We start from the raw sequence: 72,089 nt of genomic DNA on the forward strand, positions 1-72,089 counted from the left end.
TCAATAGAATCATGCATAGTCTGCAAACCTCTTTCTCTTGATTCATTGCTAGATAACTGAAACTTTTAGGAGACACTTGCCCTGTTCAAGGTCCTGGGAAGGGACCTGCGAAGAGGCTAAGGAAGAATGGTTAAGCAAGGAACTTCTGACCTAACATTTCCTACCCAACTCAATCACAATAATCGTGAAATAGTCTATAAGTCAACAACCAGACCCAATTTGGTGAGCTGTTTGTCATTATGTAAAGGAGAACATATGACTCTCACAGATCCCATAGATACTAGATAAAAGTGCAAATCAAGTCCCCTACTTTCACAATAGTTTGGGAATGCTAATGATATCCACAAAATAATAAACATTGATTAATATAATGTTAAGAATCCAGGCTGGCTCCCTTAGGGTGATGGAACTGGAGGGTGTTTCCCAGTGTCTCAAGGTATCAAATCATTCATGTTTCTGAGGAATAGACTACATTTAAGATCTTGTCAAAAAGGTAGAAAAGCTAACTTGCAGTGTTTTCCAGGATGCTATTTGAGGACTGGGGAGATGGGTCAGCAATCAAGGGTGTTTGTGTGCAAAGCCTTCAGGCATGATTTCAATTTCCCAGTACCCATGTAAAACCAGATTCAAAAAGTGACCCAGGGCTGGAGAGATGGCTTAGCGGTTAAGCGCTTGCCTGTGAAGCCTAAGGACCCCGGTTCGAGGCTTGATTACCTAGGACCCACGTTAGCCAGATGCACAAGGGGGCACATGCGTCTGGAGTTTGTTTGCAGTGGCTGGAGGCCCTGGCGAGCCCATTCTCTCTCACTCTCTCTCTCTGCCTCTTTCTCTGTCACTTTCAAATAAATAAATAAACATAAAACAAAAATTTTTTTTTAAAAAGTGACCCAAACATCTGGTGTTCATTTTCAGTGGCAAAAGACTCTGGTTTGCCCTGCCCTTAACACACACACACATGTGTATATGTGTTCACAAGTGTAAATAAAAACTTTAAAAAGGAATGCTATGTGAACCAATGAAAAAAGACACCAAAGACAAGATAATAAGAAAGACCTGAGAGGCTCAAAGAGGAGCAGCACAGCACAGACAAGCCAGCATTCTGATAAACATACCTTAGAAATCAATTCCTGGAGGGAGGCACATATGTAAACACCAGTGTGCATGAAGGTCAGTGCTTTGGGAGGCTAAGCCAAGGAATCTCTGGAGCAAGCTAACTATATTGGGTGAACTGTCAAGCTCTGAGTTCAATGACAGATCCTGCCTCAGTAAGTAAAGTAGAAAGCAACAGAGGAAAACGCCAGATTTCAACCTCTGGTCTACACACACACACATTTGCATATATATGTATATATACATATATACATACATACATATGGTACATATGCACAATAAAATGTTATTCATCTGTAGAGAAGAATGAAATTATGACATTTTGAGGAAAATATATGGAAATGTAGATTATTATGTTAAGTTAAATAAGGCAGATGCAGAAAGAAAAATACCACATTTTATCTTACTTGTGGAATGTTGATTTAAATATATATTTATGTGCATATATATCTGTATGCATATATACATACATAGGTCATGAAATATGAGAATTTAAAAGGGAGAAAGAAGCATAAATTAAGGGAGAGAGGAAAACAAGAGAGAGTAATGGAAGACAAACAAAATATTAGATGTTTTCATACATAGAGTCTATATGTACATATAAACTTGTGTGTGAGAAAGAGAGAAAGAGTAGAAAGTAGAAGAACTAGAAGGAGAATATTTTTGAGGAAGAAGACCAATGAGAAAAAGAAAAGAAGGCCAAGGAAAGAATGGAGGGACAAATAAGAACAAAGTATAAAGATATATATTTAAGAAAATCTCATAATTAAACCTATTATTTTGCACAATAAAACAGATTAATTTTAGGCTAGAGATATATCTCTGTTAATAAAATGCCTGCTTAGCATGCACAAAGCCTTAGATTTGATGCCCAGCTCTGCATAAACCAGGTTTGGTGGCACATACCTATAGTTCCAGTAGTCAGGAGAAGGAAGCAGAAAGATCAGGAAAACAATGTTGTCCTTGGCTACATAGAAAGCATAGGATACATGAGACTCTATCTCAAAAACAGAAAAGAAAACAAAACAAAACAAAAAACAGGGATGAAGAAATTACTTAGCAGTTAATGCATTTTCCTGCAAAGCCAAAGGACCCAGGTTCAATTCCCCAGGACCCACGTTAGCCAGATGCACAAGGGGCGCATGCGTCTGGAGTTCATTTACAGTGGCTGGAGGCCCTGGCACTCCCATTAATTCTCATATTCTCTCTCTCTCTCTCTCTCTCTCTCTCTCTCTCTCTCTCTCTCTCTCCCCCTCGTTCTCTGTCAAATAAATAAATAAATAGAAATAAGATGTTTTTAATTTTTTTTAATAGGGATGAAGAGATGAGTCTGCAGTTAAAGGCACTTGCTTGCAAAGGCCTGACAGCCTGGGTTCAATTCCCCAGAACTTGTGTAAAGCCTAAAGTGGCACATGTATCTGGATTTTGCTTGCAGTGGCAAGAGGCCCTGGTATACCCTTTCTCTTCTCTTCTCTTCTCTTCTCTTCTCTTCTCTTCTCTTCTCTCCTCTCCTCTCCTCTCCTCTCCTCTCCTCTCCTCTCCTCTCCTCTCTCTCTCTCTCTCTCTCTCCATTCTTCTCTCTCTCCCTTCTTCTCTCTCCCTCCCTTGCAAATAAATAAACAAGAACAAGGAGATTAATTTTTAAAAAATTTATCACTTGAAAAACATCATCAAAGGGCTCACACTAGGAGGAGCATCCTACTGCCATGGGCTGATGTTGGGTGCTGCATAAAACAGACAGAGTTGAAGATGCAACCATCCACCACTGCTAGCAATGCATATATTAGGGCTTTTGTGGCGTCTATGGCAGGGTGTCCATCTGCTGTGAAAGGCAGCTTAGATGAGAAGGGACATGGCCCAACATCCTGCTCTCCACACATACAGGGACAATCTCAACACTCCCCGAGCAAGTGCATCAGTAGCCTTACCTATAATGTCAACTGTTGGCTCTTTCAGATGTGCTCTGTCCTCTTTGGCCAGGACCATAATCATGGTGCTTAGACCTGGGTTCTCTTTACTGCTTATGACTTGAGACAAATTCCCTTTTATGCACTTCAGCTTGCTGTCTAGAAAATCAGGGTGATACTTGCTGTTGCATGTGGATCTTCTGAGGACTAAATGTGAAGTTAGGTTTGAGAAGGATTTTCACACTGTACAATGGTTTCAGAACCTCATGCAGGCTTCTGAGGCCCTGGAGCCAGCATTTCTTCTCCCTGCCTTCTAGTGATTACTTGAACCCTTCCATAGCCATGGCTGATTGCCTCAGGACCTCTATGTCTATCTACATTGTTTTGCATATAATGGAAGGGCTTGTTGAAGTATAGTGTATCAGTTACTTTCTCATTGCTGGGGCAAAATACCAACAAGAAACAACTCATGGAAGGAAAGGGTTTAATTTTGGCTTACTTATGGTTTATTTCCAGGGGAAGTTTCATCAAGCCAACACAGGCATAAACAGAACTCTCCCCTTGTGCAGGTCCCACTGTGCATATGAAGTCAAGCACACAACCCAAGGTCTGCCTGGACCTGGGAGAGAGCTTGCACCAAGGACTCAGAAAAGCTCTTCCATCCATATCTTGTCAGCCTCGTCCTGGAGTTCTAGGACTTACAGCATCACTGTGTTGATTTTGCCTTCAAAGATTCCAGGGTATGCACAGACCCAAGAGGCCCAGGAGCAGCTACATAAACACAGGCCCTGAACATATTGAGGGACATATTGAGGGTCTGGATATATGTCCATCTCCCACACAGGGGGGCTGTCACTTCAGGAATCTTGAATGGAAAGGAAGGAGAGTGAGCAGTTGACGAGATACAAGTGTTAAGGATGAGTGGTGGTCTGGCCAGAGCTGGACGAGGGTATTAGAGAACTGGAAAATTCTGAAGCTTTAGTCAGGAAATGCAAAAGCTCAGGTATCCCCACTGCCCTCCTTTCTGGGGTCTCCAAATGCCCCAGAAGGTGAACCTAGAGCTTTCTAGAAGAAGTAAGCCCAGATGCTCTGACAACAGAAGACTTTCCATCTCACAACTAGAGGAAAGGACAATCTCTGTGCCTTATCTAGTGGTCTTGTAGTCCTGCTCTCAGCAATATCCATGGTGAATACAGTTTGGGCTTCTAGATACCTGCCAACATTCAGACCATCAGACATCTTCTCTACCAAAGCAGCTGTGTTCATCAGTGCTGTGACCCCCTTACATGCCACGATGGGTCAGACAGAAGTCAACTTCCACTGCCCTCCCAGGAAGATGCCATGTGAACAGTAGGGCATGCTCTTTATCCTTGGGAAGGGGCTTCAGTAGGAAGAGTTGTTTCCAACGACTCTATGGAGCTGGGGGCACTCACAGTCCTTATCCACTCTCCACAACACATGGAACTAACATCATTGATCAGGGTGACCCATCCCTCTGTGATTTCCCTCTGAGCTTTTTGGAGACATGAGAGACTCAGTTATACTCCTAGTTCACTCTCTATCAGTGAGTAACAAAGGCAAATTCTCCCATCCAAGTCCTAACAAGTCCCGACCCTGCTTAGCTTCTGAGATCAGATGAGCTCAGACATGTTCAGGGGTGTATGGCCATAGACCCGAAGACAAATTCTTTTTTCTCTCTGGGCTTCTAAGGTCATCTGTACAATGCTAGCACTCCCTACTGCAGTGGAAAAGAGTGTAGTAACCTGAGGACCAAGAGTAGTTTGAGTCATGGCAACTGCAGATGTAGTAAGGTGGTAAGATGTATCTGTAGATGCAGTCACGGGGTACGTGAAAGAAAACCCAGGCCCACCCTTGTCAGCCTTTCTTACTGTATCCAGCTTTTGCAGAAATATGGACTGCTTGCAAGCCTTAACCATTTTCAAATTGATTTGAAATATGAGTTAAAGAGATTGCTCAATGGTTAAGGCACTTGCCTGCAGAGCCTAATGACTCAGGTTCAATCCCCCAGTACCCATGTAAAGCCAAATACACAAGTGGTGCATGCATCTAGAATTCATTTACAGTGGCTAGATGACCTGGCATGCCCATTCTCTCTCTCTCTCTCTCTCTCTCTCTCTCTCCCTCTTTCTTTCTCTCTCTCTCTCTCTCTCTCTCTCTCTCTCTCTCTCTCTCTCTCCCTCTCCCTCTTTCTTTCTCTCTCTCTCTCTCCCTCTCCCTCTTTCTCCTTGAAAATAACTAAAAACTTCTTAAGTATTTTTTATTCATTTATAAGACAAAGAGAAAGAGAAAAAGAGAGAGAATAGAGAGAGAATGGGCACACTAGGGCCTCTAGCCACTACAAATGAATTCCAGATGCATGTGCCACCATGTGCATCTAACTTACATAGGTTCTGGGAATCAAACCTAGGTCCTTAGGATCCTTAACCACTAAGCCATCTATCCAGCCCAATAAAAACTTTTTTAAAAAATGAAATATAAGCCTGAAGGTCCTGTCCATAAAGATGCCAGGAAGAATGCAACCAGCCCCTATGTCATTCTGTCCCATATCTATCCTATTTCTATCTAACTGAGTCTTTGCCAAAAGCATCCTTGAACCAGGCATGGTGGCATACTCCGTTAATCCCAGCACTGGGAGGCTGGGGTAGGAGATTTCCTTGAGTTTGAGGCCTGCCTGGGGCTACAGAATTAGTTCCAGGTCAGCCTGGACTAGAGTGAGACCTTCCTTTAGAAAAATAAAAAGCATTCTCTTGTTTGTTGAATCTACACATAGCTCCATACTTGTGTCTGTGCTGTTTGTCTATGCAAGTGTCTGCCTGCCTCTGCCTGCATCCATCTGTCTGAATACATGAGGGTCCCTGTCTCCTTCCTTGTGTCTATGCCGCTCACCATTTCTCAGTTACTTGAACACATGAGTGCCTATTGCTCTGAATATCTTCTGTTTCTGCAAGCCACCTATCCCACTCCGTTTCCCCAACACACCCACTCCATAGCTACTGCCACGTGTCTGCCTCAATTTGTAGACCAAGTTGATGCTGCCTATGGGGCTGCATTCCGGTCAGCTTTTCTTTACCTGACTGTGTGTCCGTGTGCATATTTCATACCTGTCCTTTGATGTGTCGCCTTCATTCCTGAGAAACATCAGCCTTTCTCCACGTTGATCTACATGTGTGCATCTCACCTGGAATCTCCAATTCCCTAAAGGCACCTTTCTTTAAGCAAATGTACTCCTAAGTTCAATGTCACATTGAAATCTCTCTCCCTTGAGTCTTCCAAGGAGAGACTTTGGGGCTGTTTTGTGGAATTCTTTGGAATGCTACCAACCAACCCTAACCCTCTATCTTTTACCCACTCTGAGATTCAAAGCTGGCTTTTTCCTAAATGCCCTGGGAATTCTGTTTGCTGTGTCTGAGGCAAAAGAGGAATCAGCCTTCCTGCTCCGCATAACTGTGGGACCGTAAATCTATGGCTCCTGCATCTCAGGGGCTGGAGCCCTATGGAGTACACTGTTGTTGCTGCCCAACTACCACCAGCCAGCTCCCAGCTTCACCTGTGGCCCACGGCAACTGCTCCTAGGGGTGGTTGGAGGGATGACCTCACTGGAGTCAGCACCCATGGCTGAGCTGCTCCCTGTGTACAGAGTCCCTCAGGTAGGACACACACTTGGAAAAAGGAGACCTCCATTTCCTGCTACTGTTCTTATCTCCATTTTGATTATCTCACTTAATCCTCCTAACTCCATGAGCTAGCTGGCCACTATTATTATAGCTGGGCCATTTTATACCTGAAAAAATTAAGGCTAGAAAAAGCAATGAACAGTTTGAGACTGAAGACCAAGAAGCTGATTCCAGGGGTAGGAAATTATGGTAACCAAAAGGATAAAACCTCACAGATGTAAAAGTGCTGTCTATGTGTATTTGTTTTTACTTCTGAATTTTACTGCTACCACTGCTCAAGGGACCAAGCATTGTGCTACAGCCACATGATTCATGAGCACACAGGAGGCTACAGGCCTTCTTCAGAAAGCTTACACCTGGGGGAGAAGGTGAGCATGAAAGTTTATGGTCTTCAGAAGGTTTAGGTTGTGAGAACTTGGGGCTCAGGGGTCAACCTTAAGGTTGGATACCCTTAAGGTTCCAAATTGGAATGTTGGGTTACAGCAGTAGCATCCAGGCTCTTAAGTGATGAGAGATAGGTTCATTCAGTTTTTAATTTATATTTAAAAATCTTCAAAGGTATAAAAATGAGTCATTCTTGTTTAATCTTAATTTCCTTAGCTAAGAAACCATAAATACATGGTAAGTCAAACACTCATGCGACTTTGACGCTTTGCTTCAAGAACCTGGGTAGTCGATTCAAAAAGCCAAAAACCATAGATGCAGATCCTTGCTTGTAATATTTATATGTATGTATATAAAGGGGGCAAATGTGGGTAAAATCTAAAAACCTAGAAGGATGACCTAGAGCAGCTAATAAGAGATGACAAGGAAGTAGGTGGGGGAGGGCGAAAGGCTATGTATGGCATGTAAACAGAGGAGGAGAATACAAAGGAGGATGGGGGAATAATGGGGAAGAAAAAAATCAACTAAAATGAATAGTACTTGAAAATGCCATAGAGATACTACTAAAACTTTTGTATGCTAATCAAAAATTAAAATATAAAAAATTATTGAAAAAAAGAAAAGAAAAGAAAGGGGGCTGAAGAGATCGCTAAGTGGTTAGAGGCACTTGCTTGCAAAGCCTGATGGTCTGGGTTCAATTCCCCAGTACCCATGTAAAGCCAGATGCACAGAGTGGCACGTACATCTGGAGTTCATCTGCACTGGCAGGAAGCCCTAGTGTATCCATACTCACTCACTCACGCTCGCTCTCAGTCTCTCACTCTCTCAAATAAAGAAAAATATTTGTAAAAAAGAAAATAAAGTAGAATTGTACTTACTAGAGACTGAAGAGAGCAGAAGGAGGGAAGGATAAAGTAAGGCTCTAAGTGGTGCTAAATTACAGCTCTGTGGAAGAAATACATTCTACAGTTTTATTGTGTGGTAGGGTGACTAAATTTTATACTATATACAGGTAGGAATATTTTCACCATAAAGACATGTTAAATGTTTGAGTGGATAGATATGTCTACCCTAATTTGAATGCCACACAATTTAGAATACATTCAGATATTACATGGTATTTTATAATTATATACAATATTTGGTCAATTAAAACTGAATAAGGTATTATATGAAAGGAGAGAAGGCAAGCACTCCACTTCACAAGAAGGACAGAAGAGGTCCTGGGGCTACAACACACATAGAGTCAAGGCATTTCCACCTATTTTGTGGCATATAACCACTTTGCCAAGTGCAATGGCACATGCCTTTAATCCCAGTGCTTGGGATGCTGAGGTAGTAGGATCACTGTGAGTTCTATGCCAGCTTGAGACTAATTCCAGGTCAGACTGGGCTACAGCAAGACCCGACCTCAATAATAATAATAATAATAATAACTGAAAATGTTTTTTAAAAAAAAAACCTGGGTAATGCTTTCCAATGACCATCCTCCCAGAACTGCTACCATCTCCCCACCTGGGATGAATGAGATCAGGACAGTATCAGAACTCTTAAGGCAAGTGTGCTAGAGACAGCTTTCCGGTTGACTGAGTCATCTCCTGATGTCACAGATGCCATGCTTTAGGCCATAAGCATTTCAGGTCATAACCAGTTAGCAGATATTTCTCAACAATAGCTACAGAACTAACATATGTAAGACCCAGTTGCCAATCTCAAAAAGCTTATAGGTGAATGGGCCATAGGCATGTCAATGTCATCATAATTGTAGGAATCAAATCTTCTAGGAAATAACTATGATCACAAGAACTGGTTCAAGTTGCTCAAGGTCATTATCAAGACCAGACACCACTGATTAACCCTGAATGAACGATAACTTCCAATTCTGCCAACACTCTGATGCTGGTCTTTGTATATTTTTCTTTCAGAAGAGCCTCTATTTGAAGCCATATTATTCTTAGAAAGATAATCCATCATTCTACCCCTGGGGGACAAGGAAATAACTGAACAGTTGTCACTATGATGAAGTCAGGCCTGCCCAGGCAACCAGTATTTGTCTCACTGAAAGCAGTGTCCCTTCTAGGAGACAGAAATCGCAGGCAACTTGAGTCATACTTTAGCTGGATTTTGTCGCCACGAATCTGAAGAGATACTTCCTCCTTGACCTTCAATTCTAATTTTGCTTATTTTGCTCCCTGGTCTCCCAGGACCAAGCCCAATGATCCCCTTGAGGGGATTTTCACTGCACTTAAGAGAGGTTTCCCTGAGGTCAGCTTTGGAGAACACACCCTCTGAGGTCACCCACAGGACTCACTGAGGACACATGCATCGTCTCTTGAGCACCAGGATCTTGCCTGTTGGATATTGCTTTTGTCAAGTGAAGGAGCTCCCAATTTATTACGTTGTAAGAAATTCGCAAACATTTGTAATAGCGCTTGATAAAACCCCAAAGTCCATGAAAAACAAATGCCCTGCCACCTGGAAAAATGGCTCAGCAGTTAAAGAGCTTGCCTGCAAAATCTAAGGAAATGAGTTCGATTCCCCAGTACCCATGTAAAGCCAGATGCACAAAGTGTCACATGCATCTGTAATTTGTTTGCAGTGGCTACAGGCTCTGCCTTGCTCTCCCTCCCTCTCTCTCTCACACACTCTCTCTCCCCCCCCTTGATAATAATTAAAAATATTTTTTAAACTAAAGGGCCAGGACCCTCCTCATTTTACACAACTCCCAGAATGCCCACCAGCAGTGACAGAGGGACACAGATGCACTTAGAGGCACAAGGACTAGAAATTCTAAAGCATACTGGCTGGCTGTCAGGCAACTTAGATCCTGAGAACAGTATTTATGTTCTAAATCAGGGTGATAGTGAAGGAACCCCAAGAGGGGGACCCCACGCTCTGCCCGGATATGGCGACACCCCAAATCACTCACGAGAAGCGGTCTTGATGCAAACTGCAAGAGGATTTTATTCCAAGCGCACTGGGGCCCACAGTCGTACACCGCACAGGGGTAGAGGACTGCAGAGCCCCGAATGCAGGAACGGGACAGTTTTTATAGGGTTTCTAACAAAGCCTGTGCATTAGACCAATCATTTTTTTAACATCAGGAGCCTGCGGGGTGTGAGCCAGTCAGTTTGTGCCACTCCATAGTTTCTAAGCCAATTAGTTTAATTTGTTCAAGCCCCTCGTGGACCAATCATTCTCTTATGACCTTGGTGGTCAGCATTTGCGCAGGTCCTTGGGTGGGAGTAGCAGAATGTGGTACCAGTCTCCTATGACCTTGGAGGTCAGCATTTGCGCAATTCCTTAGGTGGGGGTAGCAGAGTGTGGTACCAGTCTCCTATGACCTTGGTGGTCTGAGGCAGGCTGTTACAGCTTATGGTGCGAGCTACTAAGGCTTACAGTGTGGGCTATTAAGGCTTATAGTGTAAGGCTTATAGTGCAGGCTATTTACAGAAACCAAATAAGTGGTTCACTTCATTACTCATTTCCCATCCTTGAGGGCTATCTCATGCCCTTTTTACCTAGTTTTATATTAGGAGTGGGCTCTGATATAATGAGAAGAGGGATTCTTTACTTGCTTCCAACAGAGAGTAAAGCCTGGAGTTTGAGGTATGCAGGGAGCCCGCTTAAGCTCCCTTTGGAGCGTGATAGTATTTCTGGGCTTCTGGATTCTTGGGCCTTTCAATAGAACATTTCATACTTGCCCTATGGTGGACATGCTATGATGTTATTGGGCCCTCTTAAGATTTTAATTATTGTGCTATTTAATTGCTTTCTGTTAATAAATAAATAGTAATAGAAAAATAGAATAATAATAATAGAGTAATTTCTATTTTCTCAAAGGCTGCAGCTATGCTTCCGTGGATTCTTGCTATGACTGTAATTTTCTGTTTATTGTGCATTCTTCTTTTCCCTGTAGTACATTCCTGGTTTTGCTTTTAGTTCCTTTTCTACAATTCAGTTTTTCCTTCCTACTGCTTTAGAGGTGCTATATCTTATTTCTTCAACTCTAATGACTTGGGTTTTTAATTTCCTTGAGCTTTTACCACAACAATTACAAAATACAAAGACACAAAATCCTTAGCACATCAACTCTTCCCTAGTGACACAAATATGTCCAAAGATCTGTGATTTTTCCAGTGACCTTAAGAGAGTGAGTTGACTTCAAGGGTCTGAGCCTGCAGGCTTGAGAACAACCTGGACAGGGATATAAATAAACTGTGTAAGAAGGAAAGAAGAAGGCCAGGCTACAGGGCTGGTGAGAGCCTGTGCAGACCGTGAAGGAGGCTGCACTCACCAGGAATGAGCAGCCACAATCCCTTCCACAGATTAGCCATGGAAGTCAGCACCCACAGTTCTCTGACCATCTTTTATTGCTGTCCCTCCTCTGCACTGTGCCCAGCAGTACCCAGCAGCCCAGGGTCCTGGCCAAGCTCTTGAGTCACTTCAACTGGACCTGGGTGGGCCTGGTGGGATCTGACAATGGCAACTTTGAACAGCTGGAACAGCAGATGCACGTTGGGAACCAGGCAGGCTGTGTGACCTTTGCAAAGAGGATCAGCAGTCTAGACAACAGCATCAATAGCATGGCCATCATCATCGCCTCCAACCCTGCCACCAAGGTTGTCATCTGTGACTGCTACCATTTCCTCTTCCGACTCCTGGCTGAGGCCCTGTGGATCACTGGGAATGGATGGTGTTGGGTTTTTCTCCACCTCCTTCTACAACCCATCTGTGTTGGGCCCTGGGGCCAACAGTTTGGCTAAGGGTGGTTTGATCCCAGCCATTGCCTCAGGCACAATGCCGGGCTTTGAGGACTTCCTGTTGACACTGAGCCCAGCCCCACACCCAGGCAACAGTCTGGTGAGGAAGCTGTGGGAGAAGCTGCAGAGGTGCAGTGGCCACAAAAAAAGGCATGCCACCACAAGTGCTGAGGCGCAGGTTCCCACTTGCACAGGGATGGAAAACGTGACCACTGCAAGCCTGTCCACCTTCAGACTTCATGAGCTGGTGGCCACTTACCGAGCCTGCCTCCCAGCCAAAGCCCTGTTGGTTGCCTACCAGAACCAAATTTCCTGCTCTCAGGGAGAGGGGCCACTCCTGGGAGGTGCGTGTGCCAGCGCACAGAATGCCAGGCCCTGTCAGGTGAGCAGCCAAGATCCTTTCCCAGTCCCTGTTCATGAATAAACATTTTGGTGCACGTTTGGTCCAAAGCAAATGGTAAAATAAAATGTCAGACAGTGAATGGAAGTTCCATTGTAAGAACTTCAATGGCCTTCTTACAAAGCTCCAAGTTTCTCAGGAAAGAGCACTTGCCATGGAAGCATGAGAGCCTGACAGGGACTAAGTGATTCCTCAGCTACCATATAAACAGCTGGCCATGGCCACACACGTCTGTAACCCCGTCTGGTGGGAGCTAGAGACAAAAATATAACTGGGGCTTATGAAAACAACAGCTCCAAGCTCCATGAGAAACTGTCTCAGGGAGACACATAGAAGATTGATAGAACTGGACATCTGACATTCTCCACTGGCCTTCACATGAGTGTGCACTGCACACACACACATGCAGCACCATATATAGATACCACACCACACATATCACACACACACATGTGCACATGCACACATACATGCACAAAAATGTTCCCACGTTTCTAGAAGAGTTTACAATCTTTTTTTAGGATCCATTTGACTTTCCAGAAGTATCCAAAGGTCCAGACACAGCCCCACTAATTTTACTGATGATCACCTGAAGACACTTTGCCTATTCTCCCTTTTCTATTTTTTCCCAGATTTGTTGAGGTATAAATGACAAACGAATGTTGTATATAATCAACAGCATGAAGCAATTTTGATATACATAAACACTGTGGAATTAGCATCATAATCAAAATAATTGAGATAGTCATCACCAGCCATAGTCACTATATATGTGTTGGAGGGTGACTTAAGGACAGTTAAGATCTGCTGTTTTACCATATCTCAAGTTAAACAGTAGTGTGCTATTAACTATAGCCACTATGCTGCTCCTAAGATCCCCGGACCTGTTGGTTGGCAGGGATGTGGAGAAGTTGGTACCATCATGCCCTTTCTCCCTGCCCCCACTCTGCTGAGGGCCCTCAGTGGGATTACTGGTATTCACCATGGAATTGTGAGTTATTAGCTGTAAGAGCAGCAGTCAGTCATTGTACAGAGGGGGGCAATGCCTCTGACTATTCCCTCCCACCTTGTGGCTCTTACAATCTTTCTGCCCCCTCTTCTGCAAAAGTCCCTGAGCCTTGGTGGGTGCATTTTACCTCTACTTTAGTGTGGAGCTCTCAGCAGCTTCTGAATTTCTTCTTTAGTGCACTTTGAGGACCCTTGGTGTCTGTGTCCATCACCCTGGTTCAGGTTGTCAGGCTCACTATGGGAACAGCATTCTTGCTCATCTTACCAATTCTTTTCTGTTTTCACCTGGGTCCTAGCTGCTGAGCTAGAGGTGGTTCACCTGCTGACACGGGGTCAGTGATCCTTGTCCTGTTGATAGATGTTAGTTGTCCTCAGTTCTCCAGCAGAGAATGAGATCAGGATAGGTTAAGGGTATAAGCATTGTTAGTTTAGAGAGATTCTGATGGGGATAGCCTCACTTTTGGCCAAAGACTAGTGGAAGCTTCTCATTGAAGTCCATAACCTTGGTCTCCATAGGATTCTGGCTTGGTTTCCAATCCAGCTATGGTTTCCCTTCCACTAAAAGTGGATCTCTTAGCCTATTAGAAAGCCATTGGTTACCTACCTAGGGTTGGTGCCACTGTTGCACAGGTGTGTACATCTTGTCAGAGATGATTGCATATAACAGGGCTCCCTCCATGTTCAGAGTGCAGTTGGCCATTTTTGCCCAGCATCTCAAGTCATGGTTTTCAGCACTATATAGTATGGTCATCTGGGATCTGGCTTCCTTCCAGATTAAGCCAAAAGTCTCAATGTTCTGCATCAGCAGCATGTGTTGTCTTCAGCAATAGGCTCTTATCTCCCCCCCCCCCCAGGATGGTAATCAAGTGCTTTGACAGAAGTCTGTCTTGTTTTGGGGACCTCATAGATCTCTCTGATCAATAGCTCAGTGTGAGCTATAATTCATTTCTGGTACTAGGATTTACCAGTCAAGGCCAAATATTTTAGAGTTAGGCTTCATCCTACCCTCTCCAGGGCCCTTCTTACCACACAATCACTCCATGCTCCTATTGAGGGTTATACCTTTAATGTGTTATCCAAAAGGAAGTTTTCTATGGTACCAATTCATTTTGAATTTGGTTTTCTGTATATCCCCCCCAAACCCTCCTATTCCCATTCCTGTTCCCACAAGCCCTTCCATCCCTCTGATGTGACCTCCAAGTTTCATGTTGGGTATGATAGCAATGCAAGTTATTCCAGTTTAGGACCCACAGATGAGGGAGACCATGCAGCATTTGCCTTTCTGTGCTTCTGTGAGTTTGCTTAGTCCGATATGTTCCAAGTCTGTCATTTTCCTACAAACTTCATTATATCATGTTTCCTTACTGTGAATAGAATTCTATTGTGTATATGGACCACATCTTCAGTATCCATTCATCAAATGATGGGCATCTGGGTTGATTCCAGTTCTTAAAAACTGAATTGAGCAGTAAAGACATTATTAATGAGAAAGTGGGAAAGTAGTTCCATGGTCTAACTTTGAAGTCTGTATCAAGAAATGGAGCCATGTGTGGTGTCACACACCTTTAACCCCAACACTCCAGAGGCAGAGGTAGGAGGATCACCATGAGTTCAAGGCCACTCTGAGACTACATAATGAATTTCAGGTCACCCTGAGCTACAGTGATACCCTACTTCAACAAAAAAAAAAAAAAAAAAAAAAAAATGAAATGAAATGAACAACTGATATTGAACTTTTTAAAAAATGGAATATGGGCTGGAGGGATGGCTTAGCAGTTAAGGCATTTGCCTGCAAAGCCAAAGGACACAGGTTCAATTCCCCAGGACCCCCATTAGCCAGATGCACAAGGGGGCATCTGGAGTTTGTCTGCAGTGGCTGGAGGCCCTGGCGTGCCCATATTCTTCTCTCTCTCTCTCTCTCTCTCTCTCTCTCTCTGTCAAATAAATAAATAATATTTTTTAAATGGAAAATAAGGGCTGGAGGAATGGCTTAGCGGTTTAGGCATTTGCCTGCAAAGCCAAAGGGCCCAGGTTCAATTCCCCAGGACCCACATTAGCCAAATGCACAAGGGGGTGCAAGCATCTGGAGTTCGTTTGCAGTGGCTGGAAGCCCTGGGGTGCCATTATCTCTCTCTCTCTCTCTCTCTCTCTCTCTCTCTCTCTCTCTCTCTCTCTTTCTCTCCCTCTTTAGTTGTCAAATAAACAAATAAATAAAATATTTTTTAAATGGAAAATAACCCATAAAAACCTATTTGCTTTCCCAGACCTCTATGTGCCTGAGATCACCAGAAAGGGGATTTCTCAGTTAGAAGCAATTGTACCTCAACAATAATGTCACTGGCCTGCATTTTTCTCCAATTTATCAAGGCAGGGCTAAACAATCCCTTCTCTGAGAAGCAATAGTATCTTGCACATACCATTAGAATAAGAAAGAAAAAGAATAAAAATTGCTATGTTAGGAATAGTATGTTTTATTCTTGTTCTGTCATTTTGAACTACTTCCTCTAGTCTCATTTTAGGGATGCATTTCTTTTTCCATGTACAAAGTCCTTCCCACTAGAGGAGTAGACATGATTGCCAGTGAGCAAGGGAGCAGAGCAGAGCTCCAGGAAAGAGTCTGCGTCATTGCCACGCAGGCAAAGGCTGGCCCTGGATGATGAGGTCTGCATTCAGTACTCACATCTTGGGTACTTACCTTCTCATTCTCTGCCCCTTCAGCATACCACAGAATCCTCTCATCAGGATTTTTACAAGGATGATATAAATCTTGGTTGCTCTGAACTCAAGGTACTTTTGCTTCTCAGGGAACAACAGCAGTGTCCACAGACAGTTTTGGTTGTCTTAAGTTTGTGAATGCCTCTGGCATGCAGGCCACAGATGTGACTAAAATCTCATGGTGCACAGGACAGCCCTCTACAATAAAGGTTTATCCAGACCGTATGTCAACAGTGCTAAATTGAGAAACCCTAGAGTTAAGAAATGGTGGCACATGCTATAGTGTGAGACCTTGGGAGCTGAGGTAGGAGTGTAGCAACTTACAGTACCACTTGGACTACCCAGCAAGTTCGGGGCCAGCCTGGGATACATAGCAAGACCTGGTCTCAAAAATAAAAAATTGGGGCTGCGGAAATGGAACAGCGGTTGAAGGCATTTACTTACAAAGACTGCTAGTTGGAGTTTAATTCCCTAGCACCCACATAAAGCTAAAAACAAAAATAGTACATGCATGCATCTGGTGTTTGGAGCAGCAAGAGGCCCTGGCATGCCCATACACACACACACACACACACACACACACACACATAAAGCACAGGAATAAATCTGAGTAAGGCTGAGTTTTAGCTACAATTCTGTCTTTGTTCTGATTCTCTGGGGATGGCTGGGACCTGTTTGGTTGTGGGAAAATGACCTCCTTAAAATACAAAATGAAGGACAAACTCCCCAGTTATTTCTTCAAAATATTGTCCCACCTCATAAATATTCATAATACACTTACAGCATGCAGACCATTATAGCTTGGAGTTCACTTGCATCCTGTTGTTAATTTTTACACTCTCTTCAAAATAGATATTACCACTGTTCCATTTGCTAAGGAAAGTAGGGTTTAGGGCTGGAGAGTTGGCTCAGCAAGTAAGACTAAAGACATGAGTCTAATCTCTAGAAACCACATAAAAAGCCAGTCATGGCCACACCTGCTGTTAACCCCAGAAGTGAGTGGGGTGGAAATGAGAGGATTTGAGGAGCTAGCTAGTCAGTCAGTATAACCAAAAATCAGGTAGCTTCAGTTTCAATGAGAGACTCTGTCTCAGGGAAATAAGACAAAAGAAGGACATACAATATCTTCCTCTGACCTGCACATACATGTTGGGCATACATATAACACACACACACACACACACACACACACACACACACACACACCAAATAAATAATGAGAAAGAAAAAAACAACTGCAACCAAAGATTACTAACTCCATAAGCAGCAGAACCAAGATGGATTTCATGGTTTTCCCACAATTTTGAGATTCTTTTTTTTTCTAAATTTTTATTAACATTTTCCATGATTAGAAAAATTATCCCATGGTAATACCCTCCCTCCCCCACCTTTCCCTTTTGAAATTCCATTCTCCTTCATATCTCCTCCCCATCTCAATCAGTCTCTCTTTTATTTTGATGTCCATGATCTTTTCCTCCTCTTATGATGGTCTTGTGCAGGTAGTGTCAGGCACAGTGAGGTCATGGATATGCAGGCCATTTTGTGTCTGGAGGATAATGTTGTAAGGAGACCTACCCTTCCTTTGGCTCATATATTCTTTCTGCCACCCCTTCCACATTAGACCCTGAGCCTTGGAAGGTGTGATCAAGATGTTACTCAGTACTCCAGTCACTTCTTTCCAGCACTATGATACCTTCTGAGTCATCCCAAGGTCACTGCCATCTGAAAAGAGAAGATTCTCTACCCAAAGTGAGAGTAGCATTAATATAAGGGTATAAATATTAAGAGAAGTGCTTACTGGGCAGTTTGATAAGCATAGTATATATACTTATCCAGACATGAGCAGATGTTATACCCCTAGGGCTCATGACTACCTGTTTTAAGTTTCCAGTATCAGGGATGTATCCCCCCCTCCCATGGAGTAGGCCTCCAATCCAATTGGAGGGCAGTTGGTTTCCACCATGACAGACCTGCCACTATTGCACCCCTTGGCTCATTTGGCCTGGATGGCCAATTATAAGGCTTGCAGTATCCACTGTTGAACATCTTCACTGGTGGTATCTCTTTCTCCCATTGAACTACATATAGAATGGCTTCTTCCAGCTTTCTGTCAGCTGGTCTACATGAAGGAGGTTATCAGCTCAGTTCCAGCAGGATTTTTCAGTAACCTTGCAGCCCAAGTATATGGAGTTTTCAGCAATAGGGTCTTACCATCAATTCCTGGTGGGAAATCAATGACCTCTGCAATGGCCTATAATGTTTTAGGGGCATCAGGGACCTCCCTGGCCAACAACTCACTAGAGGCATCCCATCCCTGGCACTGAAAATTTTCTAACAATGATCTATGGCTCCTGAGTGTTCCATTGTCCGAAACCGGAGGATTCCATATGATTTATTTGCATTCTCTTAAATTTTAATTAGCCCTCCCTCCACCTTTCCTTTACTCAATCTCTTCCCCTGACCTCACTTTGGGCCTTTGCACACCTGTTAATCTATTCTTCTACTTATATATATACAATACCAACCTATTAAGTACCCTCCTCCCTTCCTTTCTCTTCCCTTTATATCTCCTTTTTAACTTACTGGTCTCTGCTACTGAGTTTTTCCTTCTCACACAGAAGCCCAATCATCTGTAGCTAGGATCCACATATGAGAGAGAACATGTGGCGCTTAGCTTTCTGGGCCTGGGTTACCTCATTTAGTATAATCCTTTCCAAATCCATCCATTTTCCTGCAAATTTCATAACTTCATTCTTCTCTACCACTGAGTAGAACTCCATTGTATAAATATGCCACATCTTCATTATCCACTCATCAGTTGAGGGACATCTAGGCTGGTTCCATTTCCCAGCTATTATGAATTAAGCAGCAATAAACATGGTTGAGCATATACTTCTAAGGAAATAGGATGAGTCCTTAGGATATAAGCCTAGGAGTGCTATAGCTGGGTCATATGGTAGATCAATCTTTAGCTGTCTTAGGAACCTCCACACTGATTTCCACAATGGCTGGACCAGATTGCATTCCTACCAACAATGTAGAAGGGTTCCTCTTTATCCACATCCCCACCAGCATTTATGATCATTTGTTTTCATGATGGTAGCAAATCTGACAGGAGTGAGATGGAATCTCAATGTAGTTTTAATCTGCATTTCCCTGATGACTAGGGACATAGAACATTGTTTTAGATATTTATACGCCATCTGTATTTCTTCTTTTGAGAACTCTCTATTTAGCTCCATAGACCATTTTTAATTGGCTTGTTTGATTTCTTATCATTCAACTTTTTGAGTTCTTTGTATATCCTAGATATTAATCCTCTATCAGATATATAGCTAGCTACTTTTCTTCTGGCAATTTCAGAGTTTCAGGTCAATGTTAAGGTCTTTAGTCCATTTGGATTTAATTCTTGTGCATGGCGACAGAGAAGAATATATTTTCATCCTTCTACAGATACATATCCAGTTTTCCCAGCACCATCTGCTGAAGAGGCTGTCTTTTCTCCAATGAGTATTTTTGGCATTTTTATTGAATATTAGGTGGCTATAGCTACCTGGACTTATATCTGGGTCCTCTATTCTGTTCCATTGATCTACATATCTGCTTTTGTGCCAGTAGCATGCTGTTTTTGTTACTATGGCTCTGCAGTATAGGTTAAAATCAGGTATAGTTATACCTCCTGTCTTATTTTTGTTGCTCAGTATTATTTTAGATATTCGAGGTTTTTTGTGATTCCAAATGAATTTTTGGATTGTTTTTTCTATTTCCGTGATGAATGCCTTTGGAATTTTGATGGGGATTGCATTAAATGTGTAGATTGCTTTTGGTAAGATTGCCATTTTCACAATATTGATTCTTCCAATCCAGGAACAAGGGATGTTTTTCCATTTCCTAGTGTCCTAAAATGTCATTATTACATCATTACCAATTTCTATGTCCCTAATACATTGTGATACTTAAAACACATTTGAAGAAGAGATGGTGGATACGAAAAAGGAAAGAGAGAAAGAAAGAAGAGAGGAAGAAAAGAAAGAAAGAAAGAAAGAAAGAAAGAAAGAAAGAAAGAAAGAAAGAAAAAAGAAAAGAAGGAAGGACAGGAAGTGAAGAAAAGGGTTATTTTTTTTAAAAGCACTGGGAGAAGGAAAGAAGAGAGGGAGAAAAGAGAGGAGAGGAGAGGGAGGAACTTAGCAAATGAGAGTAAGGCAAATTCCACAAAATTTCATCCCAGTTTCCCTGCAGTCTCCCCAGCATTCTCATTCTTCTCCTCTCCTGCATAGGTCCCTTATTCAATCTGCAATGAAAAATCTCATAAGGGAACCAGAAAGTTCCCGTTATATGAGATGTCAAAATGCTGCTACTAATGCCTCCCCTGCCCCACAGGTGAACTCACTGTGTCCATAGGTCAGGAAGGAGAATGGCACTCAGAGGAGTGCCACTAGGCAGCCGTGGTGGGATTCAGATGGTAGCTCATGGTCACATCACCAAAAAAGTCCCAGGAAAGAAATGACCAAGAGGAATATCAGTGTTACATACCTAAAACCATTCAAGGTTATTTTATTCCTTCTTTCCTTCATTCACCATGAATTTGTTCATAGACAGCACCTAGTTTAATATCTAATATGGTCACCACTGCATAAGTGTTGAAAGTCCACTAATGACTTAATCTGCATTCTTATTAAAATGTCATTCATTCAGAAATATTAATGGGTACCTACTGCATAAATCCTGTGTTGAGTACAAGGGTGGCAACAGGGCCACCTTGACTCCTGGAGCTCATGGTGGATTAAAGAGGAACGTCTTAGAACCATTAGCACAGCTGTTGTCAAAGGAAACTGAACTATGAAGCCAAGTCTGTATGCTTTGGTGAAGGTGTTAAGCCAAAAGAACAGAGTGGAACAATTCAATCAAGTAGCGAATACATAGAAAGGCCTTTCATTGAAATAGGCAGTTTCTTATATATATTTTAAAGAAGTAGATAGAAAAGTAGTTAAAATAAAACATGAAAAACAAGGAGTTCATTAGTCGAGATTCAAGATACAAAAACAATAAAACCTGAGAGTATGTTGTGAACAATGATAGGAGGTCTATAGGAAGCCAGTTTCCAGGTCACACAGAGCTTTACTTGCCACACTCAGGGGCATGGACACTACCCTATGGACAATGACTAATATGGAGAGTGGTGTGTATTTCTAAATGGGATTGGTACAGAGGACAGGCACCAAGAGATTAGAACAGGTTCACAGTCCAGGTACTTGTTGAAGCTACAGGTTTGGACAGAGTCTTTTCTCACCCTTAAAACTCTGTCTAGGAAAATGAAGAATATGTGAATATTCTTTGCTCAGGGAAAGAAAAAGATGTCACTAAATAAGCTAATTAAGAGCCAACTGAAGCTAAAGACACAAAGAGAAAAACCTATAAATGTAAAAAAAAAAAAAAAAAAAACACCTTGGACTTGCAGAGCAAGGGAGTAGGAAATTAAAGAGCCTAGGAATATAAAGATATAACTCAATCAATAAAGGACTCAAATAGTAATAAACAACTATTCACAGTGCAAGGCATGAAATCTACACCAAAAATCAAAATGCAAAGCTCCAAGTTCAGTCAGCACAATGATTTAGAGATGGATCACCTCATTCAAAAGTAAGAAATAGGTCAGATATGGTGTCACATTCCTTTAATCCCAGCACTCAGGGGGCAGAGGTAGGAGGATCAACATGAGCTTTAGGCCAACCTGAGACTACATAGTGAATTGCAGGTCAGCTTGGGCTAGAATGAGACCCCACCTCAAGAAAAAAGAAAGAAGGAAGGAAGGAAGGAAAAAAATAATCTGTGTACAAAGTAAGAGCTACATGAATATTTCCTAATATAAATAATATGATGGGTGAATACATACATGAGTTAAATGCCTCTGTCTGTGATGACGTTTCCACAATGGTTGCTCAGTTCAAAGGGATGAGGCCCACATAGGAGTCAGAGCTTCAGTAGGGTGCTCAATGTCATTTCATGATGACCCAGTGCATGGCAATGGGCTGCCATTGGGAATTCTGCCATCTGTATCCTTGGACCTGGTCCTGAGGACATCAGGCAAGCAGGAAGGTCTGCTGCAGTGAGCCCAAGCTGCCTGGAAAAGCCATCACTCGTCTTATAACTGCTCAACCCTGGGAAAGGCTCCAGAGCTTCCCTGCTCTCTTCTCTGACCCAGTTTCTCCCTGCAGACAATACAACATGTCAGAAGTGTCCTGGAGACAAGTGGCCCAACATGGGAAGACCCAGTGTGTCCCCAAAACCCTTGACATCCTGTCCTACCACGAGCCCCTGCATAGCGCTGGACAAAGCTTGGCACATCTGCACAGCTCTGCTCTTCCTGCTTGCCCTGGCCATCTTGGGCATCTTCATCCAGCACCACCACACCCCTACAATCTGAGCCAATAACTGCCAGCTTAGTTAGGTGCTTGGCACTGTTTCCTCTGCCCCTTCTTGGTCACCAGCCACCCAGGCCCCATCACCTGTGCTGTGCGTCAGGCAGCCTTTGGGGTCATCTTCAGTGTGTGTGTCCACTGTGCTTTCCACGGCCATCATGGTGGTGGCAGTATTTCAGGCCCCCAGGCCAGGCACCCACATCAGGAAGTGGGCAGGGCTGCTCTACCCCAGCACCATCCCCAGTGTCTGTTCCCTGATCCAGGCAGCCCTGTGCATCCTCTGGGTGACCATATGCCCCCCACGGGCATGAACTCCACAGAGCCAGGGCTCTGCTAGGTCTGGTCAGCTTGCTGGTGGCCTTTCCTGTCTGCAAAATGCCTGACACCCTCAATGAAGCCAAATACATTACTGTCGGCATGCTGGTCTGCTCCTGTGTCTGGGTGTCCCTCCCTCATACCTGCCCACATGAGTGTCTGAGGCAGAAATGGTGGCCGTTGAGGTCTTTGCCATTTTGGCATCAGGAGCAGACCTATTGGTCTGCCTCTTCTTTCCAAAGAGCTCCATCATCATCCTCACCCTGACAAGAACACCGAAGTACAAATATTAGGCAGGCATCATCTCAAGTGAGAAAGGCAGGCATGGGCCACAGGGAGTGTCACATTCTCAGTGACGCCCTCCATGAACAACCCTCAGACAGACACTCTTCCTTCCTGGGAGCCCCATCACACTCGCCCAAAGCCCTGCCTATCTGGCTCAGGGATGCTTCTGTCCTGTATGTCACTCTATCATGAAGAGAGCAGAAACATGTGCAGATAACAAACACTGCCCTTATGTCCAAATCACCCTCTGACCCCTCAGCAGCCAGAGGACCTGGTACACAAGGACAGAATGAATGAATGAAATCACCTCATGTAAAGTAAGCATTAAAAGAGAGAATGATGGCTAGAGAGATGGCTTAAAGGTTATGGCACTTGCCTGTGAAACCTAAGAACCTATGTTCTGCTTTCCAGATCCCACTTAGCCAGACAAAGGGAAGGCAAATGCAAGGTGGCATATGCCCACTAGGTGGCACAAGCGACTGGAGTTCTACCGCAGCGGCTGGGGCCCTGTTGTGCCAATTCTCTCTCTCTCTCTCTAACTTTCTCTCAAAAAAATTAAGTTAAAAGAGAATGACTTGAGAGGAAATAGCAAGAGAGTGGTTGAGAAGAGTGAAACAGATCTGGTTCAAACATTTCTAGTACATGTTACTTAATGTCACTGAGCCTCACTTTCTTCCAGTGACAAGAGAAAAAAGAAAATAATACTAAGCCTTCCTCTCCAGGGTGGAGTGATGATGATATGAGAAAATTTGTGGAAAAGCCGGACATGGTGGTGCATGCCTTTAATCCCAGCATTTGGGAAGCTTAGGTAGGAGAATTGCTATGAGTTCAAGGACAGCCTGAGACTACATAATGAATTCCAGGTCAGCCTGGGCTACAGTGAAACCCTAACTTTTAAAACCAAAAAGAAAATAAAAATTGTGAAGTGTTAACACATTAAATACTCAAAAAGGAGGTACTTACAGACATGTATTCTGCTCTGAGCATTATGGATAAAGGAACAAGCACCAGCAGAGCTTTCTCATCTACCCCAGGTAGCACTGTGCTGGTAAAGAGACAGATGACCAGGGTTCAAGGCATCTCTCTGCCAGTTCCCCAACTTCTTTGTACCTCAGTTCTCTCACCTGTTAAGAAGACCATATACCTCATGAGATTATTAATGAGGAGGAATTTTATATTTATAAAACATTTAATATAGTACCTAGTAATAGTAAGCACTTCATAATCATTAGACACATACTTGTTGACTAATTCAAAAAACAATATGCATGGTAGCTGCATTAATTACTCTTCTTGTTGGCATTTCCAAACACCTGGGGGAAGGAATCCACTTTAGGAAGAAGGGGTTTGCTCTAGCTTACGTCTCAAGGGGACAAGTCCACCACGGCAGGGAAGGCGTGGCCGTGGGCTAGGAGGTCAGCTAGTCAAATTCAGAGTCGATCAGGAAACAGAGATGAATAGGAGTCGGGCCAGGCTACAAAACTCCAAGCACGGCCCTGAAGAGCGGGACCTTGAGATGATCCTAAATCACACCCTGGACGCCTACCCCAGGTGGCTTCACCATTCTCGGCTTGCCAGGCCTGCTTCCGTTGCAGGATTCAGCGTTTGCCTTCTCACCCAATCAGATCTCTCTTGAGCTCGTACCCCGCCCAGGTGAGTGGATTCTTCCTCTGAGCCCAGACCGGTTGGCTGGGACACCTGGTGTAGGTGTGTCTAGGTGTACTGAGAACAAATTCTAAAGTGTATCTTCTCTGACCCACAGAGACATTGGCTCTCTCCAGAGCAACATGTTTGAGTCTTTGCACAAGACAGACTTCCCTCTCTCATCCGAGCATGACTTCCAGGGTGAGAAGGGACACTTTTTATTACTGTTTTTTTCTTTTAATCTTTTTGGAAGTGCTTTTTTTTTTTTAATCCTTCTTCTTTTCTTTCTTTTTTTTTTTTTTTTTTTTTTTTTTTTTTTAATCTAAGACCCATGTTCCTTTACCTGGACTTCTGGACCACGTGGTGTATCACCCTTCCTGCACTTTACCTTCTCCTCCTCAGCCCTCTGTCCTTTCCCTTCCCACCATCTTTGTGAAATCTGGATAAAATGTGCTGTTTTAGACATCTTTCTCTCTGGATCTTCTCTTTGCAGATGGCAGTGACCTTGGGACGACTCAGAAGGTATCATGGTGCTGGAAAGAAGTGACTAGAGTACCAAGTAACATCTCGATCACACCTTCCAAGGCTCAAGGTCTAATGCGGAAGAGGTGGCAGAAAGAATGTAAGAGCCAAAGGAAGGGTGGGACTCCATACAACGTGCTCCCTCCAGACATAAAATGGCCTGGATATCCATGACCTCATAGTTCCTGACACTACCTACACAAGACCGTCATAAGAGGAGGGAAAGATCACGACATCAAAATAAAAGAGACACTTATTGAGATGGGGAGGGGATATGATGGAGAATGGAATTTCAAAGGGGAAAAGTGGCGGAGGGAGGGTATTACCATGGGATATTTTTTATAATCATGGAAAAATGTTTTTAAAAATTGAGAAAAAATAGAATAAGATTTAAAAAAATCTTTCTGTCTGGGACTGGAGAGATGGGTTAGTGGTTAATCAGCTTGCCTGAAAAGCCTAAGGACCCGTGTTTGACTCCCTAGATCCCACATAAGCCAGATGCGCAAGGTGGCACATGTGCAAGGTCACACATGCACACAAGGTGGCACATGTACAAGGTCACACATGCACACAAGGTGGCACATGGGCAAGGTCACACATGCACACAAGGTGGCACTTGTACAAGGTCACAGATGCACACAAGGTGGCACATGTACAAGGTCACACATGCACACAAGGTGGTACATGGGCAAGGTCACACATGCACACAAGGTGGCACTTGTACAAGGTCACAGATGCACACAAGGTGGCACATGTACAAGGTCACACATGCACACAAGGTGACACATGTACAAGGTCACACATGCACACAAGGTGACACATGTACAAGGTCACACATGCACACAAGGTGGCACATGTACAAGGTCACACATGCACACAAGGTGACACATGTACAAGGTCACACATGCACACAAGGTGACACATGTACAAGGTCACACATGCACACAAGGTGGTACATGTACAAGGTCACACATGCACACAAGGTGACACATGTACAAGGTCACACATGCACACAAGGTGACACATGTACAAGGTCACACATGCACACAAGGTGACACATGTACAAGGTCACACATGCACACAAGGTGGCACATGTACAAGGTCACACATGCACACAAGGTGGCACATGTACAAGGTCACACATGCACACAAGGTGGCACATGTACAAGGTCACACATGCACACAAGGTGGCACATGGGCAAGGTCACACATGCACACAAGGTGGCACTTGTACAAGGTCACACATGCACACAAGGTGGCACATGTTCAAGGTCACACATGCACACAAGGTGGTACATGGGCAAAGTCACACATGCACACAAGGTGGCACTTGTACAAGGTCACAGATGCACACAAGGTGGCACATGTACAAGGTCACACATGCACACAAGGTGGTACATGGGCAAGGTCACACATGCACACAAGGTGGCACTTGTACAAGGTCACAGATGCACACAAGGTGGCACATGTACAAGGTCACACATGCACACAAGGTGGTACATGGGCAAGGTCACACATGCACACAAGGTGGCACTTGTACAAGGTCACACATGCACACAAGGTGGCACATGTGCAAGGTCACACATGCACACAAGGTGGCACACACATCTGGAGTTTCACGACGGTGGCTGGAGGCCATGGCATACCAATTCTCCCCCCTCATTAAAAAAATAAATAAATAAATAAGGTCAGTCTGTTCGGCTTTCCTAAAAAAAATAAATAAATCATTTTCTCTAGTCTGGAATCACCAATTCCTTGGTTGCTTTGCAGGTATGAACTCAGGGCTTGGGGTTCCAGGAAGCACCCCAGAACCCTATATTTCTCTGTTACACTGGGAATGGAAGTGGACCAGCAAGCTGCAAGCCACAGATGTGATCATAAGTCATTTATATAGCATCCACCTCCTCCTGCATTTATATTATTGGCTTTTCTTGCACATGCACTGTCCTTTACATGTAGTGAGGAAAGATTTTCAGTCATTCATTCATATACTAATCTTAACACCCCTTTCTCCATGTCCTGCTCTCTACTGCACAAGCATCCATGTTTCCAGGTGATATTTAAGTTCCTGCCAAATAGGATTGAAAACTACTTGTTCCATAGCTCACAATGATGATACTAAAAAAGAAATCATCAGAGAAAATTGGTAGCTTTTTTTTTTTAAAGATTGAATTTAGAAAATTGGAGAGATCTAGATTCCCCTAGCTCTGACGCCCTCATTCTAACAAGAAAAAAAAAAAAAAGCCTCAGAAATAAGAGTTCAGTGTGTGCTGCATGACTTTTCCTGGGGGATGTGAGCAAACAGAAGCCCACCCCAGAGAGAGCACCGGTTACAGATCAAAGAAACGGTTCCACCTGAGTCCAGTTTGGTGAAGCTGTGAACTGAAATTGTTGAAAAGTAAAGAAAAGAAAAGGAAAAAGCTGCAACTATTTTGAAAAGACTATGCAACTGATTAGAATTCCGATGTGGAAGACTGGAATGTTCCAAGTCCAGAGCCAAATTACCTTAGGATACCTTTAACCCCGTTTACTGCTCACCTCTGTGTCTGACCTAATATCTTCCTAAATGTCAAATGATTTTGAAATGTACTAGCAGACCACCTGCTTCCACCAACCCAAAGGCTAGGAATGTCATCTGACACCATCTGAGGCCCGGAGCAGAGTTATCTTCACTTTGCTGTAAGCCACCCACCTGGTGTCTCCACCAAGGGATTTGAGAAATGTTTGGTCCCTGACTTTCTTTTGTCCTGTAATGACAAAACTTATGGAATTGTTAATATGTTGAAACATGGAATTTGTGTTAGGATGAATCTGTGTTCCTAGGCCAAGACCACCCACAGACGAATCCAGAATAAACTCATTTCATTTAAGGTGAGAGCTGTGTGTTTTGTATCTACAAAGCGATAGGTTTGAAACCCCGGGAGATGGTACTGAGAATCTTCCCCCATATCCTACCTGGGAGCTCATCAACAATTCCATTATCATTATCATGGACTGAGCAATCAGTGTGTCATTGCCTTGACTACAGCACGAAGTGACCTCTGCTCCACAGTGGCTGCTGGTTATCTTATATGAGGAGGAAATAGGTTATAGCCCAACAGCATGTGAACATCCACTGGGAGTGGATCAAAGGAGTCTCATCAAGCCCCAGGTCAAAGAGAGTTAATAGGTATTTCCAAGATGGTTAACAGGCATTTCTTAGCTAATGAGTCAATATCCTAGTACTCACACTGAGACAACCACTTAGAAGCTGCTTTTTCTAAGAAAAATTGACTCCACACTTTCTCCCAACCTCTTGCTACTTACTATAAGACTGACAATTTCTTTGTTGTTTTTTGTTTGTTTGTTTTGTTTTTTGGTTTGGGGGAGGTTTTTTGTCTTGGTTTTTGTTTTTATAAAATTAGTCTGTTTAACAGGAATGCAAGAATCCGGATAGTGAAGCCAACCTCCAAAGAGAAGATATAAAAAGCTCGCCAACTATTACATGGGCTGGAGTTATGGACAAAGGACTTGGCCAGGTCAGAAGGGATAAGAACCCTGAGTCCCACAAACTCAATTCCTTTCTGTTTCAAAACTGGAGATCTGGTCTGAAGAGATGGCTTAGCAATTAAGGTACTTGCCTGTGAAGCCTAAGGACCTATGTTCTACTCTCCAGATCTCATGTTATCCAGACACATGAAGGTAAGGCAAGTGCAAGGTCACACATGCCCACTAGGTAGAACACGCCTCTGGAGTTCCATTTCAGTGGCTGAGGCCCTGGTGCCAATTCTCTCTCTCTCGCTCGCTCTCACTCACTTTTGCTTTCTCTAAAAAGAAAAGAAAGAGGGCTGGAGAGATGGCTTAGCGGTTAAGCACTTGCCTGTGAAGCCTAAGGACCCCAGTTCAAGGCTCGGTTCCCCAGGTCCCAGTTAGCCAGATGCACAAGGGGGCACACGCATCTGGAGTTCGTTTGCAGAGGCTGGAAGCCCTGGCGCATCCATTCTCTCTCTCTCCCTCTATCTGTCTTTCTCTCTGTGTCTGTCGCTCTCAAATAAATAAATAAATAAATTTTTTTAAAAAAGAAAGAAAGAAAGAAAGAAAAAACAACTGGAGTTCTTAACACCCCCTTTTTTTTCCACATGGACTTAGCCCTAGGAAAGGACCAATTTGTCTATCTCTACATACATTCTATCATTTGTTTCATGGTGTGCTATAAACTGTAAGATGATCATAGCCAAAGAGGTGAGGAAATTATACTTCTCCTCCCTATCCCTAACACTCCCCACCTCCATTTGGCCAACTGTAAATTAATCCATTTTCACTTTTTTTTTTAGGGTTGTTGTGTTTTTGTTTTGTTTTGTTTTTTAGTTTTTTTCAAAGTAGGGACTCACTGTAGCCCAGGCTGACCTGGAACTTACTCTGTAGTTCCAGGCTGCTTTTGAATACACAGCAATCCTCCTACCTCTGCACTCTGAGTAATAAATCCATTTTCTTTTATCAGTTTCTTTCCTAATTTCTTTTGAGATGTAAGTACCCAGGAAACAAGCTGGCAAAACAAAATAAGCAGCATTCTTTGTTGAGTTCTAACTTTAAAATTCTTATTTGTGGCTCAGATATCCAAGCAAAAGAAACACCTCTGAAGGCATCACCATACCTGATCTAAAGCTATATTACAAAGCCATAGTAGTAAAAACAGCATGGTTCTGGCATAAAAACAGGAGTATAGACCAATGGAACAGAATCAAGGATTCAGACTTTGGGTCAATTAACTATAGCTACTTGGTATTTGACAAAGGCCCTAACAATATAGGCTGGAAAAAAAGACAGCATCTTCAACAAATAGTGCTGGACAAACTGGATAACCACATGCAGGAAATTGAAACTTGATCCACACATCTCGCCATGCACATCAAGTCCAAATGGGTTAAAGACCACAATATAAGTCTGGAAACTTGGTTACTACTGGAAGAAAAAATAGGAGGAACTTTACATGATATAGGAATGGGAAAAGATTTCCTGAACAAAACCCCAGTAGCATAGGATCTTTTTTTTTTTTTTTTTTTTTTTTTTTTTGGCTTCTTAAGGCAGTGTTTCACTCTAGTCCAGGCTGACTTGGAATTCACTATGTAGTCTCAGGGAGGTCTCGAACTCATGGTGATCCTCCTACCTCAGCCTCCCAAGTGCTAGAATTAAAGGCATGCACTACCACCATGCCCAGCAGCAAGGGATCTTAAACAATCACTCAACCATTGGGATCTCATGAAGCTGAAAAGTTTCTTCACAGACAAACATACAATAAGCAGGGCCAATAGATTACCCACAGAATGGGAGAAAATATTTGCTAGCTATATAACTAACAGAGGCCTAATTTCTAGAATCTACAAAGAACTCAAAAACCTAAACAATAAAAAGTCAAACAACCCACTCACAAAATGGGGCAGAAAACTGGACAGGCAGTTCTCAGAGGAAGAAATACACACGGCAAACACACGCTTAAGAAAATGTTCATCATCCCTAGTCATCAGGGAAATGCAAATTAAAACAACTATGAGATTCTATCTTATCCCAATAAGAATAGCAAACATTAGAAAATCAAATGAAAACAAATGCTGGCAAGACTGTGGAGAAATGGGAATCCTCATTCACTGTTGGTGGGAATGGTAAGCTGGTACACCCACTGTGGAAAGCAAAGCAATATGGAGACTGCTAAAAAGGTTGACTATAGAGTTACAAACAGACCCAGTTATTCCCTTACTGGGCATTTATCCCAAAAGCTCGATATCTCAGAGAGATATCATCAGAGAGATTGGCTCAAACATGTTTATAGCTGCTCAATTTGTAATAGCTAAGAGCTGTAATCAAACCAGATGTTCAGCATTAGACAAATGGATAACCAAGATGTGGTATATCTCCATGATGGAATTCTACACAGCAGTGAGGAAAACTGACACAATGAAATTTGAAAAACAATAATGGTCAAACCTGGAGCAGAGCATTCTCAGTGAACTCACTCAATCACAGAAAGATAATCGTCGTACCGTCTCACTCATCTACGGTGCCTAACCTGAATCTACCTGAGATGCTGACATGCCTAAGAAGCATCTCGAGGACCGAACAACAGGGTGGGTGGGTCCAAATGGGAGGACAAAGGTGGGAGTAGGGAAAATAAAATTGGACCCAAATGGCAATGTTACCATAAAATTCTACATCCTAAAAGACAGACTAAATGGTTGAATTTTCATCAGGCCCTTAGAGGGAACACCTGAATAACAAGGCCCTGGAGAGAGTATGTTGAAGACTGACCTTAACTTTCTCCTGTATCTCTCTCCCTCTTGTCTCTCTTCTCTCTATCTCTTTTATATTACTTATCTTTTTCTTCCTTCTCTTCTTGGGCACTGACTTCTAACTCCCAGTGCCACAATGTGGCTAACATTCACAAGAAGCTGTTGATCAGAGAGATCTACAAGGTTTCCCAAAATAAGACAGATTTCTGTCAGAGCACTTGATGACCCACCAACGGTTCATGGTAAGACCCTACTGCTGAAGACACCAGATGCTGTTAGTACAGAACATGAAGAGATCTGGATAGAATCTGGAAGAGAGTCATTCCCCAGAGAGTTAGCTCGTCTAGTGCCAGAAGGTGCTACATGAGTGACTGGGGGGCCAGGCGTGGTGGCGCACACCTTTAATCCCAGCACTCGGGAGGCAGAGGTAGGAGGATCGCCATGAGTTCAAGGCCACCCTGAGACTACAGAGTTAATTCCAGGTCAGCCTGGACCAGAGTGAGACCCTACCTTGAAAAACCAAAAAAAATAAAAAATAAAAATGAGTGACTGGGGGAAAATGACTAACATCTGTCCAAGCAACTCGTGGTCTAAGCTACTCAGCAGCACACAACTTGACATGATGCTCATACAAGTGCAATAGTGGCACACAGCCATGGTGGGAAACCAACTGCTCTTGATTTGGCTAACTGATCTACTCAGTGGAACAGAACCCATAGCTGGAGCTGGGAATTAAGTTAGAACTATATCTGAAAAATGAGCCCACTCTCCATTATCAAGTTCCCACTAGCAGTGGGTTACAAGAGAGCCTACACCTATTAATTCTCTCTGAATAAAACAAAGGTTATCCCATTTATCTGGAACTAACTTCACTCTCCATAGAAAATTTGCTTCTCTTTTCAGATGGATACAGATTCAAAGGAGAGAACCAGCCCATTACACCTCAAAAGAGCCCCAGCTGAAACTAAGAGTATTTGGGGAAATGAGCAAGAGTGCTGCTTCCTTCATGAACCTGGTACCAGCACAAGGGTGAAGGAGATAGTCACAGAGAACACTCAACTCCTACCAAACCAGATGTCCAGAGACATAGAGGCTCCCAAGACCTCATCACTGAAGCAGACCTAAAATTAGCTCAACATGGCTCAGGGAAATTTGCAGAAGAGGGGGGTGGAAAGAATGTTAGACCCACATGTTGAGTCATTACGCACAGAAACATTGCCTCTTATCCATAATTGATGGCTAGTCCCACAATGTACGACCCATATTCCCCAATGAGGAGGGTACCTGCAGAGGGTGGAAGACAGGGAGGAGGCTAACGATGGTACCAACATGACTATATACACTGTGTACATAACTAATAAAAATAAATAAATAAAATTCTCATTTGTCCAAATCACCTTCTGTGACCTTCTCTGGGTACCAATGAAGTAAGGTCAACATTAGGTCAGTGTTTTGCATTCCTGTATTATACTCCACAAGTAGAATAAACAATCATTCCCAAAAAGTGATTATACTCTCAGAAATTCATCACTTGAAAAAAATGCATTTCCTTGATATGATTATGACTTTTTCATTGAAGACTGACCTGTCTTTAGGAGTTCTTTAAACTTTTTTTAGCATTTTATTTTATTTTTTATTTTACTTTACTTTACTTTACTTTACTTTACTTTATTTTATTTTATTTTATTTTATTTTATTTTATTTTATTTTATTTTATTTTATTTTATTTTATTTTATTTTATTTTATTGAAAGAGAAAATGGGCTCCTCAGGGCCTTGAGTCACTGCCAAAGAACTCCAGATGTATGCACCACCTTGTGCATAGGGCTTATATGGGTCCTGGGGAATCCAACCTGGGTCCTTTGGCTTTGCAGGTAAGTGCCTTAGCTGCTAAGCTATCTCTCCAACTAGTTCTTTAAACTTTTTTTCATTTTTTTCTTTTTTTTTTTTTTCAAGGTAGGGTCTCACTCTAGCTCAGGCTGACCTGGAATTCATTATGGAGTCACAGGGTGGCCTTGAACTCATGGGGATCCTCCTACTCTGCCTCCTGAGTGCTGGGATTAAAGGTGTGTGCCACCAACCCTGTCTCTTTAAACTTTTTAAGTTTTTTTTTCCATTTTTAACAATTTTATATGTGTATATAATGTATTTTGATCTTATTCCTTCCCCAACTACCCTCTCTTATTGCCGTCCTCCACCCCTAATGCACTTCTTCTCCATTAATCCTCATCTTACTTTCATGGCTTTGTTAACCCATTGATATAAATTGGTTGCTGCAGAATGGGCATCTTACCAGTCAGTGGCTACACCACTGATGAACCTGACTCCCCCTCTCCTAGCAACCACTGGATGCTATTAAGTAGTCTAGCTTTGGGTCTCATGAAGCCTGCATTGATAGTAAAGTATGGACAGACCAAGTCTTGTGTTGGAAACCACAGCTACTATGAGTGCATGAGTACAATGGCCATGTCATGTTATACCCAGATGACAGCATTTTGCAGGCCTTCTCCCCACCCTCCTGCTCTTACATTCTTTCTGCTCCCTTTTCCACAGGGTTTCCTGAGCATTGTGGAGGGGTGGTTTAGATGTCCTGTTTGAGGCTGAGCATACAGCAGTCACTTAGTCTCAGCAGTTTTGCCAGCTGTGCATCTCTGCACTAACTTCTGCCCATTATAGTGAGAAACATCTGTGATCGAGGCTTCAAGAAGTACAAATTTATGGGAACAAATATAAATATATTTAGGAGGCAGTTTGACATTATTCCCATTTAACATAACCACAGTAGTAAGTCCCCCCACCTAGGGCCCATGTCCCTAGCCATGGACTTTTGGCCAGGTTTAAAGTATTAGGTACGAATTCCCTCCTGTGGAGTGGGCTTCAAATCCAATCAGAATTCAGTAGTTGGTGACTACCATAACATTCATACCACTATTACACCAGTAAGCATATCTTTCCTGGCAGCTTGGTTGTGGAATACACAGGGTCCACAGCTATGGGTAGGACTGTTTATCATTTTCCCCCTAGAAGCTTGCATTGCACCTTCTGGTATAAAGAGAGTTAGCTGGCAGAGTGGAAGCTTCCAGCTCAGTTCCAATTTCCTTTCTCTATGTCCTGCAACTAAAATGTATGGTGTCTTAATAGAGACTTACCATCTAGTATTGGTGGCCAAAAAAGACCAATGGCAATAGCCTATGTTATTTGAGGGCTGTAGCCTCCATCACCAACAACTCAGTGGGAGGTATCTCATGCCTGCACTAGAATTTATGATTAATAACTTATGGCTTTTAGGAGCAGCTTTATCCACCCATATGGGGGACTTTAAATACTTTTTTAAATTATATTTTAATTGGTGTACCAAGTGGTAGGTTTCCATATGGCTTATTCACATGTCTTGAGTTTGGATTCATCCTCCCACTATCTGATTCTCTCCTTCATCCCCTACCCTGCCCAACCCTGCTTAACCCTTTCCCTCCAACTATTTCCCCCTCTATTCCCATGTCCCACGTGCTCTATTATTGCCTTACAAAACCTTCCCCAATGTCCCCTTTCTAACTTCTTGGCCTATACAAACACTCCAGCTTATACCAACTAATCTAGAAGTTAGAAACTAGTGTCCACATATGAGACAGAATATGTAGGATGTGTGTTTCTGAGCCTGTGTTAACTCACTCAGATGATCTTGCCAGTGTTATCCATTTTTCCTGTAAATTTCACAATTTTTCTTTCATTTTTCTTTTCAGCTGAATAAAACTCTACTGTGTACACGTACCATGTCTTCATCATCCACTCAACAGTTGATGGGGATTTAGGCTGCCCCCAGTTCCTAGATGTTGTGAATAGAGCAGCAAGAAGTATGAATGAGTTCATCTCTAAAGTAGGGTGCAGAGTCTTTAGGGTAGATGCCCAGGAGTGGTACAGCTGGGTCATGAGGAAATTCTATTTTTAGCTTCTTGAAGAACCTCCACATTGATTTCCACAGTGGCTGCACCAGCTTGCACGCCCACCAACAGTAAACAAGAGCCACTCTTCTACTTATTGGGATCTTTTGTGAGGTTTTTTTTTTTTTAATTTTTATTTATTTGAGAGCGACAGACACAGAGAGAAAGACAGATAGAGGGAGAGAGAGAGAATGGGCGCGCCAGGGCTTCCAGCCTCTGCAAACGAACTCCAGACGCGTGAGCCCCCTTGTGCATCTGGCTAACATGGGACCTGGGGAACCGAGCCTCGAACCAGGGTCCTTAGGCTTCACAGGCAAGTGCTTAACCGCTAAGCCATCTCTCCAGCCCTTTTGTGAGGTTTTTTGGGTGGGTCAGTCTCAAAGCTCCACCCCCCATCCCGCCCCAACTAACACAAACTGAAGTCTCCCTGTACAGAGCCCACTCTCTCCACCCTCAAACCAGGGAACCCAGCCAACCTGTCTCCCTTGAGCATTGGCCCCTCCCACTGACCAGTCTACCATGCCCCCATGACGCACACATAAAAGCCCTAGTGCCATTTCCCTGGCCCTCGTTTTCTCTTATTCTGACCACCACAACCCTTCATCACAAGTGGGTATGTTTCTTTGTCTATCTCTGTCTCTGTACCTCTCTGCTCACATATGTACCTGTTGCAGTAAGGTTCACATTGCTGACAGAAATCACTGGACCAAGAGCAGCTTTTGGAAAAATAAAGGGGGGGGATATTTTGGCTTATAGCCTCAAGGGCTAGCTCCATAATGGCAGTGGAGAATGATGGCATGAGCAGAGGGTGGACAACACCCCCTGGCCAACATAAGGTGGACCACAGCAACAGGAGAGTGTGCCAAAAACTGGCATGGGGAAACTGGCTTTAATATCCATAAGCCCGCCCCCTATAACACACCACCTCCAGGGGGCGTTAATTTCCAATTTCCATCAGCTGGGAAACCTAGCATCCAGAACACCTAAGTTTATGGGGGACACCTGAATCAAACCACCATAGTACCTTTTCTCTCTTTCCTCAGCTGCAGGCTCCCTCCCCCAGCCTTCCTGACCTTCTGCCTCCCTCAACCTAAGCCACTCTGAGATTACTCCTCAGCAGTGTGTACACTGCTGCCTGCCACTGAAACCTTCATGTCAGCTGCACACACCTCCAAGCATGCACCATGGAGCACCCTGATCTACTCTGTCCTCCCAGCTCAGACATGTCTTTCCCTCACCACGTGCTCTAGCAGTGGCTAGCCAAAACTTCTGGACCCTCCTGCCTCCTGCTGCTTCCCTTCTCTTGCTGTATGCACCAGAATGCTTTTCTTTCCCCTCGCCCTCCCAACCACACCCCTCAGAGATGATAATAAAATATTCTTTTGGGGGTATTTTTTTTTTCTAGATAGGGTCTCACTCTAGCCCAGGCTGATCTGGTACTCACTCTGTACAGTTCCAGGCTGACCACAAACTCACAGTGATCCTCCTACCTCTGCCTTCCAAGGGCTGGGATCAAAGATGCACACCACAACCCTGACAATAAACTATTCTTAATCCACATACTTTCTCAGAGCCTCTATCAAACCCCACTCTCCTGATATTTTTAATATGTTTACTTGTTTGTTTGAGAGAGAAAAAATATATAAAGAGAAATAGAGTGAATATGAACACGCCAGAGCCTCCTGCCACTGCAAACAAACTCCAGACACGTGTGCCACTTAGTGCATCTGGCTTCATGTACTGGGGAATCAAATATGGGCTGTCAGGCTTTGCAAGCAAGCACATTTAACCACTAAGACACCTCTCCAGCCTGTGTTTTGTTTTGTTTTGTTTTGTTTTTAATTTGATTTATTAGTTTTCTTTTCAGTAAATACAGGCAGTTTGGTACCATTATTTAGGCTCATCTGTGATCTACCCCCTCCCATTAGACCCTCCTTGTTAATGAAAATGGGTCGTGCATTGTGGAGTTAGCCCCCAGTTATTGGTATGATAAATGTCTCTACAAATCATGACCCAACATGTGACTCTGATATTCTTTCCGCCCGATTCCACCTTACCCCAATAAGGATAGCCAACATCAAAAGGTCAAATGAAAATAAATGCTGGGGAGGATGTGGAGAAGCAGGGACACTCATTCACTGTGTTTTGGTTTTTTTTGTTTGTTTGTTTGTTTTTTGTAATTGTCTTTCTGACCAGATTGAGATGGAATCTCAAAGTAGTTTCAATTTGCACATTTTTTTATTATTTTTATGTCTTTATTAAAGACAGAGAGGGGGAGAGAGGGAGAATGGTCATGCCATGGCCTCTAGCTACTGCAAATGAACTCCAGACACATGTGCTACCTTGTGAATCTGGCTTATGTGAGACCTAGAGAATCAAACTTGGGTCCTTAGGCTTTGTAGGCAAGTGCCTTAACCACTAAGCCATCTCTCCAGCCCTAATTTGCACATTTTTAATGGCTAAGGATGTTAAACAGTTTTTAAAATATTTATTAGCCATTTGTATTTTTTTCTTTTGAGAACTGTTCAATTACATCACCACTCCCCCACCCCGCCTTTTTTTTTTTTTTTTTTTTTTTGAGGTAGTGTCTTGCTGTAGCCCAGGCTGACCTGAAATTCACTGTGTAGTCTCAGGGTGGACCTCCAACTCACAGAAATCCTCCTACCTTTGCCTCCTAACTGCTGGAATTAAAGGCATGTGCCAACATGCCTGGCTACCATCATCCATTTTTTGATTGGGTTGTTTATTTTCTTCATGTTTAGTCTTCTGAGTTCTTTGCATATTTTAGATATTAATCCTCTGTCAGATGTGGTGCTGGGAAAGGTATTGTTCTCCCATTTTTTAGACTACCTCCTCACTTGATTAACTATTTCTTGTGCTATACAAGGTTTCCTTCAATTTCATGAGGTCCCATTTGTCAATTGTTTCTCTTGTTTTCTGAGTACTTGGAGTCCTATTCAGAAAATTCTGACCTATGTCTATATCCTGTAGCATAGTCCATACTTTTCCCCTAAAAAAGTCCAGAATTTCAGGTTTTACACTGAGGTCTTTTTATCTATTTGGAGTTGGCTTTGTGCAGGGAGAGACAAGAGTCTAGCTTTATTCTCTTCCATGTGGATATCCGGTTTCCCAGCACAATTCATTGAAGATGCTGTCTTTTCTCCAATTAGTTACTTTTGTCATCTTTGCCAAAAGTCAGGTAATGGTAATTGCATGGACTCTCTGAGTGCTCTATCATATTCTATTGACCTATATGTCTGTTTTGTAGCAATATGTGCTGGTTTTATTACTAAGGTTCTCTAATATAACCTGAAATCAGGTATGGTTAATACCTCTGGCAGTGTTGTTTTTCCTCAGAGTTGTTTGCCTATCTGGGTCTTATGCTTCCATTTGAATTTTAGGGGTTTTTTTTCCCTCTTTCTTTTTTTAAATATTTGTTTATTGGAGAGAGAGAGATAGGGAGAGAAATAGATAGACAGAGAGAAAAAATGGCCATTCTAGGACCTCCAGCCACTGCAAATGATTTCCAGACACATGTGCCACCTTGATGTATCTGGCTTAGATGGGTACTGGAGAATCAAACCTGGGTCCTTAAGTTTTGGAGGCAAGTGTCTTAACTACTAAGCTATCTCTCCAGCCCTATTTTTTTCCTCTTTCTATGAAGGCTGATGCTGGAAATTTTTAAAATACTTTTATTTATTTGCAAGTAGAAATATGTAATGACATGTTGCAGTCTGGTTCGCATTGCTGGTAGAAATCACCTAACCAAGAGCAGCTTCTGGGAAAAAGAGTTTTATTTTGGCTTACAGGCTTGAGGGGAAGCTCCACGATGGCAGGGGAAAACGATGGCATGAGCAGAGGGTGGACATCACCCCCTGGCCAACATAAGATGGACCACAGCAACAGGAGGGTGTGCCAAACACTGACAAGGGGAAACTGGCTATAAAGCCCATAAGACCGCCCCCAACAATACACTACCTCCAGGAGGTATTAATTCCCAAATATCCATCAGCTGGGAACCTAGCATTCAGGACACCTAAGTTTATGGGGGACACCTGAATCAAACCACCACATGACAGTAGAGACAGACAAACAGAATGTGTGCCCCAGGGCTTCTAGCCACTGCAAATGAACTCCAAATACATGTGCCACTTTGTGCATCTGGCTTTACGTGAGTACTAGGGAATTGAACTTGGATCCTTAGGCTTTCCACACAAGTGCCTTAACTGCTGAGCCATCTCTCCAGCCCTGATGCTAGAATTTTGATTTGAATTCCTTTGATTCTGTGTGTTGTTTTTGGTAGGGTGGCTATTGTCATGATACTAATTCTTCCAATCCATGAACATGGGAGATTTTTCTATCATCTGGTATCTTCTTCAATTTTTTTTTTGTCCTGTGTTTTTGTTTGTGGTGGTGGTGGTGGGGTTTTTTTTGTTTTTTGGGGTTTTTTTTTTTGGGGGGGGGGTTCCAGGTAGGGTCTCACTCTGGCCCAGGCTTACCTGGAATTAACTCTGTAGTCTCAGGGTGGCCTCGAACTCACGGCAATCCTACCACTGCCTCCCAAGTGCTGGGATTAAAGGTGTGCGCCACCATGCCCAGCTTTGTCCTGTGTTTTAAAGTTACTATTGAAGATGCTTTTCACTTCCTTGGTTACATTTGTCCCAAGATATTTTCTTAGGTTACTGTGAATGGTATTGTTTCTGTGATTTTTTTTGTCCTTTATATAGAGTAATAATTTAAAATAATTACCTGTTGATATCTGCATAAAACATGAACCCAGAATTCTGATAAGCAAGGATATTTTTTAAGAAAATCATTGTTTTAATACTGTAATACAAATAATCACATGCAAAAGTTAGAGGATCCCCAGCTTAGATTTTGTGTTAGGTTTTATTAAAGTGGGATTACTTTCACACATACAGCATCTCTCCTAAGAGAATGCTTCTGAGTTTTTAACATTTTGTGTTATTTGCCACAAAAATACAGACATATCCTTCAAAAAGTCCAATATAGTAACAGTGACTGCCATTTTACACAGAATTATTCTTACAGTAGTTCTCAAAATTCAGTCAACAGTCATTGGGTTTAAACATGAATTATTTTTGCTGCCATAAATAGGATCTGTGTAGCATAATATTTTTTCTCTATTTCCATCAGCCAGAAATCTAAAAATCTAATTCATTTTGTATTCAAATTTCCTCAACTCACATATCTGAAAGCATATTTTCTTCTATTCCCATTTAGACAAATTCTCACATCTGATCCTGAAAGGTTCTTATCTTGCCACTGTTTTGCATCTTTCAGTCACTCAAAATAATGTGAAGTACATTGTTGATTGAATATTCAGTAAATTCAGTGTATTTCCATAATGCATAATTTCTGCCCTGCCTACTAACTATGGAAAATGTAATAGCTCACAAGCTATTGACAGAAATTATGGTGCTGAATGACAATCTTCATTTTCTTTATCCATACACTATAATCCATATTCAAATGATGATTATAAATGGATTTAAGTGAATTACATTTGTCTTTTTAAGCCTTGCTTTGAGAGAGCTAACATAGCCATAGAGACATTTCTGCATGCTGGCAGCTCACACCCGTAATTCTAGGACTCAGAAGGCTGAAGCAGTAGGACGGCAAGTTTAAGTCCTATCTCAGCTATGTAGTGAGGCCTTGTCTTGGAAAAAAAATAACTTTCCAGCTCAATTTCCAAACGCCATAATATAGAGAAAGCATCAATCTATATTTCAAGTAAGAGAATGAAGATATAAAAAGATTAAGTACATAGATAAGATGAGAATTCAAATCTGATTCTGGGAATTTGGTCTATGGTACAAACTGCTGATCCTCTCTCAAAATGTGTTCTCCTTTTTCTACAATTATCACATTGTAACTGGGCATCTGGCTCCCTATTTTTACCACTCTTGCAGTTAGCTGTAATGTATGCCTCACTTCTCACCAAAGATGTAAGTGGGCCAGGGGTGATGGCACACGCCTTTAATCCCAGCACTCAGGAGGCAGAGGTAAAAGGATTACTGTGAGTTCGAGACCACCCTGAGACAACATAGTGAGTTCCAAGTCATCCTGAGCTAGAGTAAGACCCTACCTTAAAAAAAACAAAGAAATTTATATGTGTGTGTGTGTGTGTGTGTGTGTGTGTAAGTGAAAGTGATGACTGTTATAACTGGTCAAGAAACCTTAAGACAGAGGATATATCTCCTCCCACACTCTTCCCTCACCCTCTTGGCCAGTGTTGACCATGAAAATAACAAGGCTGTAGGTCAGAGGTTGGCAAAAAGACTCTGTCACAACCACCCAACTAGACCATTGAAGTATAAAAGCATTCATGCCTGTCACTGTAGCAAAATTCATGGTTATGGCTTTATTCTAACTTCATCCAGATATATGTACACTTGACTTATAGAACTTTTGTGCCATGAACTATTCTTATTCTTAAAAATATTTTTGTTTGAAATTTAAAAATATAAAAACTTCTTGGTCATTGAAAAGCAAGTTGTCAGCTATATTTCAGGCTTTACTTTGCCAGCAACCCGGGAGATGTGGATCTTGTAAGATGGAAGGAACAGGGCTGGAGAGATGGCTTAGCGGTTAAGCGCTTGCCTGTGAAGCCTAAGGACCCCAGTTCGAGGCTCGGTTCCCCAGGTCCCACGTTAGCCAGATGCACAAGGGGGCACACGCGTCTGGAGTTCGTTTGCAGAGGCTGGAAGCCCTGGCACGCCCATTCTCTCCCTCTCCCTCTATCTGTCTTTCTCTCTGTGTCTGTCGCTCTCAAATAAAAAAATTTTTTTTTTTAAAATTAAAAAAAAAAGAAGGAAGGAACAATCATCACTGGATTCCTCTTGAACAGAGCTACTTATCAACCTAGTGTACGCGCCTGTGATTCTTTCCAGAAATATTCTCATTCTCCAAATTACAGTTTAATTAGGGCTCTTTTGTATATAGCAGCTCAGCGTTTTTCTTTACTACATAGTCCATAATTCCTGACTACCCATGCATGGCTTCTTTCCACAGCACTCATCACCTTCCTGGTAAATATTGAAGGTAAGCAGGGTGTAGCAGTACACTCATAAAATCCAATTGGAACCGGCTCATCAAAAGTTCCAGGCCAGCCTAAGTAATATAAAAACTAAATAAATCAGGGCTGGGGCAGTGGTCCAGTGGGTAAAATGTTTGTGGTGCAAGCATGAGGACCAGATTCTAGATCCCCAGGACCCATGTGAAAAGACAGGTCTGATGGCTCAGGGAATTTTGCGGAAGAGGGGTAGAAAGACTGTAAGAGCCACACGGTTGGAGGGGAAATCAAAGGCATTGCCCCACCCCCAACAGTAGCTTACTGCTTCTCTCACAACTCCATGGTGAATGCCAGCAGTCCCACTGAGGAGGGCCCTCAGTGGAATGGGGGCAGGGAGGAGGGAATGATGGTACCAACACATGATGTGTCCATACAAAGTTTCTTCTGAATTAAAAACAAAAAGGATCTGGAAAACAAGCGAGGTGTGGTAGTGTATACTTTTAACCCCAGTGCTTGGGAGACAGGGGTAGGCAGGTCCCTAGCCTCACTGACTAACCTAGCTGAATCTAGCAGAATTGGTTAGCTCTAGGTTCAATGAGACCCTGTCACCAAAAGAAGTTGGAGAGCAACTGAGGATAGCCAACATCAACTTCTGGCCTTCCACATGCATGTAATGTAGACATGTGTGCACAAGTACACACAAATATGTGCCCATAAATGCATGCAGACATGTATACATACAAATACACATGACAAAAAATAAAGGTAATAAATCTCCAAGACAATGCACCCGACTCCCCGCCAATCTGCTTTCTCACTTCTTCCAGGACTTGAGAGAAAAAGCTCTGCCCAGGGCTCCCTTCACCTCCTTGTTGCGAAGACTGTAAATGAGGGGGTTAAGCATTGGTGTGACAATGGAGTAGAAGACAGATACCACCTTGTTAAAGTTGATGGACGAGGCCACCTTGGTCCGGACATACATAAAGAAAAGAGTGCCATAGAAGAGGCTCACCACCATCAGGTGAGCCGCGCAGGTGGAAAAGGCCTTCCGGCGCTCAGCAGCTGAGCGAATATGCAGCAGCGTCCAGACGATGTTGCCGTAGGACACGGCAATGACTGTGGAGGAGGCCAGGAGCACAGCGAGAGACACCAGAAAATCCACAGTCTCCTTCAGGGTGACGTCAGAACAGGACAAGGCTAGTAAGGGTGAGGCATCACAGAAGAAGTGGTCAACAATATTGGAGCCACAGAATATCAGCTGAGACATGAGGTAGATAGGCAAAATTGGTGTGAGGAGACCTACCAGCCAGCAAGCAGCTGCCAGACGGATGCAGCTGCCCCAGGACACCAAAGACCCATAGTGGAGAGGCATGCAGATGGCCACGTAGCGGTCATAGGCCATGGCAGCAAGGAGGAAGCACTCAGTTGCCCCGAGGAAGGTGAAAATGAAAAGCTGGGACAGGCAGCCAACATAGGAGATATTCTTGCCTCCATCTATCCCAATAAAACCAGCCAGCATCTTGGGCACTGTGACTGACGTGTACCAGATTTCTAGGCAGGACAAGTGTGTCAAGAAGAAATACATGGGTCTCCATAGCCGGTGGTCCAAGCCCACCACTAAGATGATGGCCAAGTTCTCTGCCAAGGTGAACAGGTACATGGTGAAGAAGATGGTGAAGAAAAGAAGGCGTGCTTCGTGCACCCCAGCAAAGCCCACCATGACAAACTCTGTTACCTGGGTCCAGTTTTGGGAATGTGGCTGCATATGCAGGAATGAGGTTTCAATAAATGCATAGCCTCATAGGTAATGGAAACTCAAAAAGACCAGAGAAAGTAAAATTAAGACACTGTCCCTATCCACAAAGAATTTAAAGTTTGTCCAATTTCTGTGCAAAATGGGAAAGTGATGGACAGGAATAGAGCAGCAGCAGCAGGGAAAATCAACCTGTCTTAGGAAATCTCCCTGAAAGGTCTGCTTAAAGTTGCACCTGAAAAAAGAAAGGTTAGTGAGATCAGAGGTAGAGTAGAGAGGAGTTTTCAAGTATAAAAATCCCAGATGCCGTAGAGGAACTTGAATTTGGGGAATGTCAAGAAGATACTGCTTGCCACAGAAGTTGATAACTTGGCTTCCTGAGCAAGCATAGCTACCTTCAAGTGTGAGAAAACCTAATAGAAGCGTGGAATTTTAGACTAGGTCATCCCTGTAAAGCACTTAGCATTATATTTGAGTCAATAAATATTAGGGAAATTGTTAAGCATCAACTTCTGGAATACTGTATGGAGGAAAATGATGACTGTTGAGCTTGAGGAGTTGGCTGGGACCACATCCTGAACGGGGACACACAGCAGCAGAGAGCCTTGAGGAGTGCTGGGCAGAACAATGCTGTGCTCTTCGCCCTTTAGAGAAGACAGACAGGCTTGACGACAACAAAAGGAGCAGCTAGAGTACCAGGCGGAATGGTTGCTGCAAGTATAGCATGGAGTGATGCCTGTAGCTAAGGAAATTTCAGTAGAGCTGGAGAGGGAACATAGCTATTAAGAGAGAATCAGGATGTGAGGGCAATCCGGCTGTGACATCTGTCATCCTATTGATTGCCAGGGTTGGTTTGACTGAAGACTGGCCCTTCTCTACTCAGGGAAGGTCGTCTTCTTCAACCAAGTGCACAGCTTCGGGAGGGACACACATGGAGCGGCAAGGGAGAAGGGGATACCTGTGTACCAGCCAGGCTTTCACCACCACAGCTGGCGTTGATTCTGTCTTCAGAGTAGTTTGGCTGCCCTGCTAGAACCTCCAGACAAGCTCTCAAGACAGAGTCAGCGCCAGCTGTGGCAGTGCGCGCCTGTAACGCTAACCCCTGGTGTCAGCGTCAGTGTAACCGAGTTCAAGACAAGCCTGGACCACATTTAAAAGAAAATTTTCATCTTTTTAATTAGATAATAAAACTAAAGTGTGCAAATAGGTAAACTTATACATTATTTTAAGGTTAAATTATGTGCTGGGGCCTTGATTCCGTGGGTAAGAGCACTTGCTGCACAAACATGAGGATCTCCAGCATCCGCATAAGAGGCTGGGTGAGGCTATGCACACCGGCAACCTTCAGGGAGGCAAAGACAGGATCTCACTGGTCATCCAGTCTTACCAGAGTGGTCAGGGACAACATCCAACTGGCCTCTGCACCTGTGTACATGGAGCTCATGCATCTGCTGACCCACATAAATAGACAACATTCTACATAGGCACATGCACACATACATACACACCACATACACACTATGAAGTCTACACACATACATACACCAAAAAAAAGATTAAATGAGAAAAATCTCTATTGCTAAGGTACTCTTAAAATATGGCCAACAATTCATTGGCACCCTTCCCACTGAAAAGTGGGAGCAATGACCATTCCCCTTGAACCTGAGTTCTGTGAGGACTCGACAGAACAATAAGATGGAAGTGGTAGTTTCACAGTTTCTAGGACCAGATCTTAACCACCTACTAGTTTCTATTTCCTGCCTCTTGCAACCCAGCCCAATCAGCTGTGGAAAAGTCCAGACGGAGGACTACGCCCATGCCCACCTCTTGCCCTCAGCCATGGCTGAGAAACCACAGACAGCCAGCACAGGTCTACAAGAAGTTTGAGATGTTCATTCTATATCCTGGAGCCAAGCAGATGTCAGTCTCCTCTGGTGAGCCTACAGTTGCCAATTGCCAGGTTTGTGACCTAAATAACCAATCATTGCTACTTTAAGCCACTAACTTTTGGAGTGGTTTGAAAAGCAGTAATAGATGATAAAGACAATTGCATGAGTTCTCTGACTTGGGGAAATTGCCATTTCTGGGCTTCTGAAAGAAAAGACTAATGTTGTATCTACAGTAATAATTTGAAAACTAGGTTTGCTGAAGCCTAAAGTCCTTGCCCTTTCCATTGTGATTAAGTTTCTTCTGGCTTCACAATTCCATGATCCCCTGACAATGAAAGCATGCTGGCATACAAAGTAAGAAATGAGCAGGTTAAAATTGCCGGAGTCCTGGGTGTATCATCACCATGCCTAAGTCCATGCTCCGATATCCCTACAGTGGGGAATCTATAAACACTGGCTTCCTGGCTAAATGGCTGCATTGTAACCCTATGTATTTCATCCTTCTGTTGGCTCAATAAAATTTCAGGACACAGTGCCTGCCCACTCCACCCCCATTTGCAATCTGACTTACAATGTGACAGCCACAGGATAGAATTACCCTTCCTACATGCCTTTCCTAATATAGATCCTGCACGCAGATGCTGCAGAAGCCCAGCTTAAATGGATGCTTTACAGGCAGGTCTAACGTTCTCTGAAATCTTCATTGCTTTTCAGCGTCATGAAGAACATAGGGTTTAGAGTCACATAAATCTGAGATCAGGCCCTGGATCTGAAATCACCAGCTTGATCGTCTTATCTGTGAATTGCTACCAGCATTCTAAATGTTACCTGTCCTTCCACTGTGAGTCATGTTCCTTCGTCCTGTTCTCACTGGGAAGACTTTCCCTTCCCTGCTTCATCCACGCTTATATGTAAGTCAAGCCTCTCTGTACCAGGAGAGGTGGAGGATGCTGAGGAGCACCCTGGTACAGAGAAGATACCCTCCACTATCCACTAGGGGGTCTGGAGCAGAGCAGGATTGCTTTATACTTTGAGTCCTCTGATCCTCAGCTTACAGAGAGGATGGTGGGGTTTGTATCAGGTCCAGATTAGGAGAGAAAGCACTAAGATGTGTGCTGCCCTTTCTCCCATGTGGAGCTGTTGCTAGGAGACAGCTGCTTACCAGGGACTCTATTTTTGATCCCTTACTTCCAGTCAATGATGCATTTCATCTGTAGCTGGGCATATTAAGAAGCAGGTACACCTTCCCCACTATCTCTCTCCTCAGTGTAGAGCCAAAAGATGCAAAGAGTCTGAATTCCATGAAGGAAACAATTCATATCTTACTGAAGTAGAGAGCATCAAATTTTCTCCATAGAGAGCCAGCCAGACTATAAACAGTTTAAGCCATTCTTTGTAAGATTTTGTTTGTTGTATAAACACATAAAACCATTCTTAGGGGTTGGGGAGATGGCTCATTGGAGAAAGTTCTTGCCACACAAGCATGATGACCTGAGTTTGGGTCCCCAGCACCTACATAAATGTTGGGCTGGCACAGTGACTATCTATGAACACAGAACTTGGGAAGCAGAGACAGGGACCCCCTGGGCAAGTTTGATCCATAACCCTGGCTGGGCTCAAGTACGAGACCCTGCCTCAGTAAATAAGGCAGAAAATGATCAGGGAAGATACCCAGTATCAACATTTAGTCAACACACACACCATGTGCATGTACACCCATGGGTTCCCACATGTGAACAAACATACACACTGAAAAAATCATAGTTCATGGACCTCACAAAAATAGGCTGCAAGCTGGATTTGGACTATGACTAAGCCCTGGCCCATACTGAACCACTACATGGACAAAAAGCACGCCAGCATGCTGCAGTAAGCCAGAGTTGCCGTACTGAGTGGACGCACTGTGCCAAGCAGCCAGACATCCCCAAGTCGCTGTTGTCTCTTGTCCTTCAGAGATGGCATGAGAAGACAATTTCCACCCAGGAAGATACAGGCTGGGCATGTGTGGGCAATCACAGCCTGATAAATAGCTCTGTGCTTCATTATTGGTTCTCCTACCCTAATATCTAATGACCATGACGCAAAGAGACCCTGTCATGAATTCTAAGTTGAAAACCACCCAAAATCTAAACTAAATGATCCAAGAATGAACTTGAGCACCCACAATCTCTTATTCTATAGTCCAACACCATTTTCATCCTTTGAAATACTCCAGGGATGAATCCTCAAGCTGTCAAGTAGATTCAACTAATACACTGAGAAAACCTTCCTAAAGGTTTACATGGCCAGGTGTGACGGTGCATTCTTTTAATCCCAGCATCCAAGAGGCAGAGGTAGGAGGATTGCTGTGAGTTGGAGGCCAGCATGAGACTACATAGTGAATTCCAAATTAGACAAGACTAGAGCAAGACTCTACCTCAAAAAATAAAAAATAAAAAAATTACATGAAATACTGGGGAGATGATTCAGCAGTTAAAGTTACTTGCTTGCAAAAGCAAAATACATAAAGCCAGTGCACATGTATATGTAATCCCTACACCTACAGCAATGGGAGGCAGAGCTAGAAGAATCCAGAAGCATGAAGTTCAGCTAGATTGACACATGCAGCAACAAAACAAAAAGAGACCTTGTCTCAAAGAAGAAAAGGGAGACCAAACACCTGAGATTAGCCTCAGAATTCCAGATGTGTGTCAAGGCTTGCTGAGCCTCTACACACATGCACAATGAATCTTTTTAAATATTAATATTACTTTTAAATGAATAAATAACCAAATGAGCACCCCATTACATAATTTTCTATCAATCATGAGTTTGTTATCTTTTGTTTTGTTTTATTTTGCTGACTGATTTGGGGCTTGGAATCAGAAGTTTGTTTAGGTTTTTCAAAGTCAGAATCTTATTCTATAACCCAGGCTGGCCTGGAACTCAGTATGTAGCCCTGGCTGATATCAAAATTACAGTGATTCTCCTGTTTCTGTCTCACAAATGCTAGGATTGCTGGCATGAGCCACATACCCAGTTTGTAATTTGATCATTGTGTGTACATCACAGAGTTCACTGAGCAGTACAGTCTTATAAGACTGCTGTCATACATGAGGCCTGCCATTGCCCAAATGAACTCTATTTCTGAAATCTATAGCATTCAGTCCTATTAATTTGGTGATGTGGATTATGTATGCTTCTATGCATATCACTTCTTCATTCAGGATTTTCCAAGGAGCCCCTGAGTATCAGGCATTGTACTAGACATCAGGCCTCTAGCAGTTAATGAATGGGTTTCAAGTCCTGAGCTTTAAGAGCTCTTGTCTTTCAGGTGGAAGAGGTGCATTGAAGTGCCACAACAAAGATATGACAAATTAGTCACCATATATCTGGGAGCACAAAGCAGGGAAGAGTTAATTTGGCCTATAAAGCAGGGGAGCTGAAAACAAATATTCCAATTAGATCACAGTGTGGGTGGTAGAGCCAAAGGAAGGCAAAGCCAAATGCACCTGGGGAGGGTGAGGCAGCCGGTCATGGGAAAGCGCTATGAGCGTCGCTAATAGCACAAGTGAATAGCGGGAGAAGGTTGTGAGACCCATGGGAAGGCAAGAGGCACAATGGCTAAGATCATATTCAGGCTTCAGTCGGATGCACTCAAATCCTAGCTTCCCTCCTAACGGAAATGAAATGAAAGAAACTTAGATGGATGCGGCCTTCACAGTTGTCATTAGTGTTTTTACTAGTTAGCAGACAAAGTAATGGGTTTCATTACAGCATTTTCATACATACTCTATTATCTTTCCTCCTCATCAGCTCCCCTACACCTTGACCCACTCTTGTGTCCTCCCAAAGGCCCTTTCTGCTTTCATGTCACATGTATTCCATTACCCTTATTCTCGCTTCCTTGCCCTAAACATCTCTTTTCCATCTACCCTAAATGGAAGTGAATACCTACTGCAACCGCATCAGTGTCTGATGGAATCATGCAAGTGTCCAGAGTTTTAAAAGGAATGGTTTTAAATCAGAGTCCAGGATGGACTGTGTGTCACCTCACAACACTCAAACCCCACTCTTCATCCACCCCTACCTCCTCAGACCATGTGTGATAAGAAAGTGAGATTGTCTGGGTCTGGAAAGATTTCTCATGGTTAGAGCCTAACATCCCACATTAGGTTCCCCAGTATCCACATAAAGCCAGATGTACAAACTAGCAGGAGGGCCTGACATGCCCATATTCATTAGCTCTTGCTCTCTCTATCTATCCATCTATCTCTTTTTTAATATTTTTTAATTTATTTATTTGAGAGTGACACAGAGAGAAAGCGGTGGGGAGGGGGGGGGGGAGAATGGGCGCCCCAGGGCCTCCAGCCACTGCAAACGAACTCCAGACACATGCGCGTCCTTGTGCATCTGGCTAATGTGGGTCCTGGGGACTCGAGCCTCGAACTGGGTCCTTAGGCTTCACAGGCAAGCACTTAACCGCTAAGCCATCTCTCCAGCCCTACATCTCTTAAATAAATAAATTTTTTTTTTTTTTTTTGGTTTCTCAAGGTAGGGTCTCACTGTAGCCCAGGCTGACCCGGCATTCACTATAGAGTCTCAGGGTGGCCTCGAACGCATGGCGATCCTCCTACCTCTGCCTCCCAAGTGCTGGGATTAAAGGCATGCACCACCACGCCTGGCTTAAAAATTTTTAAAGTGACTGTCTCCAAATAGAAGAAAGCATATTTTTAGTCCCTCCCATGGACTAGATTCTGCAGAATTTATATTTTCTTATTTAACCCTCATAACACTATTATGATTGTGGTCTATCCTTGAGAGAGGTATTGTTTGTCTTGGTTTTCATACACTTAAAAACACTAAGGCCCAGTGACAGTAATTTGCATAAGATTAAAGAACTCACACTTGGCAGAGATGGGATCCATACACCAAGGTACCTGACAAGCATTTTCACCCTAGGCCAACTCCCTCGGCCACTTCATTCCACCAAATGCCTCGAGCCTGGTTCCCAGACCTGGCTTGTGAGGTTAATTTCTCTGCAGCTCCAAGCCCGGCTGAAAGAATACCCTGCAGCCTCCAGCAACCTACAGGAGCCCAGTGAGGCTCCCAGGCCTATTAACAGCGCCAGCTTCATCTCTAAGGTTGAAAAGGCTTTATCAACCCAGCGCCAGGCAGGGAGTAGTATCAAGGAGTCAGGAGGGTCACACAAGACAAGCACTGCATAGAAAGGAGGTCACATAGAAACTTGACCCAATTTGGTGTCCTCCAAAGCTAAGGTTTTTCCTAATAAATATGTAAAAACAGTTTAGGACTCGTGCAGGGAAATTACAACCTGGTTCCTGCATCTCGTTGCTTGTGTGACAAGCTTGCTAAGGGAAGCTGGCTTTCTCCCTGTTTCTGTTCTCACCAACTGGTTCCTGGGAAACTTGTCCCCAAAAATGGAAGGAATTGGAAAATTAGCCTGCTAAGCTAATTTTAAACAAGCAACAATTTCAGACAATAACCACAACCAGGGCTAACAGACAGTACAGCGTGGGTGAGTGCCACGAGGCAGACAGAGGCAGAGAGCTTGATACCAGAGCCCTTTGCCCCTGCCATGGCATGCCTGATTCCTCCTCATTCCTACCTCAGAGACAGCAGCTTGTCTCCCATTGGACATGCAAATGGTCCCCGGTGTTAAGGTGCCGTCTCTGGAATGAGGGTGCAGAGTTTGACCCTGCTCCATCAGATGCTAGCTAGGACTTGGGGGGAGAGGAAGTCTTTTAATCTTGCTGAGCCTCAACGGCATCATCTACAGAACAGGAAAGTAATGCAGACATTGCAGGGCTGGCCTGCATGTGGGAGAGAACAGCATTCAGTGAGGTTTCAGGAGCCCCTGCTGCTGTTGTTACCTCTTTCATTTCTTTGTGGCCTCCTCCTGAACTTCCTCCAGTTCTCTGCACAAAATCACAAAGAAGCCCTCTGTGAGCACCTGTCCAAAATTCCCATCACTCGCTGAGCTCCTGCTCAGGTTGCTCTTGCGGGGTGGGGTCACAGCCTCATTTTCATCTGCAAGATATTTGTTTGACTATAATGTTACACACACACACAGATACACACACAAATAAATAAATAAATTTCCTTAAAAGTAGTGCCTTTGTCGTTTTGTGTCACCAATGCCTAAAAAAAATCACTAACATGGAATCTACCTGCAAGAACTATGTTGATGTGTACAGATAGATGTGCTTAAGACAAAGGCCTAGGAGGGTCTGAGACCACCTGAACTGTGTGACTCCCCAGAACCCATGTAAAAGTTGGGTGTGGTCACACACATCTGTAATCTCAGCCACTTGAGAAGGAAGATGAGACCAGAAAATTGCTGGGACCTACTAGCAGCTGCGTGTTAAGGGAGAGACCCTGTCTCAAGTAAGTATGAAAACGAACAATAGAGAGGGCCCTCGGGGTTCTCCTTTGCTCCCTGCATGCATGTGCATGGTGTGTGTACTTACACACACACACCACATAAAACACCACGCCACACATATTCGACATACACACGCATGCCCAGAAAACTGTGTCTGGGAAGACGGCTGAGTGGGCACAGAGCAACACAACCAAGAGGACCTGGGCTCAGACCCCAGCACTCATGTAGAACGCCAGGCGTGGCGCACACCTGAGGAGCAGAAACAGTAAGGTCTCTGGGGGACTTGCTGGCCAGCTGGTCTGACCAAATCAGCGACTCCCAGGTCCAACAAGAGACCCTATTTAAATAAAATAACAGAAGAGTGACTGAGGAATACACCAATATCAACCTCTAGTATACACACACACACACACACACACACACACACACACATGCACGCACGCACGCACGCATGAACACACGCACATATGCATGCACACATACAAATACTCATATGCACACCACGCACATGCAAAAAAATAGATGCATGCATGTACTGCCATGCCAACTCTTTCTATTTCCTGCACCTATTTTCAAGGAAGGAAGAGAAGCCCACCAGTTCCCCTCACCGAGAAGAGCCATCCAAATGAGGTTTGTCTATGAGTTCATCAGCCCCAAGACTGGCTATATGCCAGGATGATTTTATACGCTTGCTGTCACTGGTCTTGAGGGGAGGGAAAATTGAACTAATCCTTGTGTATAACTTAAATGAATTGGAAGAGGAACAAAGGACCCACAAGCCTTGCTTTAGTGCACTGGAAAAGGGCAGAGCTCAGATGAGACTATAGCCCAGCCTTATATCAGAGCCCACCATCTTTCTCCATACATCCTCCTTCCCAGGGAAGAGACTTTTCTAAAACCAGATCTGATCACTGCAGTGTTCCTCTCCTTATTCCAGTGACTTCAGTACTGAGCAGGTATAATCTCTTCCTCCAAGCTATTCACAGGTGGCTTCCTCATGGTGGGAACAAGTGGGACGTGGAAGCACAGGAAATGAAATGGCAGACTTCTCTGGTCAGTGTGCAGAGGAGAACCCAGACCCATGGCAAACCAGGAGGCCCACCAAAGCAGACAAATAAATGAATAAATAAAATAAACCAAGGTGGAATCAAACATCCTGAGCTTTGAGCTCCCAATCTCTAAATAGGAATATTAATGTCTGCCCTTCCTGCCTCCAGTAATGAGATGGCAGCATGCAGGACTTTGAAAATATCAAAGGTACCTTCTGGGAAGCCCTTGGCCTCCTGTGTCTGTTGCTTATGGTGTGATCAGTGCAGCATTTCAATGAAAGGAGTTCCTAGGGGACGTGGATGCAGTGCTGCCTCAGGATGCTCATGATGCTGCAATGCAAAAGTTAGAAAGCTGATTTGCTTAGGCACAAGGCTTATCTGAACTGGCTTGAGGGAGGCAGCTGGAGATAGTGTTACAAATCTCAAACATCCCTTGGCACCCTTCCTGTATGTGAACTTAATAAATCAGTCACATTCCGTGGGCCTCGTTTTCCTCTCTTGAAAAGCACACTGTTTAAAATCACAATGTTTCTGTAAACGAGCTTTAAGAGAAAACCCAAGCCAAGCATGACACTCTGGAGGCTAAGGCAGGAGGATTGCAATTTGAAAACTAGTTTGGGCTAGATGATAAGTTCAAGACCACCTTAGACTATCATAGTAAAACCCAGTCTCCAAATAAATTTTTTTAAACATTTTACCTATGTATCTAAGAAAGAAAGAGACAGGTGAGAGAGAGAATGGATGCACCAGGGCCTCTAGCTACTGCAAATGAACTCCAGATGCTTGTACGTACCTCCATGTGCATCTGGCTTACATAGGACCTGGAGAATTGAACCTGGGTCATTAAGCTTCTCAGGCAAGTGTCTTAACTGCTAAGCCATGTCTCCAGTCCCCCAAATAATTTTTTAATCAATAAAAGGAAAATTAATGTAACAGTGAAAAATCTAAAGAAAGGATTGAATTCTACTGAGTTCAGGAAGCTTTACTTAGACCTGTTTCCTTGGTGATATCTTTTCCACACACCACGTCCTGCATGTTCTCTATGTACCTGGCTTCTGATACAGGTGTCTGTTGGAAGCTAAACCAGAATACAACAGTCTCCACAAGAAGCTCCTTACCTGCTCCTTCTCCTAGTCTTGTTCCTCTCAGCTAGATAACAGAGACCAAACGTGCTCAGAATCTGGGAGCTGATGGCAAGGACATGTGATCTGATGCCACTATGGGATCAGGATTCCAAATTCAATCGCAGCTTCTCAGAACCAAAAGCAGAGGGCAGATTTGCCACTGACTAAATTGGAAAGGGAAGAAACCAGAGTTATCACTGGCTATAAAATGACTCACATGCTATGTAGGAGCCTTTACCCCCACACAGGGGTGACCCATGGGATCCAGTCTCCATGGATGTTTGAAGCACTTCAAAAAAAAAAAAAATAAGATAATAAATCATGAAAGACTTTGTCTCAGGGGCAGCATACAAGAGCTACATAATAGTCCCAATTTTATAGACTATCAGGACAAATGCTTCAGAGCAGGGGGCATCAGAGGTCATCCAAGGATGGATCTCCTTGAGCTAGACTGTTAAGATCCCTGGTTCTAAGCTTCTTCAGCATAGAGTGAAATTAAAGAGTTTCTATGTTGTCTAGACATGACATAGCCATTGCACTCTGAACTAAAAATGGCAGCTGTGGTTATTTGCACAAGATTGAGCCTCTCAACATTCCATCATGGATACAAGAGGGTCTTATGAGGTCCTACTCCCTCCCAAATGATGTACTGACCATTGAGAGAGAAGGAGGCATTTTCTCTCATGATGAAGCCACTGGTAGGTGGTTAGAAGAAGAAGAGTGTCAGTGAGAGTGTGAGGGATATAAGGGAGGGCCATGGGGTGGATATATATATTCTTTAAAGGGACTTTTTTTTAAAGTTAGAGTTGTGGTTGTATTATGAGTATAATGAGGTCTTCCTCCACTATCGATTATCCCAATGTACTCATTGGGTGCCCATGATGCCTTAGGCCTGAAAAAATAATCAACGGTGATAGCAAAAGACATCACTGAGTAACCATTCTGAGCCGAGCTCTGTGTAGTATTAGAAGTGAAGTGCCCAGCCTCATCCTTAAGAAACTCATGCTCACAAGAGGCTGTGACTAGGGGTCACTTATCCTGAATGTAACTGCAAAATTGTCTTCCTTCCAAAGAACTTCCTCCAGAGGATAAAATGATTACCTACAAACTAGATTATCTTTTCCTGATAAGAGGAATATGACATCATTTCCCTGTAACTCAGAAGAAACACCAAGGGGGGTGGAATGCCCACTGCATTTGATCATGAAGGCCAACAATACCAAGGCTAAGAAAACCCAAAGGCCTGGTACATAATGTGCCTTTGAACATATCCAAAACACGTAGTATCAACTTCCCTTGATTTCATATGACTTGAGTCAGGCCTTTATGGTTCAAATACAAGATTACTTATCTTTCCACTGTGGTAGTTGAATATATGTCTCCCGTAGACTCTGGTGTTTTATTAAAGCTTGTAACTTGGGTCTCCAGCAGCTGGAGGAGGTGTCACTGGGGCAGATCCTGGGGTCTAGCCCTAAGCTGTGTTTGGGGGCAGATCTGAATTCTAGCCCAAACATATGCAGAGGTCTGAGCTCTGCCTGAGTACTTGCTAGCAGCCAGTTCGTGTTTGCTGTTTTTGCTGTTTGCTGGCAGTTTGGTTGTTTCTCTGCTTGGATGTATAGAAGCAGCTTCTTCCACTGCTGATGGATCTTCTCCCTGCAATCTGTGAGCTTGAAATAAGTCTCTTCCTCCCCTAAACTGTGCCTGGTTTGTATGTTCTTCCAGCAACATGAAGCTGACTACAGTACCCACTAAACCACAGAGCTCTTTCACGCGTCTTATACTTTGCTACATTCCCAAAGAGCCTAGTGAGGCTTGCTTAGTGGAATGGGTCATAGTCTAGGACTTGAATCCCACCAAAGCTGCTTGAATGGTGTACTTGAGTAAGTCAACCTCTCTAAGCTCATTACTCATTTCTAAACTTAGGAAAGTAATTCTAGCTGACAGGATGTGGTTAGTCATAAACAAGGTAGCAAGGGTGAAATGTTGACTCACCTGCTGATAGGTACACTGTGAAACTGGGCTCTCTTGGCAGGAAAGATGTTGAACAATGTCATATCTGTGTCTCTTCTCAATGGTGAAACCACTTTTCAGCTATGACTTAACTGGACAATGATTCTTAATCTGCAAAACGAAACCCTCGTCCACAGTGACATATGAGCCTGTCAGAAGCAGTGAAGAGCACTGTGCCAGTGGGCCTGAGTGCCTGGGAAGAGACGGCAAAGTGCAAGGCCTGGGAAACAGCAAACTCCAGACCTCTGCTCTCACTCCTGCTCCCACGAGGTCCTGCCTGGCTCCTATCCTCTCGCCTTCTGGAACACTTATTTTCTGTACTGCCAGCAAAATTCTGCCCTTATACTGTAAACCTGAATGGGTACTTAGGTTTTACCGCTTGATCTGTTGTCCCAGTTTTATACCACAAAAGTCCAGACACTGATGAATTAAAGGCAGAATTCTTCTCTGTGAGAGAAGCTAATAAAAGAGGCTTTGAGTGATTGTATTCCTATTAGTTTCCTCTGCCAAAGGAATCCAAATTCCAAGCCAGAAACTGGGACACATACAGAAGGATCAAGAGAATCAATCTTCACAGAGGAGGAAGACAGACTAAATGTCAGGGCCTTCAACATTTCTGAAAGATGGAATTTGAAATTGCTATGTATAATTTTTGTATATGGTGGCAGTGAATTATACAAAACTGCAAATAATGCTCATTTCATAGTATAGGCTGTCTTCTCAAAATGATATACAAAGCCTGACTCAGTGTTTTTTCCAAGCTTCATTTGTTAAGAAATATTTTGTGCTGGAGAAATGGCTTAGTGGTTAAGGCACTTGCCTGTAAAGCCTAAGGGCTAATGTTCAACTCTGCAGGTCCCATGTAAGCCAGACACATGATGATGCAAGTACACAATGCTGCACATGCACACAAGGGGGCATATGCGTCTGGAGTCAGAATGCAATGGTTGGAGGTTCTGGCATGCCAATTCTCTCTCTCTCTCTTTCTCGCTCATTCAAAAATTGCAAAAAGAAATATTTTTATTTATTTTCAAGCAGAGAGAGAATGGTAGTGCCAAGTCTTCTTGCCACTGCAAATGAATTCCAGATGCATGCACCACTTTGAGCATCTGGGTACCAGGGAATCAAACCCAGGCCAGCAGGTTCTGCAAGAAAGCAACTGTAACTGCTGAGCCATCTCCCAGCCCCAAGGCTTTTTGAATTGTACTCTGATTATGAAATAATCCAAGCACCAGGTGTAAGAGTGCACATCTGTACTTCCAGCACCTGGGAGGTGGAGGTAGACAGATTAGGAGTTCATAGCCAACAAGGATTATATGAAACTTTGTCTCAAAAAAAAAAATTAATTAAAGTTTATATTCAAGAAGAACCAGACTTCTGGTCAAGATGGCATCCACCTAGCCTTGCCTCACATCCCAGGAAAGAAAAGGCAAGACCTCTAGTGTTCACTGGGGTTTTTAGCAGTTTTCAAATTCTAATAGACCTCCAGTGGAAGGGGGCAAAGGAGCAAAGTAGGAAATCCACTGATTCCCGTGCTCTCGGGCAGCGCACCAGTCCCCCAGTCCCCTCAAGCAGCCCTCCTAGCTGCAGTCCCAGCCCCAAGTTCCTCCTGCATGAACTGTAGGCTAAGTGGATCCAGACCAGCAGGCTCCACATGCAAACACCATCCCACTTGCCATCGCCCTCCACCCCCCATGCACAGACCCAGCAGGCTAGAGATCCTCCCCACCCCTGGCCATAGTTGTTCCCGCCACCACACAATCCACATACGGACACCTTCCGACTTGCCTCCACCCCCACCCCCAGTACGAGGACCCCGGCCAGCAGGCTAGAGATCCCCCACCCTAGGCTTTTCCCCTTTCCTCCTCCTTAGGCTTTCTCACCACAGGGGACTTCCACAATCCTCCCCCACACATACACATCACCTGACATCAGCAGTCACGCATCCCCTGCCTGGCTGGAGGAGGTGTCACTGGGGCAGATCCTGGGGTCCAGCCCTAAGCTGTGTTTGGGGGCAGATCTGAATTCTAGCCCAAACATATGCAAAGAGGTCTGAGCTCTGCCTGAGTACTTGCTAGTAGCCAGTTCGTGTTTGCTGTTTTTGCTGTTTGCTGGCAGTTTGGTTGCTTCTGTGCTTCGATGTGTGGAAGCAGCTTCTTCCACTGCTGATGGATCTTCTCCCTGCAATCTGTGAGCTTGAAATAAGTCTCTTCCTCCCCTAAACTGTGCCTGGTTTGGATGTTCTTCCCAACAACATGAAGCTGACTACAGTACCCACTAAACCACAGAGCTCTTTCATGAGTTTTATACTTTGCTATACTCCCAAAGAGCCTAGTGAGGCTTGCTTAGTGGAATGGGTCATAGTCTAGGACTTCAATCCCACCAAAGCTGCTTGAAGGATGTAGTAGAGTAAGTCAAACTCTCTAAGCTCAGTACTCATCACAGGACCCAGTAGTCCCATCCAACCCCCTGCTATGGAGTCCCAATGAACTCAACAGAGGGATGAAAACTATACATAATAAAAGTAGTAGAAAACAAAAACCAAATTGAACAAGCCCAAAACTCTATAGAAGCTCTCAAGAATAGAGTCAGCCATGTGGAGTATAGAAACTCAGAACTGGAAGACAAAATAGAAGAAATAATTCATGAGTCCAAAAGTTTCAATAAGTTCAAAAAATTTTGTAAACAGAACATAAGAGAACTGTGGGATACCCTCAAACATGCCAACATTCAGATCATGGCAATACCAGAAGGGGAAGAAATTCAGATCAAAGGCATGGAGAACTTATTCAACAAAATTATCAAAGAAAACTTTCCCACTCTCTCAAAAGAAAGTCCCATCAAGTTACAAGATGCTGTCAGAACACCAATCAGACTAGAACAAAGGAGAAATTCTCCAAGACATATTATCATTAAGATCCCAAACGTCGATAACAAAGAGAAAGTCATAAAAGCAGCTAGGGAAAGAGAACACCCTACATGTAAAGAAAACCTCATCAAAATTACTTCAGACCTGCAGAGTGTACATCATGGAATTCTCCACACAAAAGAATCAAATAGCCAACCTCAGGTCCCTTCAAGAAGCACATCATAATAACCAAACTCAGAGAAGGCACACACAAAAAAAATTACAAAGTACAAGAAAACACCAAACCACATAAACTACCACAATATGGTAGAGATTAGATCAAACATCACAGTTATTACCCTAAATATTAATGGCCTTAATTCACCCACCAAGAGACATAAGCTAACAGGGTGGATAAGAACATTAGACCCCTCAATCTGCTGCCTTCAAGAAACCCACCTCACCACTAAAGACAGACTTCTCAGGGTGAAAAGGTAGAAATGATAATCCAAGCAAACGGAAATAAGAAGCAAGCAGGTGTAGCTATACTTAGGTAGGATAAAAAAGACTTCAATCCAAAAGTAATAAAAAAGAAAAGACAAAGAAGTCCACGTCTTACTTATTAAGGGAATGATCCAACATGAGAATATCACAATTATCAATTTTTATGTATCAAACACAGGTGCACCACAATTCATAAAACAAAACCTACTTGACAACAAAACAGAAATAACTACCAACGCCATCATAGTTGGGTACTTCAATACTCCACTATCAGTAATAGATAGATTATCCAAACAGAATATTAACAGGTAAGTAAGAGAGCTCAACAAAACCATAAATCAAGTACAACTAAATGGCATCTATAGAACATTCTACCCCAGATCCACAGATTACACATTCTTCTCAGCAGCCCACAGAACCTTCTCTAAAGTAGATCATATACTGGGTCATAAAGCCTGCCTCAATATATTTACAAAGAATGACATAATTTCTTTCATGATATCAGATCACAATGCTATATTGCTAGAAATTAACAACAGAAGATACACCAGGAATCCCACCAGGTCCTGGAAACTGAACAACACACTTTTAAACAACAAACAGGCAGTGGATGATATAAAACATGAAATTGTAAAACTTCTAGAATTGAATGACAATGAGAACACAATGCACCAAAACTTATGGGACATAATGAAGGTGGTCCTCAGGGAAAAACTCAGCACTAAATGCCTTTATAACAAAGACAGAGAGAGCCCAAATCAATAACCTAACCATCCACCTAAAGGCACTGATAAAACAAGAAGAATACAAATCAAAAAGCTCCAGACAGAAAAAAAAAAATAATTAAGATCAGGGCAGAAATTAATGAGATGGAAACTAAGAAAACAATTTTTAAAATTGTTGAAACAAAGATCTGGTTCTTTTAAAAAGTAAAGATTGATAAACCCCTCACCAATTCGATCAAGCAAAAACAAGAGAGAGAGAGAGAGAGAGACGCTTCAAATTAACAAAATTAGAAATGAAAAAGGAAAGATCACAACAGACATAAGTGAAATTGGGAGACTCATCTGGACTTATTTCAAAAACCTCTACTTCACAAAACTGGATAATATGGAGGGAATGGATGAATTTCTGGACACATACTAACTACCAAAGCTAAACTCAGAGCAGATTAATCTCCTAAACAAACCGATCATACCCATCAAGATTGGAAAGGTAATCAAAAACCTCCCCCAAAAGAAGAGTCCAAGATTAGGTGGCTTTTCAGCTGAATTCTATAAAACCTTCATGGAAGAACTGAAACCAATTTTTCTCAAACTGTGCCACACAATCAGAGAACAGGTCAAGCTCCCCAACTCCTTCAATGAAGCTAGTATCACGTTAAGACCAAAACCAGGCAGAGATGCTGCAAGAAAAGAAAACTACCGGCCTATTTCCCTGACAAACTTATATGCAAAGATCCTGAACAAAATCCTTGCAAACCAAATTCAACAACGCATCAAAAGCATTACCCACCTTGATAAAGCAGGCTTCATCCCAGGAACGCAGGGGTGGTTCAACATACAGAAATCTGTCAATGTAACACACCACATAAATAAGATTAAACACAAAAACCACATGATCATTTCATTATAGATGCAGACAAGGCCTTTGACAAATGCAACATCACTTTATGATCAAAACATTAGAAAGAATAGGCATGGACAGTTTATATCTCAACATAATAAAGGCAATATATAAAGCTCCTAAAGCCCAAGTAATACTTAATGGGGAGACTAAAGGAACTCTCATTGAGACCAGGAACAAGACAGGGGTGTCCACTCCCACCTCTGCTCTTCAACATAGTACTGGAAGTCCTAGCTCAAGCAATAAGACAGGAAAAAGAAATAAAAGGGATACAAATTGGAAAGGAAGAGGTTAAGTTAGCCCTATTCACAGACAACATGATTCTATATATGAGACCTGAGAACCTCTATCTCAAAACTATTAAAGGTGATTTAGTCCTTCAGCAAAGTAGCAGGATACAAAATCAGTGTACAAAAATCAATAGCCTTTCTATGTGCAAAAGACAAAGATACAGAGAAAGAAATAACCAACATTGTCCCATTTTCAATAGCAACAAAAAAATAAATAAAATATCTTGGAATAACATTAACCAATGATGTAAAAGATGTATACAATGAAATCATAAAAACACTGAAGAAATTGAGGAGGTCTTGAGAAAATGGAAAGACCTCACATGCTCCTGGATAGGCAGAATTAACATTGTGAAAATGGCAATCTTATCAAAGGCAATATAGGGACTTAATGCAATACCAATAAAAATCCCAACATTTTTCTTCAGAGAGATAGAAGAAATGATCTCAAAATTCATATGGAATGGAAGAAGGCTTCGGATATCCAGCATATCCTCAACGAAAGAAACACCTCTGGAGGTAACACCATACTTGATATAAAGCTATATTAAAAGCCATAGTAATAAAAACCACATGGTACTAGCATGAAAACAGGATTATATACCAATGGAACAGAGTCAAGGACACAGACTTTGGGTAAAGTAACTACAGATACTTGATATTTGACAAAGGCCCTAACAATGTAGGCTGGAAGAAAAAGACAGCATCGTAGCTGGGCACAGTGGCACATGCCTTTAATCCCAGCACTCAGGAGGCAGAGGTTGAAGGATCACCATGAGTTCAAGGCCATCCTGAGACTACATAGTTAAATCCAGGTCTCCCTGGGTCAAAGTGATACCATCTCTCGAAAAAAGAAAAAAAAAAAAAACAAAAGCAAAAAATAAAGAAAAAAGACAACATCTTCAACAAATGGTGCTGGGCAAACTGGATAACCATATGCAGAAAAATGAAACTTGATCCACACATCTCACCATGCACAAAAATCAAGACCTCAATATAAGATGGCAAACTCTGCTACTACTGGAAGAAAACATAGGAGGAACTTTCCATGATATAGGAGTGGGAAAAGACTCCTTGAACAAAACCCCAGTAGCTCAGGAATGTAAACAATCACTCAACCATTGGGATTTCATGAAACTGAAAAGTTCCTTCACAGACAAACATACAATAAACAGAGTGAATTGATTACCCACCGAGTGGGAGAAAATTTTTGCCAGCTATACAACTGACAGAGGCCTAATTTCCAGAATCTACAAAAAACTCAAACTTAACCAACAAAAAGTCAAACAAGCCACTCACAAAATGGGGCAGAGAACTATACAGGGAGTTCTCAGAGGAAGAAAGACAAATGTCAAACATGAATTTAAGAAAATGTTCATCATCCCTAATCATCAGGAAAATGTAAATTAAAACAACTATGAGGGCTGGAGGGATGTCTTAGTGGTTAAGGCATTTGCCTACAAGGCCAAAGGACCCAGGTTCAAGTCCCCAGGACCCACATTTGCCAGATGCACAAGGGGGCGCACATGTCTGAAGCTCATTTGCAGTGGCTGGAGGCCCTGGTGTGCCCATTCTCTCACCCTTTCTCCCTCTGTCTCTGTCAAATAAATAAACATATTTTTAAAAGAAACTATGAAATTCCATCTCACCCCAGTAAGAATAGCAAACCTTAAAAATTCAAGTGAAAATAAATGCTGGTGAGGATGTGGAGAAATAGGAACCCTCATTTACTGTTGGTGGGGAAAAAAACCAGACAGACTACATGGTTGAACCTTTGTCAGGTACTTAGAGGGAACACCTGAATCACAGGGCACTAGAAAGGGAATGATGAAGACAAACCTTATTCCTCCCTCCCTCCCTCTCTCTCTCTCTCTCTCTCTCTCTCTCTCTCTCTCTCTCTCTCTCTCTCCCTCCCTCCCTCCCTCCCTCTTCTCTCTTTCACTTTTATATTACCTATATTTTTCTTCCTTATTTTCCCTTGGCACTAGCCTGTAACTCCCAGTACCAGCATGTGGTTAACATCCACAATGAGATGTTGGTCAGAGAGACCTACAAAGTTTCCCAAAAGAAGACTGATTTCTGTCAGAGTACTTGATGACCCACCAAAGATAATGGTAAGACCCTACTGCCAAAGACACTATAGGATGTTGGTATGGAACATGGAGTGACCTGGCTGGAATCTGGAAAAGAGTCAGTCACCAGACAGCTTGTTTAGTGACAGAATGTGCTACATGAGCAACTGGAGTAAAATGACCAACATCTGTCCAAACAACCATGGTCTAAGCTACTTGGCAGCAAACAACCCACAAGTGCAACAGTGGCACACAGCCATGGTGGGCAACCAATCGCTCTTTATACATCTAATAGATCCGCTCAGTGGAACAGAACCCATAGCTGGATTTGGGAAACAAGTCAGAACCATGTCCAAAAAAATGAGCCCACTCTCCAGTATCAAGCGCCCACCAATCATGGGCTACAAGAGGGCCTACACCCATTAATTCCTCTCTAAAATAATAATGGTTATCCCATTTATCTGGTACAGAATTCACTCTCCATTGGAGAATTTGCTTATCTTTTTCAGATGGACAAAGAACCTGAGGAAAGAATCAGCCCATTGTACCTCACCAGGGCCCCAGCTGAAACCTTAGAGTAATTGGGGAAATAAGCAAGAGTGCAGCTTTCTTGGTGAACCTGGTACCAGCACAAAGATGAAGGAGCTAGAAACAGAGAACACTCAACTCCTATCAAACCAGATATCCAGAGACACAGAGGCTCCCAAGACCTCATCACTGAAGTAGACCTAAAACAAACCCAACATGTCTCAGGAAAATTCATGGAAGAGTGGGTGAAAAGATTATTAGAACCACATGTTGGGACATTATGCACAGAGAAATTGTCTCCTCCCCATAACTAAAGGCTAACCCCACAATGTATGACCCACATTCCCCAATGATGAGGGCCCCTTTGGAGGTGGGAGGACAGGGAGGAGGCTATCAATGGTACCAACATGGCTATATACACACTATGTACATAACTAACAATAAAAAATACTTGAGAACCAGGCATAGTGGCACACACCAACATTCAGGAGGCAGAGCTAGGAGGATCACTGTGAGTTTGAGGCCACCCTGAGACTACATATTGAATTCCGGATCAGCCTGGGCTAATGCAACACCCTACCTTGGAGAAAATAAACAAAAACAATGTTGAAAAATAGCTAGGCATGGTGTTGCACACCTTTAATCCCAGCACTCGAGAGTCAGAGGCAGGATAATCGCCATGAGTTCAAGGCCACCCTGAGACTGCAGGGTGAATTCCAGGTCAGCCTGGGCTAGAGTGAGAGACTACCTTGAAAAAAACAAAAAAAGTTGAAAAATAAAACAAACTTCCAGTTAAGATGGTGATATAGGAACCATGCCAAAGCAGCCTAGGGGAGAAAAGGCCAAAAGAAAAAAAAGCAAAATACACCTTTTTACTGAGAAGTGAGGAGTATAAGAAATTTTAAATTGTAGCAGAGAAGTGGGAGAGATTCAGAGCATCTAGAAACCACAGAAGCAGGCAAAAGTGGCTCCAGCAGTGGCATCACCAGGTCTGTGTGGCCACAGCTTCAAGGCTTAACCTGAGCCACAGGAAGAGCCAGGTGAGGGGATCCTCCACACACAGCAGCCTCCTACAACCTCAAGAAACATGAAGGGAGGAGGGCAGGGATCAAATGGAGCAGCTCATGAGGAAAAGGATCCCAAGGACCATCAGGAGAACTTTGGCCTCCATCCATAGCCTCCCCCACTGTGAGCACAACCGCTGGCAAGCTCCAGAGGCCTGGGGAAGGGAGCTCACCTGCACAGCACCCAGAACAGGTGATCAGAGCAGCAACCCAGTGACGCAGCCAGCCTACCTGAGCCCACAGTATAGCAAAGAGGAACCCAAGTGGGTACATGGCATAACAGAGACGAAAGCCATCCCAAAAGGTAACTGGGATTACACCAGGTCAGTACCTACCAAATAAGCCTGGTATATAGGCTTGAATCGGAAGTGCTAATTGCACCTTCCATGACAGGGTAAATTATATGTTACGTCTGATGGTCAGATTGGCCATTCCTAAATAAGCTATATTTTGGGCTTGTCACTTGTTGCTTCGTGATTTATAGTGCCTTTGTTCTTCTGCCCTTCATTGAGAAAGGGTATCACTTGGTCACAAGCTGCTTGGAACCCTCTACAGACCAGAAATCTTAGCCTCTCAGTTGACAGGATTAAGGGTGTGGGGCAACACAAATCCTTAAGGACTGTGACTTTGTTGAGAGATTCTGGTTGTCATAATACCTACTCTTGCATAAATACTCAGTGCTGTTTTTCATTGAATGTGTACATTGTTTAGATGCCCCTCTTTTGTTCCACTCAGCCTACTTGAATCTCTCATAGCAGGAAAATCCAACACCTAAGGTCACTCTTGTGGTTACTCTGAGAGTCTTAGGAGCCACACCTAACACCTTAAACTCCTACCCTGAAGATATATAACATCAGATTGAAGGATACATCTAATAATAGTGCAGATAATTAGAAAATCCAAGCATTAAATTAATCCAAGATGCAAAAATATGTACATTATAATACAAGAAGCACAAAAAATCAAGGCAATATAAGTTCACCAAAAACTATTAATGCATCAGAAATTATCTCCAGTAAGACTGATTTAGAAGAAATGTCTGTGAAAGATTTCAAAAGAATGATTATAAATATGTTCAAGGAAATCAACGCAATCAAAGAGAAAATAAAAGGAATCAAAGAAGAGACAGAAAACCAATTTAATGAAATAAGGAAGTCAATACAAGCCATAAATAAGGAAATAGAAATAATAAAGGAAAACAAGTCAGAAACACTAGTAATGAACAAAGTCAGTCAAATAAAAAACTCTGTAGAAAATTTCACCAGTAGAATGGATAAAGGAGAGAACAGAATATCTAAACTAGAAGACCAGGTGGCAGGTCTAATATAGCCCAACAAAGAGAAAGACAAACTAATAGTAAAGTAGAATTTCAAAATATTTGAGACACTATGAAAAGATCAAACATAATAATTCAAGGTACAGGAGAAGAATATCACTCCAAAGGCATAGTAGGCATTTTCAACAAAATCATAGATAAAAACTTCCTCCAAATTGGGAAAGAGATGCCAGTGCAGATACAGGAATCCTTTCAAACACCAAACAGACAAAACCTGGAGAGAACCTCTCCTTGCCATATTATAGTTAAACTACCAAACATACAAACAAAAGAAAATATATTGAAGCAGTTAGAGAGAAAAATCAAGTTACATACAAAGGTAAGCCCATCGGGATCACAGCAGATTAGTCAACACAAACGTTAAAAGCTAGAAGGGCTTAGAATGATGTATTCCAAGTTCTAAAAGATAACAACTGTCAACCAAGGTTACTTTATCCTGCAAAGCTATGTATTCAAATAGACGAAGAAATAAGGACCTTCCACAACAAAAGCAAGCTAAAGGAATATTTGAAGACAAAACCAGCTCTACAGAAAATATTTCATGGGATCTTCATGCTAAGGAGAAAGAAAAGCACACATATAAGGAACCTGGAAAAAATAAACCATACTCAAATACTAGTTAATTCAGGAGAGCAAAGGTAAAACCAGAAGAACTACAAAACAAGAAAAATGGCAAAAATAAATACACAGCTTTCAAAAATAACTCAATAACAATGGCCTCAATGCTCCAACCAAAAGACATAGGTTTGCAGACTGCATTAAAAAGCAGGATCCTTCAATATGTTGCCTCCAATAAACTCACCTTTCTACAAAAGATGGACACTATCTTAGGGTGAAAGGTAAGAAATTGGTGATTCAAGCAAATGGGCCTAGAAAACAAGCAAGGGTTGCTATCCTAATTTCTTTTTTTTTTTTAAAATATTTTATTTATTTATTTGAGAGCGACAGAGACAGAGAGAAAGCTAGATAGAGGGAGAGAGAGAGAGAATGGGCGCGCCAGGGCTTCCAGCCTCTGCAAACGAACTCCAGACGCATGCACCCCCTTGTGCATCTGGCTAACGTGGGACCTGGGGAACCGAGCCTCGAACCGGGGTCCTTAGGCTTCACAGGCGAGCGCTTAACTGCTAAGCCATCTCTCCAGCCCACTATCCTAATTTCTTACAGGGTAGACTTCAGTCCCACATTAGTTAGGAAAGATAAGGAAGGTCACTATATGTTGATTAAAGGAACAGTCCAACAGGAGGCCATTAGAATCCTAAACATATATGCACCTAACATGGGGGCTTCCAACTACATCAAATAAACACGATTAGAACGAAGGTCACAGATAACACCAAACACAGTGGTAGTGGGTGACTTTAACACCCCACTCTCATCAACTGACAGGTCACCCAGGCAAAAAATAGAGAGGCATCTGGATTAAATGAGGTCATGGAACAAATGGACCTAACAGATATATAGAGCACATTTCATCCAAATGCTGCAGAATGCACAATCTTCTCAGCAGCACATGGAATATTCTCTAAAATAGACCCTATAATAGGACACAAAGAAAATCTTGACAAATACAGGAAAATTGAAATAATTTCTTGCACTCTACCTGATCACAATGGGATCAAACTACAAATCAATAGCAATAAAAGTGATAGAGCATACATAAAATCATCGAAACTAAATGATACTCTACTAAATGATGAATGGTACAATGAAGAAATCAAGAAGAAAACCAAAAAATTCATAGTGTAAAAGGATAATGAGAACAAAACATACCAAAGCCATTGGGACACAATGAAGGCAGTCCTAAGAGGTAAATTTATGGCTTAAAGTGCCTATATTAAGAAATTAGAAAGGTCACAAGTAAACAACCTAATGCTTCACCTTAAAGCCTTGGAAAAAGAACAAGATGGGAAGAAATAATAAATATTAGGGCAGGAATAAATTAAATAGAAACCAAAAGCATCCAAAGAATCAATGAAATAAAGAGTTGGTTCTTTGAAAGGATAAACAAGATTGATAAATGCTTAACAAATCTGATGAAAAGAGAGAAGAGACACAAATTAATAAAATTAGAGAAGAAAAAGGCATCATCATCACAGATACCAAAGAAATTCAAATAATCATAGGGACATACTATAAGAACATATACCCCACTAAGTTTGAAAATCTGAAAGAAATGGATTTCCTTGATTTATATGCCCTTCCCTGCTTTAATTAAATCAAGATGAGATTAATCACTTAAACAGGTATAACAAGTATGGAGATCCAAGCAGTTAACAAAATCTGGCAACTAAAAAAATTCCAGGCCTAGATGGATTCACTGGTGAATTTTATCAGACCTTCAGGGAAGAACTAACACCAAATGCTTCTTAAACTTTTCCATAAACTAGAAAAAGAAGGAATCCTACCAAACTCCTTCTACAAAGCCAGCATCACCCTGATACCAAAACCAGGCAAAGATAGAACAAAAAAAAAAATGAAAATTACAAACCAATCTCCTTCATGAATATAGATGCAAAAATTCTCAAAAAAAAATGGCAAACAGAATACAAGAATATATCAGAAAGATCATTCACTCCAACCAAGTAGGCTTTATCTCAGAGATGCAGGAATGGCTCAACATATGCAAATCAACAAATGTAATACATTATACAAATGGACTGAAGGACAAAAATCATATGATCATCTCATTAGATGCAAAAAAAAAAAAAAAAAGCATTTGAGGGCTGGAGAGATGGCTTAGCGGTTAAGCGCTTGCCTGCGAAGCCTAACGACCCCAGTTCAAGGCTCGGTTCCCCAGGTCCCACGTTAGCCAGATGCACAAGGGGGCACATGCGTCTGGAGTTCGTTTGCAGAGGCTGGAAGCCCTGGCGCGCCCATTCTCTCTCTCTCTCCCTCTATCTAGCTTTCTCTCTGTCTCTGTCGCTCTCAAATAAATAAATAATTAATTAAAAATTAAAAATTAAAAAAGCATCTGACAAAATCCAACATCCCTTCATGATAAAAGTCCTACAGAGACTGGGAATAAAAGGAACATATCTCAACATAATAAAAGCTATTTATGACAAACCTACAGCCAACATATTACTAAATGGGGAAAAACTGGAAGCTTTTCCACTAAAATCAGGAACAAGACAAGGGTATACACTGTCCCAACTTTTATTTAATATAGTACTGGAAGTCATAGCCATAGCAATAAGGCAAGAGACACACATAAAAGGAATAGAAATTGGAAAGGAAGAGATCAAGTTATTATTTGCAAATGACATAATTCTATATATAAAGGACCCTAAAGATTCTACCAGCAAACTGTTACAGCTGATAAATACCTATAGCCGTGTAGCAGGATACAAAATAAATACACAGAAATTAGTAGCCTTTCTATATGCTAATAACAAACACACAAAGGATGAAATCAAAGAATCACTCCCATTCACAATTGCATCAAAAAAATAAAAAATAAAATACCTTGGAATAAACCTAACCAAGAAAGTGAAGTATCTCTACAATGAAAACTTTAAAACACTCAAGCAAGAAATTGCAGAAGACACTAGGAAATGGAAAAATATCCCTTGTTCTTGGATCAGAAGAATCAATATTGTGAAAATGACAATCTTACCAAAAGCAATTTATACATTTAATGCAATCCCCATCAAAATTCCAAAGGCATTCTTCATGGAAATAGAAAAAACAATCCAAAATTGCATTTGGAATCACAAAAAACCTCAAATATCTAAAATAATACTCAGCAACAAAAATAAGGCTGGTAGTATCACCATACCTGATTTTAACCTATACTACAGAGCCATAGTAACAAAAACAGTGTGTATTGGCACAAAAGCAGACATGTGATCAATGGAACAGAATAGAGGACCCAGATGTACGTCCAGGTAGCTATAGCCACCTGATATTCAATAAAAATGCCAAAACTACTCATTGGAGAAAAGACAGCCTCTTCAGCAGATGGTGCTGGGAAAACTAGATATGTATCTGTAGAAGGATGAAAATAGATCTTTATCTCTCTCCATGTACAAGAATTAAGTCCAAATGGATCCAAGACCTTAATATCAGACCTGAACCTCTGAAACTGCTAGAGGAAAAAGTAGGGGAAACCCTTCAACATATTGGTTTTGGCAAAAACTTTCTGAATATAACCGTAATTACTCAGACAATAAAACTGCAGGTCAACTTCTGGGACCTCATGAAATTACAAAGCTTCTGTATGGCAAAGGACACTGTGACTAAAGCAAAGAGGCAACCTACAGAATGGGAAAAAATCCTTGCCAGCTATACATCTGATAGAGGATTAATATCTAGGATATACAAAGAACTCAAAAGATTAAATAATAAGATATCAAACAATCCAATTTTAAAAAATGGGCTATGGAAATAAAGAGTTCTCAGAAGAAGAAATACACGTAGCATATAAGCATCTGAAAATTTTTTTAGCATTCCTAGTCATCAGGGAAATGCATATTAAAACTACATTGAGATTCCATCTCACTCCTGTCATATTGGCCACCATCATGAAAACAAATGACCATAAGTGCTGGCAAAGATGCAGAAAAAGAGGAACCCATCTTCACTGTTGGTGGGAATGCAATCTGTTCCAGCCATTGTGGAAATCAGTGTGGAGGTTCCTAAGACAGCTAAAAATAGATCTACCATATGACCTAGGCATATATCCCAAGGACTCATCTCACTATGTTAGAGATACCTGCTCAACCATTTTTATTGTTGCTCTATTCACAAAGCTAGCAAATTGAACCAGTCTAGATGTCACTCAACTGCTGAGTGGATAATGACGATATGTCACATCTACACAATAAAGTTCTACTCACAGTAAAGCAAAATTAAGTTCTGAAATTTGCAGGAAAATGGATGGATCTGGAAAGTATTGTACTTAGTGAGGTAACCCAGGCCCAGAAAGCCAAGTGTCACACATTCTGTCTCATATGTGGATCCTAGCTACAGATGATTGGACTTCTATGTGAGTAGGAAGAAAACTCAGTAACAGAGGCCAGTAAGCTAGAAAGGAATAAAGGGAATAGAAAGGGAGGAACGGGGGACTTAATAGAATGTTATTGTGTATATGTAAGTAGAAGAGCAGATTAATCGGTTTAGGTCAGGGGAAGAGACTGAGTAAAGGAAAAGTGGAGGGAGGGCTAATCAAATCTAAGAAGATATTAATAAGTCATCTGGAAACCTACG

General features: G+C 42.6%; 1 protein-coding gene and 1 non-coding gene across 2 annotated transcripts; one reads left to right on the forward strand and one right to left on the reverse strand.

The window, feature by feature from the left end:
- The first annotated feature begins 8,260 nt into the window (after window positions 1-8,260).
- LOC123457939 lies at window positions 8,261-8,384 on the forward strand. Its single transcript, XR_006635288.1, has one exon. It is a non-coding gene; the product is annotated as a U6atac minor spliceosomal RNA (small nuclear RNA).
- A 34,833-nt stretch (window positions 8,385-43,217) lies between these two features.
- Window positions 43,218-44,168, reverse strand: LOC101597051 (olfactory receptor 6Q1). Its single transcript, XM_004667717.3, has one exon. The coding sequence runs from the start codon at window positions 44,166-44,168 to the stop codon at window positions 43,218-43,220; it is 951 nt and encodes a 316-aa protein (XP_004667774.1).
- Between the last annotated feature and the right edge of the window lie 27,921 nt (window positions 44,169-72,089).

This window comes from Jaculus jaculus, chromosome 1 (genome assembly GCF_020740685.1).
Source record: "Jaculus jaculus isolate mJacJac1 chromosome 1, mJacJac1.mat.Y.cur, whole genome shotgun sequence".
Classification (NCBI taxonomy): Eukaryota; Metazoa; Chordata; class Mammalia; order Rodentia; family Dipodidae; genus Jaculus; species Jaculus jaculus.

Bases quoted from the DNA above. Each gene is read 5' to 3' on its own strand.
- LOC101597051 (XM_004667717.3), bottom strand. From the start codon at position 44,168: ATGCAGCCACATTCCCAAAACTGGACCCAGGTAACAGAGTTTGTCATG.